Source organism: Herpailurus yagouaroundi, unplaced genomic scaffold, assembly GCF_014898765.1.
Source record: "Herpailurus yagouaroundi ecotype Mexico unplaced genomic scaffold, PumYag 77, whole genome shotgun sequence".
Taxonomy (NCBI): Eukaryota; Metazoa; Chordata; class Mammalia; order Carnivora; family Felidae; genus Herpailurus; species Herpailurus yagouaroundi.
In genome coordinates, this window is record NW_024412388.1 from 55,967,948 (window position 1) to 56,035,867 (window position 67,920).

General features: G+C 37.7%; 1 protein-coding gene and 1 pseudogene across 1 annotated transcript; one reads left to right on the plus strand and one right to left on the minus strand.

Annotated features, from left to right (window-relative positions):
* The first annotated feature begins 475 nt into the window (after nt 1-475).
* On the plus strand, nt 476-52,381 carry IL23R (interleukin 23 receptor). The gene is made up of 10 exons (XM_040470585.1): nt 476-574; nt 3,162-3,458; nt 10,526-10,649; nt 19,928-20,088; nt 24,892-25,037; nt 30,817-30,973; nt 44,130-44,219; nt 46,879-46,984; nt 47,925-48,015; nt 51,549-52,381. The coding sequence occupies exons 1-10, from the start codon at nt 505-507 to the stop codon at nt 52,200-52,202; spliced, it is 1,896 nt and encodes a 631-aa protein (XP_040326519.1). The 5' UTR covers nt 476-504; the 3' UTR covers nt 52,203-52,381.
* LOC121027454 (60S ribosomal protein L36a-like) lies at nt 28,347-28,696 on the minus strand (annotated as a pseudogene).
* Nucleotides 52,382-67,920: the final 15,539 nt, after the last annotated feature.

Here is a 67,920-nt window from a genome sequence, read left to right on the forward strand (position 1 = left end):
TGAATGCCTTTTTCTGGAACTTCTGAACTTTTTGGCTTTTCCTAAGTTTAACTCATCAAAGACTGATATTTCTGGAACTTCTAAGGCATAGAAATCTGGCCAGGAGTGAGAGCAGAGATTTCTGATGAGAGATACTAGATTAGAAGAAAGTGTATTTTATTAAGGGTCAAAATGTCCTAGTAAGGTAAATCATAGTGACTTTTGAAGGGTATAAAAGACCATTCTTTTACTTTACTTTTCCATCTGTATCGTACCTCCTTACATACCACTGACTTTTCTTTGCCCTGTTTCCCTCCTCCCTTCCTTTCTCCCTTCCCCTCTTTTCTTCCTTCCTTCCCTCCTCCTTTCTTTTCTTCCTATTGAAATGTTCTCATCAAAGGCAATAATAACTGTTAGGAAAAAATGTAATGCCTTTATTATGGTTATTTTATTAAAATATTATAATTGAAAACTTTTTCATATTTTTTCTAGAGGGCAACAAAGAGCTATTTCCTGCTTTCAGGCATGAATCAGGTCACAATTCAATGGGATGTGGTAATAGCTATTTACATATTCTTCAACTGGTGTCATGGAGGTATAGTATTTTTAGTACCCATTGCTTTCTTTTATTTAAAAATACGTTGAGTGGTTATTGTTTTCAAGGCACTATTCTAGGGTCTCTGAAGAACCAAAAATTAGATTGGGAAAAACTATATGCACATAAATATTATATGGAATGAAATAAAAGAGTCCAACCGCCCCCCTAATGGCAGAATTCCTTTCCCTAATAAACAAACCTCTAACTCATATATGCACATTTCTATGGATAAGCATATTATTCTGAGTTGGCGTGTTCTATCTTTGAACTGTTACAATTGTTATATGATAATCCATCAAACATTTGAATTTAATTCAACTCCACAATTTATTTGTTGACAGGCACTATGTGTCAGGCACTGGGCTAACTAAGCCTTTTATTTCTCACAACTTCATGCAATGGTATTGGCTGTTATTATTCCTATCTTATAATTCACACAAACATCTGGCATTATTACAGATACAAGCGTAAGCAGCTTTGAGGAATCCAGGAAGGGGATTGTCAGAAATTCAGGCATAATAGTCTTGACATCTGAGAGTTTTTACTGGGGACTTGGTGTCCTGGGCAGGGGGTAGAAATTCATTTAGTGGGAGACAAGCAACACTAAGGTAGGGTTCTAGACCTGGAAGGAAGCTTTGCAAACCATGCAAATTACTCAGAATAGTGACAAAAGCAACAATGTCTTCTGTAGGCTGGAACACAACTATATTGGTAGTTATACCAATATATTGATATATACCTCTATATATTCATATAGGGGTAGCCTTGTCATCAGAACTAGAACCCCTCCAGCAGGATATCAGACACTGCCAGAATCAGGCCAACCACTATCCAAGATTTAGGAGATTGAAATATGCAAACGATAAATAGGACTTCTGTTGATACATTCAAGTAATTAATAGAGTGTAGAGAAATAAGTCAGGCTCCTCTGACATGGCATTAGAGACCCTAGAGCTGTCCATTAGATATTATTTTATATATTTTGTTCAATCTATGAATAATTTTAATATCATCCAGACTACATTTTTTCCAAATTTTCTATTAACATGGTATGTTCCCCTTTTCAATAGCTCTGCTGAAATAGTAATAATAAAGTTTAACATTCCTCTGACCAATCTACTAACCCCATTAAAAAGAGAAATTAACATATAACTTATTCTTACATAATCTATGTTGACTCTCACTGATTACAGATTTTTTTTTTTTTAGGTACTGAAAAATCATGGACTTACTAATTCATTCCTGAATGTAGCAAAGCTCAGTGGTCCAAAGTTTCTGGGGTTATTCTTTATTCTGTTTTTGAAAACCAACATTTGTCCAAATCTGAAGTCTTCTGATATTTTTTTACATTTTCTGTGTATTCTCAAACACTACTCACAGCAATTTCATGATAGTATTCACATATTTTTTTTAAGGTGCTGGAGATGTAGTTTGTCTAAACCTGAATTGTTGACCTTATTTAAAGTAGTCAGATGTTTCCTTAAAACTTCCTTTTCTTATCTTTGGCTTCAATTTCCCATTAATAGTGATGGAATTATTTTTATCACTATTTTTAACATTTAAATACTTCCTATTTATACCTAAATGTTCGTTATGTAAATGGAAATATTCAATTACATTTATATTATGCAAGTTAATTCTTTAAACATTGTAGTCCATAGCTAAGGACCTTTTAAAATCAAATAATTACCTTGATAAGATTGGTAAGATTCTAGGATGTTTTAATGCAAGTATTTCCACAAAAAGACAATAATGAATTTTCCTGGATGTGAGTTTAATTTAACTGATACTGCATTGCACTGTCATTTGAGTTTATGAAAATGACTTTTAATTATTGCTTGGGGTTATAAAAGTAATACATTCATTATATAATTTTTAAAACACAGAAATATGCAAGTAAAAATGAAAAAAGTAGACTAACACACACAGATTATCATTGTTAAAACCTTAGTGTATTTCTCCTCATTCACTCTATTTACTTCTGGTACTAAACCTATTATTAAGTGTGTTGTTTTGCAAGTTACTTTTTACCAAAATACATTCTGGACATTTTCCTATATTATTCCTATATATTAAATTAATGATGAATTTTAAGTGGTTATCAAGCAATAGATTTTTGTCATTATAAGAGTATGGTTTTACTCATTAAACTCAAAATTTTGTGATAAAAGTAGCCGTTATCTACAGAAGAATGACAGATTGATGGAGTGCCTAGAGAATGGGGTTTGGATTCTGCAATGCTAGGTGTTATTTCTAATCTTACCTTTGAAAAATGGCATAGCCTCATAATGCATCAGTTCTCTACTTTAAATAAGGAGAGCTAATTATATTTGCTCTTTAGACAGAGTAGCTTAAAGGCAGACTCCAGTTTTGTATCCTGTTACTGAGCGTCCACAGAAGCCTGCTAAAAGTACATTATAATAAACTAATCAATGGAAAGATACAGTTGGTCCTAAACTTTTTTCCAATGGAAATCATTTAATTAATAGGAAAAGAATAAAATTTAAATGCAACAGCATATTCATCTGACTCTCTTGCTTTAATGTTTTACATGGAATTTTTTATTTTATCTATTTGTTTCCAGGAATTACAAATATAAACTGCTCTGGCCACATGTGGGTAGAACCAGCCACAGTTTTTAAGATGGGTATGAATGTCTCTATATATTGCCAAGCAGAAATTAAGAACTGCCAACCAAAGAAACTTTATTTTTATAAAAATGGCATCAAAGAAAGATTACGAATCACAAGAATTAATAAAACAACAGCTCGGCTTTGGTATAACAACTTTCTGGAGCCACATGCCTCTATGTACTGCACTGCTGAATGTCCTGGATATTTTCAAGAGACATTGATATGTGGAAAAGACATTTCTTCTGGATGTAAGTGTTGGAGTGCATTCAAAATTCAAATGAAAGCTAATCTAGCAATTAACTAATCTAAAATCTTGTCTAAAAATAGAGGCTAATTAATATAGTTTATTTCTTGTACTAGTTTAATATAAGAATTGCAAACTGAAATGTTTCCGGGGCCAGGTTAGTGAAATAAAGGAGTTAAGGAGGCTGGTGAGATCCATGCAGAGTGAAAAGCACATAGAGGTCTACTGGGGAATAGCCACTGCCCAGCTCCATCATTTATAAGGATCTGGTTTTCCTAAATCTTTTTTTTTTTTAATGTCTATTTATTTTTGAGAGAGAAAGACAGACCATGATCAGGGAAGGGGCAGAGAGAGAGGGAGACACAGAATTTGAGGCAGGCTCCAGGCTCTGAACTGTCAGCACAGAGCCTGATGTGGGGCTCGAACTCACAAATGGCGAGATCATGACCTGAGCTGAAATAGGACCCTTACCCGACTGAACCACCCAGGTGCCCCTGAATCTTTGACTCTTTAAGGGAAGACAGACATGTGAATCTTCAGTGTGAACTCTACACTTCTACAGCACTTCTACACTTCTACTCTACACTTCTACACGCTGCAGCAACTTTCAATGTTGCTGATGTATTAAAAAAAAATTTTCAACACCAGCCTGTCCAAACACAGCATACATGAGGGGCAGCATCCTCAGATTTTTAAGTATTGCTCTTTTCATCTGCTTTACACTTACGTTTTTTGTTACTTGCTTTCCAAAATAATAGCCTCAACCTTGAAGCAGATTCCATAAAAAAAATTCTGAGACTAAGATTTACAAAACAAAAGCAGTTGCAAAACTAGCTTTGTGTGCCTGCTATACTTACCAGCTGTGTGACTTTGGGCAAGTTAACCAGTCTGAGCCTTGATTCCATGTCTGTAAAATAAGGCTAATTATTCTGGCTGTGGTAAGCAGCAAATTTTAATAAACTACTTAAAAGCATGTTATACATTTTAAAGTGCAACACCATTGTGCAGTGTGGAGTCTTTGTCATGCTCCCTTCCCCACACTTTTGAGAATCAAATCTGAGTTTTTATTTTTCCTCATCTCCAGACTTTAACTTGCAAGAGCAAGACCACCTGGTGTTTACGACTTGCACCTAGAGTGGACAGCTAGGATACAAGAGGCTTCCTTGTTCTGAATAAGGCCATTGTCCTACTTAACTCTGGGCACCTGATCTTGCACGATTTTCAAAAGAAAGAAGAGCTATGGAAGGTAGTAGAGGTGAACTGAGGAAGGAAAATACTAAGTTTTGGGGTCAAACAATAAAGCTAGCAAACTCACACCTTAAATTGATAACACACTAAACATGCCCTAAATTATGGGAATTGAAGCCACAGGCAGACATCTTATCTGATATATGAGGGCACCTTAGCTTGTCCACATCCTCAGGAAACATAAACAACACTTAATGCTTAAATATTTTACTATTTATCCTTTGGGGGTGTTGGTGGGGTGTTGAGAGAAGATACAATTTCTTTGGAGGGCAAATAAGCAATTTTCACAGTGATGGGGAAAGGTTAGCTTTTAATTTGAGCCAGAGGAAGAAAGAAGACAAAAGAAGTGTGGCTTCCTTCCGTGGGTTCTAGTTTGGGTGACATATTACCCCCAACAGCTCTGCCCCCAAACACAACCACCAGGCCACGTTTAGGGCCAGGGAATGGCCTGTGCCCCCTTCTAGGACAACCTCATAGAAGAATTTAGATTCTTTGCTGCTGGCTGCTTAAAAAGAACATCACTCTTTCCATTTATTTACTTTGTGAGTTGTAACTTCTTACACAGACCTCTGGTTATGAGTGTGAAATTGTAACTGCCAGGTAAGAATTTACTCTAACTCTTAGACCCAAGAACCCCTGGGTTCTTGAGCTCTGCATTCTTAGCAAGCAAAACTTCCTATTTAAGTAGGTCAAAAAAGGTTTCTGAGGGTTTTTGTGGTACTCTAGAAATTACATTGCTTTCACTGGGTTACTTTGATCACAGAGTATTTGTCCTGTGAGCTTTACTATGTTAACTTACCATCACTGTTTTGAACAAAATGATTACATGTATTTTTTTAGACTAGAAACAAGTCATAAAAGAGAGAGAAAATAAATGAGTCAGTGCTTTTCCTGAAAAGAAATCCAAATATATTTAAAAGCTTCTGTACTTTAATATGTAATTTGTGAAATATAAACATTATCACAATTTCTATTTTTAGCCATAATTTTAAACACTTTCTAGAATTCATCTATGATTAAATGCACACATATTATGGGAAGTTTATCAGATTCACACCAATCATGAGATAAAATACTGTAAGATGTCTTTATTCATTTAAAAATACCACATAAAAAAACATACATGGAACAGTCTGTTTCCACTTAATCATTTATTTAAAAGTTTAAACGTCTTTGACTTCCTTCAATTTTAACCATCTTTTTTTTTTTAGATTATTTATATATTGAGAGAGAGAACAAACAGGGAAGGGGTAGATAGGAAGAGAGAGAGAGGGGGATAGAGAGAATCCCAGGCAAGCTCCGTGCTGTCAGCACAGAGCCCTGTCAGAGTGGAGACCAACTCGGGGTTTGATCTCACAAACCATAAGGTCATGACCTGAGCCAAAATCAAGAGCGCCCCAAATTTTAACCATCTTTGATCTCTACTTATTGGGATGAAAGCAGAGTTCTTATCCAACAAAAGTCCCTGAATATTTGTCTTTAACGTTGCTATCTAGTATCATTATTACAGGCACAATTAGGCTGACCTGTGCTCTCCTTGGGTAAGGAATTACAGAGTGATCTTTGCCAGAAGCATTGTGCCTCTGTTCACTGTAAATTCTTCTCATTATCATTTTATTAATCAAGCCAATCAAATTATGAGATAGCTTTACTGAGTGGTTGCTCTGCGCCAAAAATGTGTTAAATGGTAGAAATTCAAAGAAAAGGGACTCTGCCTTTAAGAAACTCTCAGTAGAAAATGATCGTTGGCTAGACTCTGAATTACGAGAAACCCGGCCTGTGATTAATAAGTGCTCCAATAATAGGGGAGGGATGGGATTGCTAGGAAAAAGCAAAAACATAAGCCTCATACTTACACGAGGGGGTTTTTACCCTTGACATTGGATAAAGGGGCAATGAGATTAATAATAACCCCATCTTATTCTCATAACCATAATCATACTCCCATCTTTACATAGCCTCATATTAACAAATATTCTGTTTATTTGCATATGTGTATATAATCTATTTGATATTTTGCAAAGTTAATTAACCACTAGACATTTACAAACCTGAGCACTCACTTCATATAGAATGCTGTGGAATAACAACCCAAAAGACTGACCGTTGTTTTTTATGATGGCCAAATCAATGATACTCTCTGGCTCATGTCTCAGGAGGAAAAATAACTTCAGCACAAATCACTGTAATCAGTGCAGGACCACAACTCAATCCATGTCCAAAATGACTTAAATTTACCCCCTTTATGACTCAAATAAAAAAATTTCTTTTCCCCTACTTGGAGTCCAGTTTGTCCCCATTGTAATTCAATGCTACAACTCACCAAAATGTTCTAAAGAACGTTAGTATGTTCTTACTGCTTGAAATAGTTTTTTAATTGTAAAATCAAATTGCATACAATGTAGAAAGTTTTTAAAAATTTAGACCAGCACAAAGGAAATACCCATCATCTCTATAATCCCATAATTTCACTACTAGCAATCCCTCTTTAATAATTTTAAATAGATCTTTCAAGCTTCAGTCTCTCTGTCTCTTCCCATCTCTCCCCCTCTCTCCTCCTCTGTCTCCCTCTCCCAACCCCTCTCTCTCTCTGTCTATGCCTTTCTGTCTCTCTCACCACAGTGTTTCACAGCCTGCATTTTTCACTTTATCATATGGCCAGAATTTACTTAATTAAACATATTCCTAGTGCTTTCCGGAGGCCAGATATTTAAACTATCTTCTACAACTTTGTTTTTGGATGTATTTTAGGAGTTTATTATAGTTTATTTAACCCTATTTTGGGGTATTAGGTTGTCTCCAACTTATTCATTATTATAGACAATACTTTAAGAGGGACAAACTCTTGGCCAAATATTTTTGTGTATCTTTGAGCATTTCATTAAGGATGCATTCCTAGATGTAAAATTACTGGGTTGCAAGATACTGCTCTTGCTTTTAAAGATAGTAATATGTAAAGTGCTCTCCATAAAGGTTGTGCCAGTTTGTACTCCCACCAACAAGAGTGTTAGAGGATTTCCCTGAAGTCCATTCCAACACTGTGGATTACCATTTTTTCAAAATTCTTGCCAATTTTATAGGTCTAAATTATATCTATTATTGTTTCAATTTGTAATGAGGAAAACTTTTTCATATATTTATTTTTTGATTTTACAAGTAATATTCTTAGTAGATGATGTGCAGGTGAAGTGTAAGTATATGTTTGTATGTAAGATAAATATTTGGCTATAACTTCAGGTGCATAGATGTCCATATTTTTATTCTTCCTGAGCCCCCATTCTTCCATTTTTCTTGTCATTTGCTGAGTAGTCAAGTTTTGCAAGCAGTATTGTGAGTGTAGGGACAAGCCGAGAGAGCCACACCTGAAAAGTGACTACATGACAAACACTCCGTATTTCCATACTTCTTTTTTTGATCTTGACCTTGGTCATTTATAGTTGGATGATGTAACTGAAAATTGCAGATGTCATTCTATAGTTGTTGGGGTTTCATAGACTTCAGAGACCATTAGGGCTCCAATAATGTCATTGGAATTCTCATCTTTTCCTATCTCTTCATGGGTTTTTTTTCCCCCGTGTTGTCTTCTATTTTTTTTTTTTTTTAAGATTGTTTTTCTCCATGGGGCGCCTGGGTGGCGCAGTCGGTTAAGCGTCCGACTTCAGCCAGGTCACGATCTCGCGGTCCGTGAGTTCGAGCCCTGCGTCAGGCGCTGGGCTGATGGCTGGGAGCCTGGAGCCTGTTTCCGATTCTGTGTCTCCCTCTCTCTCTGCCCCTCGCCCGTTCATGCTCTGTCTCTCTCTGTCCCAAAAATAAATAAACGTTGAAAAAAAAAAAAGATTGTTTTTCTCCTAATTTTTATTTATTTTTGAGAGGGAGGGAGGGAGGGAGAGAGAGAGAGAGAGAGAGAGAGAGAGAGAATCCTAAGCAGGCCCTGTGCTGTCAGTGCAGAGCCTGATGCAGGGGTTTGAATTCACAAACTGTGAGATCAAGAGCCTGTCACTTAACTGACTGAGCCTCCCAGACACCCCTATGTTGTCTTCATTCTTAAATCCAAGATGGCCACCAGTGGCTCATGGCTCACATGTTACTCAGAGACAGCAATTTCTAGGGGTAAGAAAATACCTCTTACAATGGCTCTCCAAAAAGCCCCTTGGAGAATGCTGATTGGTTCATCTTAAATCATGTGTTCATTCCAAAGGGAAATACTCTTTAGTCAGCCTCAGTCAAGGATACACTTGTAGGTAAAGCCTAGTGAGTAACAGCCCTTGAGGCAGGAGTGGAGTGGGGATGAGGTTGGGAGTGAGCAAGATTTCAGTTCTCAAAAGGTAAAGAAGCTAACAGATAAAAACTAAACAATATTCTCCATATTATGGTCACTTAGAAAAAGAGCTAAAGGGGATGCAGGGAGGGAAAAAGAGAATGTTGAAATAGAATTCTGTGAATGCCAAAAAAATTTTAATTATTTTAGAGAAAGAGCACATGAGTGGGTGAGATGGGCAGAGGGAGACAGAATCTTTTTTTTTAAGTGTTTATTTATTTTTGATAGAGAGAGATACAGAGTGTGAGTGGGGGAGGGGCAGAGAGAGAGGGAGACACAGATTTGGAAGCAGGCTCCAGGCTCTGAACTGTCAGCACAGAGCCTGATATGGGTCTTAAATACATGAACCGCAAGATCATGACCTGAGCCAAAGTCAGATGCTTAACCCACTGAGCCACCCAGGCATTCCAGGAGAGAGACAGAAACTTAAGCAGCCTCCAGATTCAGCACTCAGCACAGAGCCTGACGTAGTACTTGATTCCACAACCCTGGGATCATGACCTGAACCGAAATCAATAGACAGACACTCAACGGACTGAGCCACCCAGAAGCCCCCCAAAAAACGTTTAGTCATTTTTTATTGTGGTAAAATATACATAATATGAAAGTATTTTTAAACTATTCTTAAGTGTATAGTTCTGAGGCATGAAGTACATTCACACTGTTCTGCAAATCACCATCATTTTCCGTCACTACCATTCATTTCCAGAACTATTTTCATCTTGCAAAACTGAAACTCTGTGCCCATTAAGCAACTCTCATTTTCCCCATCCCCCACCCTGGCAACCATCTACTTCCATCCATGTTGTAGCATGTATCAGAGTTCCCTTCCTTTTTGAGGCTGAGTTATAGTCCATTGTATGTATAAACACTAAACTTTTAAAGTGAGTAGTGGAATAGGTGCCAGAAGAGGAAACAGTCTGATGGGGTGAAAGAAAAAACACTTTTTTGGGATCCTTTCACAAGAGCCAAAGGCAAAGGTTTCAAGGGGAAAGGGACCAAAACAGTAAATGCTGCAGAAGTCAAGTTCAATGGGGATTGCACAGATATTTCGGAATTTGTTAATTAGAAAGTCATTAACGACCTTCACAACAGTGGTTTTGGTGGAATTGTAGGTCTGAATCTTGGTTGTCTGGGGTTCGAGAGCAAATGGGAGATGAAGTAAAAGACCAGTATAATATAGGACCCTTAGTTTAGCTGTTAAAAAAAGGAGATAGTGGTAGCTGAGGAGAGAAAATTTGAGGAGTTATTATTGTTTTTTTTTGATAGGAGAAACTTGATCATATTAGTATCCCCAGAAGAGTGGAGAATATAGTATACAAAGGAGAGTAGCAATGTTTGATGGCAAAGTAGGATGTTAGGTGAGGTGGTAGGGATGGAATGAGGGAAGTATTGAATGCCAGTTGGGCTGGTTTCCTAAATAAAATGGGAAGTTTATCAGCTAGCTACTTTATAAAGAACTTTATGTTTGTATGGTGGCTCCTAAGTGATACATTTTGTTGCAGATCCACCAGATGTTCCTGACAAGGTAACCTGTGTCATTTATGAATATTCAGGCAACATGACTTGTACCTGGAATTCTGGGAAGCCCACCTACATAGACACAATGTATGTGGTGTATGTGAAGAGGTAGGTTCCTTCAACAGTTTAACATGAGCAATTCCATTCCATTCCAATGTTCTGCCTCCAGCAGGGATCCAAAAATGAGTCTTAAGCATTAAATGTATGCTGATTATCCCCAATTCCCTAATTATCATCAGTGAAGCTACCTGAACCCTTTTTGGGCCATTAATATTTTCACTCTGTGGGACAATGCGTTCTATAATCTTTCTGCCCTTTAATTCATTGGTACGTAACTGGGGCCAGGGACCTGATGCTGATATAGCACAGAATAGTTTTAAAAGCATCTTTGCTTCAACCCCAGCTCTATCCTCATTCTAGGGTTTAGGCAACTTGCTCAACCTCTCCAAATTGCCTTTCTTTATCTTTAAAATGGATCTAAAAAACAGAGGCTAATGCACAGGTTTATTCTAATTATTTAAGTGGAATTTGGCTTTTAAAGCGTGCAGCACAGAGCCAGGTCCACCATTAGCACTAAATTCATGAACGCTACTAGTTATTAATAATGATCCCCAAATCTTAAATTTGGTGCCTGTACAGGCCAACCCTCTTTTCTGGTTTGCCTGAGACTAAGAGAGTCTCCAGGACACGGGACTTTGAGTTTTAAAACTGAAGTAATAATGGAGTGAAAGTGCTAATTTTCTATCTGCAGTCCAGGAGGGCTTTGAGGAAATGCTCTTGTTACATTCTTACCAATAGCCAGATTTCCTGGGCCAGGGTGACCATGCAGCCAAACCTCTTAAGTTTTTATGCTTAAAGATAAATTGTTGATCATAAAAGTTGTACTACTTCGTACTAAATTAAATTTGAATGCTTATTCAGAAATTACAAAATAGGAAAAGGTTGATATGAAAAAATCCCTTTCCCCTCCCCAATGTACACAGCTGAAATCTTTCTTTGTTACATTTAAACTATATCCATGTATGCTAGTCTGTTTTTGAATCCTCTGTGATTGTTAAAGATGAAAATGAAATTAATTTTTTAAAAGTTATGGGCAAACAGGGTTAAGTTAGTCACCCATCATGTTTCCCATTTTATTCTTTTTTTTAAAGAATGCCTTCAGTGGTGTATTTGAAGTAAACTTTTTTTTTGTCTGTTTGTGACTCTCAAAAAAACTACTTATTTTTTTAAAAAGCATTTATTGGGGGAGCGCCTGGGTGGCTCAGTCAGTTAAGCATCCAACTTCAGCTCAGGTCATGATCTCATGGTTCACAAGTTTGAGCCCCGCATCAGGCTCTGTGCTGACAACTCAGAGCCTAGAGCCTTCTTCAGATTCTGTGTCTCCCTCTCTCTCTGCCGCTCCCCTGCTTGTGCGCTCTCTCTCTCTCTCTTAAGAACATTAAAAATTTTTTTAAAAAATAAAATAAAAAGCATTTATGGGACCTTTACTATTTGCTAAATACTGGGTCAAAACTTTATATGTGCTACTTCATTTAGTATCTTACACAACCTTGTGAGGTAAATATGATTATTTTTCCAGTTTTTGTAGACAAAGTAACTGAGCCTCAGTGGGGTTAGGCAATGCATCCAGAGCCACACAGCTCCAGAGAGGGAGAGGTGGGATTTGAACTTGGGCTGGCCTGACTACCACTGCTGAAGTGGTGTCGGAACCAGATCACAGGGCATATTTGAGAGATGATAACCAGGTCTCATCACAATAGAACAGAATAATCTTCCAATCTTCTCTCTCTCCAGTGTAACATACTCAGAATAATTTTAATTAAGTAAAACATAAAAAGCAGCACTTCTTCATTCAAGAAATTCTATGTAAAAACCAGGCAGATTTTACGAATACATTGCTAAGTCTGGAGTAATGGGCTCCATGCCACAGGCAAGACGCTCACTCACACCTGTCATTCTGAGCAGGGGTTAGACAGAGGCAATGTATCAAAAGGATGATGGAAACACTGAGTCACCTTATTTAAAGCATAAGCATTCTATGATTTTAGTATATTCACAGAGTTATGCGACCACCACCACAATTTCAGAACATTTTCTTATGCCAAAAGGAAACCGCGTATCCATTAGCAGTCACTCTATTTCCCTCAACTTTCCCATCCCGAGGGATCCTCTGGGGATTTGCCTACTTTGGACACTTCATATAAAAGGAGTCATACAATACGTGGTCTTTCCATGACTGACTGGCTCTTCCACTTATCATAAGCCTTTCAACATTCATCCGTGGTGTAGCATGTATAAGCACTTCATTCCTTTTTATGACCAAATAATGTTCCATATATGAATATATCACATTGACTTTATCCATTCATTGGTTGATGGACATTTGGGTTATTCCTGCTTTTTGGTTATTATGAGTAATGCTTCCATGATATTCATGTACAAGATTGTGTGTAGACCTAAGTTTTCATTTCTCTTGAACATACACTTAGGAATAGAATTGAGAGGTCATATGTTAACTCTGTTTAACCTTTTGAGGAACTGCATACTATTTTCTAAAACAACTGCACTATTTTACATTCACTCTGGGAGTGTATGAGGGTTCCAATTTCTCCACATTCTTGTCAACACTTATTATTTTTGTATTGCTTATTGCCAACCTAGTGGATATGGCTTAATTTATTTAAGTCCCACTTAGTTGCCCTCTCAGGTTCTTGAGAATAAAATTGCACTATAAATTTGGAACAGGCATACCACAATTTGAGAAGATATATTTGTTGAACAAAAACTTGCCAACCACCACCTAATTTCCTAGTTAGTCTCATAAAAATGTTCTCCAAATATTTTGATTATTATAGATTTCTTTTAAAATCTATTAATGCATTCAGTGATATATATTTAAATTATTTACACATGGCTTTTTCTGAGAAACACATCTACCTTACAAAGTGAGAAATACCTAGTAATTATGAGTATTGAGATTGTTCTCAATACTCAAGTCGCCATGAAAATACTAAAAATAGATTTATTAAAGATCATGCTTTTAGAGCTATCCACTGGAAAGAACAGGGGCTTTCGAGTTTTACTTTTGATTTCCAGTTCTAAGATTTATCAGTTAGGTGTCTTTTATGATGCAAATATCAGAAAACCTAACTGCAGTGACTTAAACATATGGGGCTTTATTTTTTTCAAGCCATAGTGGTAGGTATGACAGAGCTGGCATGATTACTTCAATGATATCCCAAAGGCTTTTTCCAACTTTTTCCTCTATAAGTTTTAATGTGTAGGCTTTACTCTCAGAAGCTGCACCCCTAGGCTTCACATCCAAATCCCAGGCAGGAAAAGTGGTGAAGGAAAAAGAACATCTCCACCTATAGACTTCCACTTGGATCTCATTGGCCAGGACTGAGTTACATGTCTACTCTATCTGGATGGGAACCTAGGAGAAGGGCATTGTTGATAGAATTTAGTACTGTCATCTAACAATATCTGCCATAATTGCTAGCTGTGTCGTCTTAGAAAAGTTATTTAGCTTGGCTGAGCCTTACTTTCCTGTGAAATGAGGATAAGTAATACTGTACTGAGTGTTACAAAATTTATAAGAACACACACTATAAAAAAAGACTTTCAAAAAGGAAGCACTTAGAAACAACAAAAAGGCAGAGTATTAAGGTGACACTCAAGGCTGACATACTAGTCTTGTTGGATTTGTTTTAAAATTAAAACCTGATTTATTTGGGTGAGGAGACTAATTAATATAAGTCCATTAAGAAATGGTCATTGGTGGGGTAGGGGCTGGGCACTGGTTGGCTCAGTCAGTTAAGCATCTGTCTCAGGTCATGATCTCACGGTTTGTGAGTTTGAGCCCCACATTAGGCTCCATGCTGTCAGCATGGAGTCTGCTTGAGATTCTCTCTCTGCCCCTCCCCTGCTTGCTCTCTCCTTCTCTCAAAGTAAATAAATATACTTAAAAAAAAAAAAAAGATCATTGGGGTGCCTGGGTGTCTCAGTTAAGTGTCTGACTTGATTCCAGCTCAGTTCATGATTTCATGGTTTGTGAGACTGAGCCGGGCTCTGCGCTGACAATGTGGAGCCTGCTTGGGATTCTGTCTTTCTCCCTCTCTGCCTCTACCCTACTTGCACTTGCACACACTCATGGGCTTTCTCTCTCTCTCTCAAAATAAATAAATAAACTTAAAAAATTATCATTTACAAGGTATTATAAACAATAATTTTACTCATTTTCAGGTAACAGTCATTTTAGACAGATGAATATCTAGAAAAAAGCTGTTAAATGTGCTCTGAAAGACTAATTTTTTAGCTGTTGTGCATGTGTCAGTAGGAAACTCACTCATTCATTCAAACTAGAAATGTAATCTCAAAATGGGCAAGAATTTTTGCTTATTTTGTTCACTGCTACATCACTTGAGTCTAGAATGGGGCCTGGCGCATTGTAACTGCTCAGTTGATAGTCACTGAGTGGTTATTCTGATACGTAGACATCGACATTTCCTGCATTCTCCCATCACAGTCAAGTTAAATAATACTAATACAAAGTCTTACATTTTAGAAAAACTTTTTTCGCCTTTTCTGAAATCCAACAATAAATTGCAGACAAACCTAACCCAAATTCTGAATTGGCTGAGTCTAGATTAATAGAATTGTTTCATAGTTTAAAAAGAACATAAAAATGTGAAGGATTAGCATAAAAATGAATGTTCTCCTCTAGCAAAATCAAAGAATGAGCTCCTATAAGCACAAACAGGAAAAGGAAATAAACATCTTATCTCACAATTAAAAACACACCAATGAGTTGAAAAAAAAATACAGAAGAGAAAGTTAATTTTTCTATCAAAACTGCCTTCCCCCTCACCCCCGGGAAAAAGTTGACTTATAATCAGTTTGTGGTTGAGGTAGTTTAAAAAGGTTATACTAGATCCTGGGTTTTTAGGGTATTTTCCATTTTGGCGGGTAGGTAGAGATCAGCATTTGCAAGGTTTCACTTCCAACTCATGTGGTTCTGTATTCCAGTAAAACCACATTTACAGAAGAGGCATTTCACCTCAGCCCATGGACTTGTTCCACTAGTGGCAGAAAGGTGACATTCCTTGTATGGCAGCCTAGGGGCCATCGGGCTTCCATTCATATACCCTCCTCTGCTGTGGTTTGCTGTTTATCAATAAGTGGTGGTAGGAAAAACCAAAAAAGAAGAAACTCTGGTAATAAACGTCTACCTACTATTGTCTATTACCCTCAACAGCTTCATGTAAATATGTTCTTTCTTTATCTTAGAAACTCTTGCAGTGTCCTTGCAATGTCTTCTACTCAATAAATACTTGTTGAATGAAAAAGAATTCATCATGGCCCCTCATTTTATTCCACTCAAGTCAATCTAGCAAAGATTTATTTAGCATTTTGCTTCTTCTTGTTACTATGTTAAACTCTAGAGAGTTTTTGTAGATAGGCACCATCTCTGTGCACGACAAGCTCATGATCTCACTAGAATAACACAAATGATGGAATTTTCAGGCACTATGAAAGACCAGTAGGGCAATTATTTTTTGATAAGATATCATTGTAGACCCCCTAAGATCAATTGCCTATTCTGTCAATTCATAAGGCCTGCCTGTTTTTGCTACCTCTTCTTCTCCATATGCATATTCTTAATAACCAGAAAGAGGTCTTAAGTACGATTCCAAATATTTTTAAGGCTGTGATATTACATTTCTGTCATTCTTTTAGGACTCAATAAGCAGTCATATTTTTAAATCCATTTCCTCACCAATTCTGTATCTGTACTAGCAAAGATAATTGTGGCTGGGGACAAATGCAAACTTACTGACTGATATGACTATATATTCAAGGCCACTAATCTCAACTGGGCCCTGACAGCTACCCAGTATCCTACCACATTTCACTGGCCCAGTCACTGCTCCACTAAGCCAGATAATTATTTCATTACTTTTTGTCTCATTTCTGGCCTCCAGAATGTTTTCTCTCTCCTTGTGCTCTGTCGATGACCTGCTTTCTACTTCATTGAGAAAATAGAAGCAATGAGAAATATGATAAGTTCCCCCATCTACTGACGCATTGACCTCCCTATCCATATACTTGGTCTTCCTTTTTACTACTGTGCATGAACTACTGTTTCCCTGAGGCCAACTCTCCACCTCTTGGGCTAGATCTTACCCCTCCTGCCTCCTGAAGGACATTGCTCCCACAATGTTCCTCTCTTTCTTCTGCATCTTACCTTTTCTATCTTTACTGGATCATTCCATTGGCTTGCAGCATCTGCCCTCTTGAAAAATATAACTTTCCCTTGGTCTTTCCCCTCCACTACTCTATTTTTCTGCTCCTCTTTATGGCCAAACTTCTCAAGAGTTGTCTGTACTCTTTTTTAAGTTTATTTATTTATTATTTTGAGACAGAAAGTGCAGGAGGGGCAGAGAGAGAATCCAAAGCAGGTTCCCCACTGTCAGCACAGAGCCTGATGCGAGGCTTGAACCTATGGAATGACAAGATCATGACCTGAGCAAAAACCAAGAGTTGGCCGCTTAACCAACTGAGCCACCCAGGCACCCCAAGAGTTGTATGCACTTTCTGTCTCTTTCTCTCTCATCCTTTCTTTAAGCTAGTTTAGTCAAGTTTTCACTTTCCACTGAGACAGGTCTTAACAGTGTCACTAATGGCTTCCCCATTGCCAAATCAAATGGTTTATTCTCAGTCCTTATCTTCCTTATGAAGAGCATTTAATAGCTTTTCGCTTCCTTCTTTTAGCTTGGAGGATACTACTCCCTTTTGATTTTCCTCCTACCTTCCTGGATGCTTTCTCTCAGTCTCTTGCTGATGTGTCTTCATTTCCAGTGAAGTAACAAGCCCCCAGAGTTTTATTCCTAGCATCTCCTATTATTTGTATCTACACTCATTACCTAAAAGACATAACACAAATTTATAGTGTAAAACTCCCTAATTTATCTAGTTTGAGTCCAGATAACTCCCCTCTCTGCAGTTACAATATATCTAATATCTTATTCAGCACTTCCTCATAGACATCCAAAAGGTATCTCAAAGCTAATGTTTTCAAAACCCAAACACTTCCAGTTTCCTTTCTCCATACTTGCATTCCCCTTCTCAGTAAATGGCAACTCCCTCTTCATTTTATTTGGGCCCAAATCACTGGAGTTGTCCTAGATTACTCCCTACCACGCCCTTAACAAAATTAATCAGCCAAACCTATAGGATTTGACTTCTTCTCACTACCCAGTTTGCAACCCCAGGCCAAGCCATATCATCCCTCATCTGACTTAGTACAAGAACTTCCTAACTGGTGCCCTAGCCTCCACCTTTGCCCTCCTAGAGTCATTCACAAGTAGCCTTTTCACATGCACCTCAGATCATGTCACTCCTCTGCTCAAAACCTCCCATTTCAAAGCCAGAGTCCTCCAGAGGCTCTTTGTGACCTTACAGTACCTTCTATATCTCTCCCTCCTCCAGAACTCTCGGATCTCATCTTTAATCCCTTTCTATCTCCTTTACGTACACCAAGCCTCACTGAACTCCTTGCTGTTTTTGAACTGGACAAGTATGATCCTGCCTTACGGCCTTTGTATATCCCTAGAAAGTTCTTCCTCCAGAGAGGAGGAAAATCACCTTCTCAGACAGGCCTTCCACATCTTCTTTTAAAATAAAAAATCCCCACTCCTGCATCTAGCACTTCCTAACCCTTTTTTGCTTTATTTTTCTCCTGAACATTTATCACCACAGGACATATTATATATTCATTTGTTTCCCCCAGAATGTGTGCTCCATGAAGGTCAGGACTTTATCTGTTTTGTTCATTGTTGTAGTCCCAATGTCCAAGGTAATACTTGGAACATAGTGGATATTAATTAAATATTTGTTGAATGAGTGGTTAACTAAATGGAAAACGCTATTAACCGTTATCACCATAAATTTGAAATGTTTTTTATTGAAAATCTATGAAATACAACTAGGGCTAGGTGCATAGTAAACTTCAGAGAAACATCAATCATGCTGACTCCCTTCAACAAATAATCTGTTATGTAATAAAAACACACCAAAAACAGAAATAGAAATAAGAAATTAAAAAGAAACTTTGTAATATAAGTTTTATGTAAAAATAGTCCCAAAGTATAGTCAGTCACTCATTATTACTAGATTCCTCATCTGAAACAGTGTTCATGGTCTAGGTGCTAATAGGAAGGTAGACTTTAAGCAGAATTAAATTACCTAATAACTATGGTTCATGTTGGTTTAAGAATGTATTTGCATTTTGACTGTGGTCTCAATTTTTGTGGTAAAAGAATTAGCCGCAAACCAATTAAGGACATGCATGTGGTTTTCTCTGACTGGAAAATATTCAAAGATGCCCTACTTGCTACTTACCCATAGTTGCCATTTTCTTATTTTTACATTTGAATTCTTTTTTTTTTTTAATTTTTTTTTCAACGTTTTTTATTTATTTTTGGGACAGAGAGAGACAGAGCATGAACGGGGGAGGGGCAGAGAGAGAGGGAGACACAGAATCGGAAACAGGCTCCAGGCTCCGAGCCATCAGCCCAGAGCCTGACGCGGGGCTCGAACTCACGGACCGTGAGATCGTGACCTGGCTGAAGTCGGACGCTTAACCGACTGCACCACCCAGGCGCCCCAATTTGAATTCTTACTGAGCATGAGGTTGGCATACCTTAAAAGCAATTCTCTGTAATTTATTTATATTCTGCCTTATTTCAGAAGAAATATAAAGGAACTATGACCCTTCATGCCATTCTTACCCCTTACTCTAGATCTGGTAGAAATGTCTGACTCAAAGCCCCATTACTGATCTCCTACGCAATGCTCCCTCCTAGAGGGTGTTCATTTATTTCAAGCTCTGTCCAGAGTCGACTTGTGCAGAAGGCACAGTAGGCACAGTGCCCAGGGCTCATGATACTTTCAGGAGTCCATGAAAATGTTTAATTTCATTTAGTATCAGAAGAAAAAAAAAAAACCTTAGGTCAAAGAAAATGTTTTAATATGTAACGTTAATATATTTGCTTTTATATTGACAGTTGTAAACCATAATCTACATAAACATATATATGTATCTCTATAAAGATACACATATCCACACATATATATGCTTTTTCTTTTCTTGATGGAAGAATGGGTCCATGAAGGCAAAAGGGCTTAATATCCACGAGAGTCACAGTGTGGCCCTGGGTAGCCTTGAATCTATTTTTAAAAATTTTTCAAAATGAAATAAATTTTAATTGATTTTTAAATAAATGTATTCTGAAAGCAGGCTAAAAAAGTAGCATCAAAAAATTGAGGAGTAACTAATTCAAACCAACATAACCAGTTATCATAATCTTTTTTTTTTTTTTAAGTTTAGAGACAGAAGAAGAGCAACAATATCTTTCGTCAAGTTATATTAACATCTCCACTGATTCATTGCAAGGTGGCAAGAAATATTTGGTTTGGGTCCAAGCTGCAAATGCATTGGGCACAGAGAAGTCAAAACAACTGCAAATTAATCTGGATGATATAGGTAAAGAATGAGAAGTAGTATGTCTTTATGAATAAACAGCTAATTTGTGTTGACCTACTCAAATGAAGTCGAGATGTGAAAGGTGTTCCCCTGAAGTTCCTGCAGATCATGATATGGAAAACAAGAATTACCCATAATGAACCAACCCAACACAACACAAAGATAAGTACTGCTACCATTTTGTTGTATATCCTTCCAGTCTTATTTCTACATTGGTGCATGTGGTTTTACACATATTTATTGAAAACTTCTTATATTCAAGCATTGTTTTAAGAGCTAGGGAGAATAAGATAAGCAAGGTATCCACTGCCTTATGTATCTTACAATCTACCAAGGAAGATGGAAAGAAACAAGGATTATAATAAACTGTGATAAGTCTTATGTTGTGAGTACAACATACTAAAGAATTCTGCTGTATACACTATTTGGAAGTTATAGGTTTTTTAAGTTTAAAAAAAAACCATAAAAAATGGTGAATTATGTAAACATCTCTATATTTACCAACCAGATTTTACAAATGTTAGCATTTTTTGCTTCAGATATTTTAGGCCTTGCTTTTTAAAACTTATAATATAAAATAAACATTCTCTTGATTTAATCTACAATATTATTTTTAATGTATGTCTTTAGTCCCTTATTGTTGGAGATTTAGGTTGTTTTCAAATTTTCACCATTATAAACTTTACTGCCATGAACAACCTTTTGGATAAATATTTTCAAAGTAGTTTTTTGCATTTTCCTTAAGATAAAGCTCAAAAAGTAATTGCCCCTGAGCTTTTTACGGCTACATCCCAGTCTTGAAGTCAAAATTTAGCCAAAGAGCACCAAGTGAATCACCCTCTATTTGGACATCCTAATGCCAGTTATTTCTGTTTTTATTAAGGATGCTTTCAGTAAACTAACATCTATGGAGCACTTTTTTTCAGTGCTAACTACTTTTACATAAACTACCTTATTTAACCCTCATAACAACCCTATTTTGTAGAAGAGATTATGGTTTCTATTTGAGGGAACCAACGCTAGGTGGCATAAAATTTGAGACTATGGAGCTAGGGAGCTCTAATTCCAATATCCTCAACTTCTATCTTCAGTCTTCATTTAAATGCACATTGTTATGTGTCAGACAACTTTCCTGCTGATTAATGATCTGGGGGATGTGACATCTTCTCTTGGGGTACAACATGGATATTCTTTGGGGATCACTGGGGTCTTTTACTGGAACTAATATATCAACTTCTCAACTCCTGTCTCAACTAAACTTAACTATCCCAACTAACAGGATTGGTCTAAAAGTCTGTCCTTAATGCTCTGAATATTGGATTTGAAAACAAACACTGCTGATGATGGTGATGTATTCCACTGTATTATATATTCATGGAGTTATAGTTCTCTTGACCATGATGTACACGTTTTTGTAAATTTATAGCTTGAGGTAGGCTGCCATAATATGCCCCCCCCCTTTTTTTTGTAATATGCTCTTTTCTTAAAACAGGTTCCCCTCAGTGGATTAATGATGTTTAAAGGCTATCATGTATCATTTGGCAATATCATTTTTTAGAACTAAATTATTATCAGTAGTATTACAGTTATTATTATCACTGTGAGCTGATGATCTTATTATCTTCACATCCATTTATTAAATGCCTACAATGTTCCAGACAATTAACATGCAAATCACACTTAATTCTGGAAACAATCATACATGGTACTACTGTGCCCATTTTACAGATGAAGAGAGAGGTAAAACAATTTGCTCAAGTTCACATAACTAGTAAGGAGGAGAGCCAGATTTCATCTCGCTGACTTGCAGTAGTTAATCACTGCCTCACCTCCCATAAAGGGAAAATTGAATCTGGCAGCCACCTCCAAATCGAATTCCCACACTGTGAACCAGGGAGCCTCTTGTTTGGGATTGTTATTCTGCCTCCTTTAAAAAAAAAAAATCTCAAAACAGACTCTTAAAAATCAGGTAGAAAATACAGGTTGAATGTGTAGGAGGCTCCACCCAACAAAGCCACCAGATAATTAATGGATGAGCTATACTCACTTGTGACACTTTAAGAATGAGGCACTGCAAGTTAGATAAATGAAACTTTCTATGAAACTGAGGACAGAGGGCTCTCCTGAGAACAATTTTCACATAACAGCTATGGGGTTGGGCTTTAATTAAGTTAGGGAGGCTGTGCTGAAAGGCAGAGTTAATAGTGCAGTAACACTGTGCCAAAGTGACATGTGAGAGGGATACTTCAGCTTCTCCTGTAGAGAAATAAATGCCAGTACAGAAAGTGCAGTGCCTTCTGGCTGCCATTTTTTAAAATTTATTTGTTTATTTTTAGAGAATGTGTATGAGCAGGGGAGGGGCAGAGGGGGTTGGAGAGAGAATCCCAAGCAGGTTCTGCACTGTGAGCACAGAGACTGACACAGGGCTTGATCCCCGAAATCAAGAGTTGGACACTTAACCAACTGAGCCACCCAGGCACTCCCTGGCTGCCATTTTAACATTAATTCTCACATAGGTAAATTTTTTACCTTTTTGAAAATAAAATAACCATTCTGAAAATTAATTCTTGTATAGGTAAATATATGTTGTTGGAAAGATACTAAACAACTACAAATCTGGTTATTTCAATATAAGTTGAAACTAAACACATGGCACGTAGATGGATTTGACAGTTTTTAAAAATGTAAGATCTGATGGGAATGTTTGAAACCTAAGCAATGAGAGCAAACATTCAACTTTGAGTGGTGTACCAAAGTACATATTCAAGTACTTATCATATAACAGGTTTATTTGAAAAAATATGAGATCATTCAAACCTAAAGGTTTAGCCCTCTATCGCATTGACCTGCCCTGTGCTAATGATGGGGTTTTGGAGTGTGGAGATTCGGAGCTGATGGCCAAGAAAAAATTCTTGAAGACGTCTTTGGTGCAAAAAGTTGATCTTTATTAAAGCACGGGGATGAGACCTGTGGGCACAAAGAGCTGCACTGGGGTTGTAAAGAGTGACTGCTTATATACTGTGGAGTTGGGCAAGATAAAGTCATGAGGAAGTTTCTAAAAGGGATTTCCATGTGCTAAGGACTCAGATGACTGGAGGCCTAGCTACTGTCAAGCTAGGGTTATTTTTCCCTCTACCAAAGCATTATCATTAAAATGGTAGGGAGTTCCTGGAGATTAGGCTAGTGATAAAATTGCCTTTTTGTAATTTACTAAGATATTTGTAAACTGATGGAGACTACCAATTTAACCATTTGTTTGCTGTCCTTTCCTTTGTTTTTAGGCAGCCAAGAGTGCCTGAGGAATATCATACATATCCCACCTTGCGGGGAGGGGGAGGGTTGTTGTTAGCTTGTGCTTTGCCCTCAGCTTGCCTTATGCCCCCGCATCACTAAGACTATCTTAAATCTGACTTGCTGTTCTATGTACATTTCTCATAGGACTAAAGACTTTTTCTTCCTCCCCAGAGTATTTCTTTCTGCAGAAGGGTCTCCGAATGCTTGTGCTACTAAACTAATGACAGGCCAGACTCAGAGATGGGAGATAAGAGTGGGCGGGTAATTTAGCCTGAGAGTGCTTTAAATGGTCCCAAGTGGTCTCAGAACCCTGGGAATCATTTCCCTGACTACAGAACCTGTGAATACTGATACTTATTACAAGAAGTTTACACTAGCAAAAGGAAATCAACTGTGAAATTCAGATGATAAAATCTTTAATTAGACTCCTTTTGCTACTACTTCTTTCCTATGCTAGCTTTAGCCCAAGGATTATAAGACTGCCCTACTAAACATCAAATATTTAATTTTTATATTTCTCTATAAATCATACATCTGGGTATATAATTTTAGATAATAAGTCATTAATAATAAAACAGTGATATTCCCAAAGAATAATTTATATGCCTAGGATAAATGAAAAGGAAACTAATCATAGAGAGCACTAAGCTACAATAATGGTCCTTAAAAACACACATACAAGGCTATTCAGTTCTTTGTTAAATAATTCGTCTAACAAAGTCATAGGTTTTCATTGTTCTGTTGTGCATATAGGAGAAATGAGAAGTACCAATGATTTTATTCTGTTCAGACACAGCAAGCATATAAGAATTAATACAGTTTAGAAATACAGAGATTCCAGTTACACCACTACTCTTAGTACAACAAAACAACTAGTAAGACAATCCATCAGAATGTCAGTTTCCTTTTGGAAGTTATTATCACAGAACATGACAATAATTGGTAAAGTCTTAGAGTCTTGTGAGACTTGCTTTGTTCAAATCATAGTTTCAAGTATGGATTTATTTTAATAGACAACAAAATAAATTAGCAATAGATTTAATAAAGATAATAAAAATATTATTGTGAAAGATATCAATTTAATGTCTTATCAAATCAGATTCCCCTGATCTAAATTTAGAATGCAAAACTTCATTTTCCCCTAAATAGATGCAGGAAGAAAGGGATACCTTCTTTATCTCTTTTTTACTCTTTTTGTTAATAAGGCCAGGCTTTGGAATTTCATTAGTTCAGGATTATAAGGGAATAGGGGGTGGATGAAAGGTGGACTACAAAAGTCCCATTTAAAAGAAATGGAAAATAGGCTAAATAGAATTTCACTTAACAGCAGCAGTTTTCTCTTACATAATAGGTTAAAAAAGAAAAATATCATTACTTATTAATTAGATCATGACATTGTTTTTTTAGTACTTTGAGTTTTAACATGTCTATATATGGATATAAAGGTTATGATTTCTCCCTAGGCAAGTTTTAAACTGCTGGGTTTTTATTTATTATTATTTTTTCTAGTGATACCTTCTGCATCCATCATTTCCAGGGCTGAGGACATAAATACGACAGTACCCAAGACCGTGATTCACTGGAATAGTCAAACAACAATAGAAAAGGTTTCCTGTGAAATGAGATACAAGTCTAAAACAAACCAAACTTGGAAGGTAAGCTAACTTTCACTGTGCTTTAGCATGTAAGTAAATGAAAGAAAAGCTAACCCACAATGGACTTATGATGATCTACTTTACATGTTTTTATCTGTTTGATATTCAAACCACTATAGTTTGTTGGTTTTTTTAAAAGTAATCGCTATGCCCAATATGGGCTTGAACTCATGGCCCCAAGATTAAGAGTCATGTGCTCTGCCCACTGGTACCCCTCAAACCACTCTAGTTTTAATATTTGTTACCATATGCTTTCAGAATGGAGAGATGTTTCCTGAAAATGTCCTCCTACCTTTATAAGTTGCTAAATAGACAAATGTCCAACTAAGAGAGATGCATCTGTTTGGCTCCTTGTAATTCAGTGCCTCCTAGAGTAAAATTTACATCAGTGATGATGAATATAAAATGTAAGGTTTCCATGCTGAAATTTAATAAGCATCTAGGGTAACAACTGTTGAAAAAGAAAAACTTCAGATTTATGGGTGTCTCCTTTTGAATGAAAAAAAATGCAACTCTAAATGGAAGATTTGTTACTACAATAGGCCTCAGTCTTATGTGAGCCTAAGGTAAAAAGTGAATATCTAAACAAACTAACCATCCTTAAATACCAATGGTAAGTTACCAACTGACTTAGGAGAGGCATAGGTACAAGGTTCGTTAATTAAATCACATGACATGACAGCACCTGTGAACATTATAATAAAAACTCAGTAATTTGAACAATGGGAGAACACTAGTATGACTGAGGGAAAATTTCCAATTTTGGTGTATTTGAAAAGAAATGCCATTTCATATTTTCAAGTACAACAAACTTCATTTAGTCAAAATAATTAAGGCATAGAGTCTCTGGCTTTGCATAATTAAGAGTTATGTATCATGCATGAATTTATCTGCTGTCAGGGAGTAAATGACATGTATTTGGTGATTAGCATGACTCCAAAGCCTCCTATTGTTTCATTATCCCGAACATCAGCTTTGCTGTAGAGCAATGTGTTTAAAGAGTGTCAAGAAGATGAGGGTAAAACTATATTGATTTTATGACATAATTTAAAGACTGTTCTCTAAAATAAATTCATGACACCAACTTGTTTATTTACCCCTGTTCATTTAAGTCAGAAATGTGATCTGAACTTTACAATTGTTTAGATTACACTTACATGTGAATCTGTGCATCATTTGGTCAATTACCAAGTGAAGATCCTGCTGGACTTGTTGACTAAATAACTGTGACATTTGTGTACATAGCAACCCTATGCTTAAAGCCTGGGACAAGCAGGATACAAACAAAACACAACTCCACAGTCAATCCTTTTGCAAATGTGGAATTTAGGTAAATTTGAAAACCCAAATGAAATCCTTAGATTAGTCTTAGATTTTGAGTCAATAGGATTTTATTCCAATAGGACACCTGGTGCCCTTTGTTTAGTGTCCTGGTCATAGGATGATACTGATAATACAAAACTCCTTTATTTGGCATAATTAGGAGAGATTATAGGCTAGAAGAAGGTTTAGAAAATAGAAAGTAATTCTACCATCAATATCTCTGAATAGATTTTCAGAAACCAAGTGTTTTCTGGTTGAAATTCTTGTTCTCTGCTCCCCCTGCTGGTGCTACTCTACCATTGTGAGACTTGGTAACTCAGAAGCAGGCGGAAATGAAGGAGCTGAAAGAATATTTGTTACCTCATATAACCTTCATAACCATCCTTTGGGTTAGGTAAATATCTGCTCCGTTATAGAAATAAGGATGTAGAACTCGAAAGACGTCAAGCCAGGTTTTCCAAACTTACACTGCTAGGACTCTTTTAGACTCTAAATCACTTTGGGCACCCAAAAAATATTTGAAAAATGAAAGAACAGCTTTCTATCCAAAGCCTGTATCCTATCCCTTCTATCATGCTCCCTCTGAATATAACCACTCACACAGAAAAAGATGAATTACCATTTCTATCCAGATGACCCAAGTCCAGTCAGAAAGAGCCAGAATAAGGTTTTTATTCTCAACTTTTGCTACATCATCAATTTATCTGGATCATGCATAAAGTGTGTCTTTGCCTCTTTGTAGGGAGATAGGAAGTCAGAGGCAAGAAGAGGAGGCGATACAAAGGACTACAGATTTGATCTTCCACCTCACCTCTGCCTCCAGGAGATATTACTTGAAGGAGGTTCTTTATTTCTTTAAAAAAATTTTTTTTAATGTTTTTATTTATTTTTGAGACAGAGAGAGACAGAGCATGAGCAGGGGAGGGGAAGAGAGAGAGGGAGACACAGAATCCAAAGCAGGCTCCAGGGTCTTAGCTGTCAGCACAGAGCCCAATGCGGGGCTCAAACTCATGGGCTGTGAGATCATGACCTGAGCTGAAGTCGGACACTCAACCAACTGAGCCACCCAGGTGCCCCAGAAGGTTCTTTATTTCAAAGTGGCAGGCAGCTATGCAGGAAAGCCATGTGACTAAGAGCACAGGCTCTAGAATTCAAAGCCTGGTTCTGCCACTCTCTAGTTATACAACCTTGGGCAAGTTCCTTATCTTCTCTGTGCCTCATTATTCCCATACCTAAAGTAGGAATAAGACAAGCCCCTACCTCATATGGTTGTGGGGATGATCAGTGTAAGAAGCTAGCCTAGATCCTGGAATAGAGTTCAAGTTCAGTAAATGCTGGCTGTTGCTACTTTTCATCTTAACTTCCAGGAAAACCATGCAACAAGTTTGGTAGAGCAAAAGAAGACCCCCTGAAAAATCAAAATTAGAGAACTGAGGTTGCTTTTCATCCCATTTTAGCTAAGTTATTTAGACTATGAAGTATCAAAGGGAACTAGCCAATCCTTCAGGTGATCCTACAAGGCTAACACCATGTGGAGAGTATTTATCTATTTATTGGTTATCTTCATGGACTATCTCTTTGGCACCTCAAACTTGTGTTATAAATTGAGCTCACAACCTTCGTCAGCAATCCTTGCCCACTTCTGTGTACTCTATCTCAGGAGCATTACCATGTTGTATATCTATTTACCTGTTTACACCTCTATTTCCCTGTCCTTTAACTACAAGCCCCTGGAAGGCAGGATGTTCCATAATAATTTCTTGTACCTCCATTGATTTTTACAATGTGTAATTCATGTAGATAACATTTTGAAACATTAGCTATTAATATTGTTTGCCTTTAGTAGGTGCCCAACAATAATGACAGTAAGGCAGGGAGGTCTTTGCTATAAGTTCAAGTAAATGGATTAATAGTGACTCATTTCTCTAATTAAGCTAGACTAGAGTATTGTTATTTTTTTAACATAACCTCAAGATTTTACTGTCTTCATAATAAGACAAAATGTGAAACACAGGACGGGATTACTTGTCCCTTTCTCTTATTATCCCCTCCTCATTCAAAATGCTTGCATCTCTTGATAGCCAGAATTGTCTTAGATCTGCTGTTGGGATCAACACATGCAAGTCTCAGCACAACCTTCTTTGTAGTTTTTAGCCTTTTCCCCCAAAATCGGCTCTATCTGCCCACCAGAGCATAGCCACTTTACTTCCTGTCATAACACTGCTTCCCCTGGGCATCAGAGAATTCTTGCCCTTCTTGTACTGTGCCACTTTGTGGGGTTGGTGCTTGCTAAGCTTCTTACAAAAAATTCAGTGGGTGTCAGAAACATTCACCATGTTTTTAAGAGTACTATCAGCATGGAAAGTGGCAAACTTTTATTCAAGGGCCAGACAGTAAACATTTCAGGCTTTGCAGGCCATAAGGTCTCTGACCCAACTACTCAGCTTTGCATTTGTAGTGTGAAAGCAGCCATAGACAATATACAAATGAATGGGCATGATAAAACTTTAATTTTGGACACTGAAATTTGAATTTCATGTAATTTCCATGCATAACAAAATATTCTTTGGATTTTCTTATAACCATTTAAAAATATAAAAACCATTCTTAGCTCATGGAGCCCCTAAAACCAAGCATTCATTCTTTTCCAGGGAAGGCTAATAGAATAGTAGACAGATAGCAAAGGGTCAAACCCTTGACCTTGAATTTCAAAAGTGTAAATGTGGGGCACCTGGATGGCTCAGTGGGTTGAGTGTGGGACTCTTTTGATTTCAGCTCAGGTCATGATCTCACAGTTGTGAGTTTGAGCCCTGTATCGAACTCTGCACTGACAGTGTGTAGCCTGCCTGGGATTCTCTCTTCCTCTCTCTCTGCCCCTCCCTTGCTCACATGCACTCATGTGTGCCAGCGTATGCACTAAACAAACAAACAAACAATTTCTAAAAAAAAAGTGTAAATGCCGCTATAAGGCAGAAGACTTAGAAGAACATGTGATTAGTCAGAACTAAGTTTCTCAGTCATCACCCCACTCCCTCTCCCACGAAACACTAGGTAAAGATTAACTGGGCAGCAAAACAAGGAAGTTGGAGGGAGGAGGGAGTTAGGAAGAGGAACCAAAAGAGTTTAGACAGTGGTCGGTCACCAAAAAGGGCCCCTTCACCCACGCACGGCCTTGTCCCAGGTAGGGAGTTGGAGGGAGTGGGGATTAGAGAACTGAATAGGTTGGAGACTCTCCTTCCCTCCACCCGATAATGCTCCCAGAAATTTAATGTAACCCTAAGAGGTACCTTACATTGATAGAGGTCAAGTTTGCATGCCCCCCACTTTCAGAATTGAGGTCCTAAATAGAAATGAACTGCTATAAGAAATAAAGTCCTATTTCTTGCACTTGAGATCAAACCCTCTACATAGGCACTCAATTAGGTCTACCTCTCTCAGTGTTTGTTTTAGCCTATGAAAATATCTTGAGGCATCATCTTGTGCTTACAAGACTCGAAGCAGTCACCCGGCTTGCCTCTGCCTCATGGCAGAAACAAGTCTCTTAACAGTTCTGTAAAATTCTTCCATTTTAGAATTCTGGCTCTGCTTTAGTGTATTTCTCTACTTTACAGGGACTTATCTATAAACGTAATGGCAAGAGACATACTAGAGAATAACAACTCCCTTCCAAGAGAAACAAATAGAAGCAGAGTGCATTTGAAAGTCAAACTTTTGCTACAAGTAAAATCTTTCCTGGATCCCAGGAGACCCCCAAATGTTCCGCCAATCATATTTACACAGCAGTAAATTCCAAGGGCCAAGAGTAGAGACACAGCTTATAGAAACTCTGAATGATACTTTATATGAAGCATGACAGATCCCAAGCAGATATTTTCATGAATTTTACATTTTCAGTACATTAAAGGTTTTAAAGATTTATGTTAAGATTGGGTTTTCATAGAAGAATCTCTCAGGAAGGTTGGTAGCTTGCTCGCTTTCTTTCTCTCTTTCTTTCTTTCTTTTTTAAACCTTGACATTTTCAACTTCCTCTTTCATGAGTGTTTGGTAACTCTTTCCTCCTAGTTATTGCCTAAATGCATTTCTAGACACATTTTATGGTTACCTTTCAATCATGCTTCACTTTTTCCAGTCAATCCACTTATCAGAACATACTGAAGGTATGTAAATGCCTTGGTTTCTCTCTCCCAGCTGAACCAGGTTGTTAGGGGGGTCATTTTTCATTATGTTTTATAGCAGGTCATAGTGCCCCAGAAAATGATTTGTAAGTTTAGACCTCGTGTCTTTGATTATTTATGGTCATGTTTTATATAAAGTGCCCTTTTCTTCTTTGTTTCCCCAGGGCCTAGAAGCGTGCCTGGAACATAATAGGTGTTCCATACATGTCTGCCTAAATGGAATAATTATTTGTTTTAAAAGCACACTGTATTGTTTCATTGTTGTTATTCATTCATTTTAGGTTAAAGAATTTGACACCAATTTTACATATGAGCAACAGTCAGAATTCTACTTGGAACCAAACACTAAGTATATATTTCAAGTGAGATGCCAAGAAACAGGTAAAAGGTACTGGCAGTCCTGGAGTTCACCCTTTTCTCATAAAACAACTGAAACAGGTGAGTGTGTTTATATATTTAATCTCTTGGGCTTTTCTTTTGACCTCTGTCTCTTTTAAATATATTTATACTTTTTCTTCTTGACTTGTATCAAATTGACAAAACTATTGTATGGCAGGTGGTGACATTGAAATTGTCATTTTGCTTTGATTTTGTTAAGTCTGACTGTAATTTAGGTAATGGTTCTCAAACATTCTTGGACATAAAAGCCTATTAAAACCAGCTAGTATGCATGTTCACTGTCCCTGCTCCCAGAGGCTCTGTGTTCACAGGTCTAAGGTACTAGGGGTGGGGGGGTGCTCAAGAGTCAGCATTTCTTATAAGCAGCCTGGGACATCCTGAGGCATATAATGATCTAAGATCATTTTTTGAAACGCATTATTAATAATTATGTTAAACTCAAACAGCAACAACAACAAAAACAAACTTCTTACGCTGTTGGTGGGAATGCAAACTGGTGCAACCACTTTGGAAAACGGTATGGAAGTTCCTCAAAAAGTTAAAAATATAACTACCCTATGGCCCAGCAATTGCACTACTAGGTATTTATCCAAGGATACAGGTGTGCTGTTTCGAAGGGACACATGCACCCCCATGTTTATAGCAGCACTATCAACAATAGCCCAAGTATGGAAAGAGCCCAAATGTCCATTGAGGGATAAATGGATAAAGAAGATGTGTTATATATATACAATGGAGTATTACTCAGTGATCAAAAAGAATGAAGTCTTCCATGTGCAACAACATGGATGGGTCTAGAGGGTATTATGCTAAGCAAAATCAGCCAATCAGAGAAAGACAAATATCATATGACTTTACCCATATGAGGAATTTAAGATACAAAACAGATAAACATAAGGGAAGGGAAGCAAAAATAATATAAAAACAAGGAGGGAGACAAAACATAGGAGACTCTTAAATACAGAAAACAAACTGAGGGTTGCTGGAGGGGTTGTGGAGGGGGGATGGGATAAATGGGTAAGGGCATTAGGGAGGACACTTGTTGGGATGAGCACTGGGTATTATACGTAGGGGATGAATCACTGGAATCACTTCTGAAATTGTTATAGCACTATATGCTAACTAACTTGGATGTAAATTAAAAAATAAACAAGTAAATTAAAAAAAAAGATCTGGTGAATACACACACCACATACATATACACACAGTGAGATATTACTCAGCCATCAAAAAGAATGAAATCTTGCCATTTGCAACAAAATGAATGGAGCTAGAGTGTATTATGCTAAGTGAAATAAGTCAGAGAAAGACAAATACTATATGATTTCAGTCATATGTGGAATTTAAGAAACAAAACAGATGAACGTACAGGAAGGGGAAAAAATAGAGACAAGGAAAAAAACTATAAGAGACTCTTAACAATAGAGGACAAACCAAGGGTGGACAGAGGGAGGTGGGTGGGGGATAGGCTAAATGGGCGATCGATATTAAGGAGGACAATTGTTATAAGGAGCATTAGGTATTATATGTAAGTGATGAGTCACTAAATTCTACTCTTGAAACAAATATTACACTATATTTTAACTAACTAGAATTTAAATAAAAATTTGAAAAGAAAAAATGGATTAAAGACCTAAATGTAAGACAGGAAACCATTAAAGTCCTAAAAGAAAACTTTGGCAGAAAGCATTTGGACATCAGCTTTCGCTATATTTTTTTGGATCTGCCTATTCAGGAAAAATAGAATATTAGCTATAAAAAAGCACAAAATCTTACCATTCACTACAACATGAATGTACTTAGGGAGTATTAAGTAAGTCAGAGAAAAAGAAATACCATATGATTTTACCTATATGTGGAACCTAATAAATCAACAACAAAAAAAGAGACATACTCATAAATACAAAAAGCAAATGGGTGGTTGCCAGAGGGGCCGGTGAAATATGTAAAGGAAATTAAGAGATACAAACTTCCAATTAAAAAGGCAACTGCACTTGGAGCACCTGAGTGGCTCAGTCGGTTACGCGTCCAACTTGGGCTCAGGTCGTGATCTCACGGTTCGTGGGTTCCAGCCCCAGGTCTTGCTCTGTGCTGACAGCTCGGAGCCTGGAGTCTGCTTTAGATTCTGTCACCCTCTGTGTGCCCCTCCCCGGCTTGCACTCTGTCTCTTGCTCTGTCTCCAAAATAAATAAACATTTAGAAAAAAAAAAAAAAGTAAATACACTTAAAAAAAAAAAAAGAGTTACATTAAACTCTTTAGGCCACTCTGATGAAATATATTTTAAGAGAGACACAAATCAAATCATATCAATAAATATTGATTACCTACTGTATGCAAAGCAATCATAAAGTTAAAATACTTAAACATGGGATTATTTAATTCTCAGCATGATCTAGCTGACCTATTGTTTATCTTTAGATATATTCCTGCTCTTAATATTATTAGTTTAATTTTCTATCCATTACATGTCATTCAATAAAATCTTGGCCAAATAGGCTTCAATAGTAAGCAAAGTGAATCTATTACAATTATCTTAATACTTCATAATGACCACCATTAACCTCAAGATGTGTCTCCCTATTGTAGGTAGCTTGTACCCAGACTGAATTTTTTCTTTTCAGAGCACTTAATTATAATCACAGGATTGTTAATACCATCTTTGTTATAATAGAGGAGTTGGAACTGAGTTTTATGTTTTCAAAGCACTTTGGCAGACATTATAAATGTTGATTGCTGCCAAATAAGCAGAGGGAGACAAATGGCAGACTAGCTAAACAGTTCTTTTGGCGCCCCCTAATGCCCAAATCTTAGAAATGCATTACCAAGGGAATAATTTGCAATTCAAGGGGATAATTTGAGTATCCGTTCTTTTTAAAAAGTTGGTTATTAATTTAATATTTTCTTTCTTACGTTTATATTGTTAAAAGTTCTTAGTACTTTAGGTGGCATCTTATAATAGTCAGAATTTAGTTGATAGCTCAATTTTTTTAATGAAATTTAGAAATGTCTAGCAAGATTATTCAAACTGATACCTAACATTTACTTACCATTTGCAAAGTACTACTATGTATAAGCTTGTTTGATCTTTACACCAGCCATATTTAGTAGTCTATTGGCACCATTTTACAAATGAGAAAACTGAGGCATGACTTTCTAAATAGCACATTGCTAGTGGCTGATAGCACCTAAACTAGAACAGAAGTTCATCGATCTCTTCCTTTAACCAGTTATATCAAAGTGGAGGAGCAGCTTACTAAAGTATTCTACAAGTATAGGACCACAAATGTTCTCCTTTAAAGGCAAAGGTCTTAAACATCAGATGGAAGAAAATAGAAACCACAGCAACCCTACAATAAGTATAAATGTAAAGTCTTGGTTTCCTAAGTGGGCAGTGGGCGGGGGGGAGCACTTAAAAGGCAAAACTGCTTTTTAGAATTAAATATCCTTGAAAACTTGCATCTATCCAATTTGTTAGCAGAGGAACCATAAATTTTTCTTCTGGTACAAATTTCTTCCAAGACACATTAAATGACAAACAGTGAATATGAGTTAGGAAAGTGCTAATATTAAATGTTTTGGAAAATTTCTTTTTTTTTTTTTTGTTTGCAAAAGCAATGCAAATTTATTGCAATATACAACCTAGGAATAACTGCTGTTTATATTTTAATGAATTTAACGCCAGTTTTTTCTTATGCACATATGTTTTATTACTGAAGTATAATTAACATACAATGATATATTAATTTTAGGAGTGCAGCACTGATTCAATAATTCTGTACAGGATTCAGTGTTCACCACAATAAGTATAGTCACCATCTGTCATCACACAATGTTATTACATTATATACCATATTCCCTATGCTGTACTTTTCATCTCCATGACTTATTTTATAACTGGAAGTCTGTACCTCTTAATTCCTTTATCTCTTTCATCCACCCACCTCCCCTCTGGCAACCACCAGTTCTTTGTATTTAAGAGGCTTTGTTTGTTTGTTTATTTGTTTTCTTTTTTATATTCTATATAAGTGAAATCATACGATATCTGTCCTTCCGTGTCATTTTTCTTAACAAGTGGTGTTGTGGTATATTGTTTCATATCGTGATTTTCTTAGTTTACCTTGTTGAGTTAAAAGAAACTATTTAATGGCCACACAATGTATGGATGCGCTATAATACATTTAATCATTTCCCTGTTGCAACACTCTCTAGGTTATTTATTTTTTCCATTGTCAATAAACTTCTTAGAATAGCTTTTTATATAAACTCTCCTTATGTATTTAGATTTTATTGGATCTAAGTTTAAGCACATTTTAAGATGTGTGATGCAAATTGCCAAATTGCTTTTTAATAAATCTTTAATATTAATTGTTTTTTAAAATGATATCTAAGAAAGGACATTCATTTAGTGATTCATGAAATATTCAATTAGCCTCTACCGTGCATCAGGCACTTGCTATGTACTAGCAGAATCTCAGTAAAGAAAGGAGACAAAGATCTCTGAATTTTAGAAAAGACAGTCAATAAAAACAATGATAAAAATATAAATTACATAGCACTATAAATATCTTATCTGCTTGTAAGAATCAAACCTCACAACTGAAGTTTGAATTGCTTCACAATCGAAAATATTAAAAGATACAGTTTCTATAATACTTTAGTTAACCAACTTGTTTGATAATGAGGCTTTTTGGCCAGCCAATTTTTCCCAGTAATTAAAAGTTTACTTATTTATGAAGAAAGACAGCCCAGCCAATAATGATCCCTCCATGCAGAAATTTGCTGTTTTACTCTCTAAATTCCTCATGTGTATATCACTGAATTGATTTATCTCAAAGCAATGTGTTTTCAAAATTATGCCTAGATAGTACTGCAGATCATGCAGTGGATATGGCTTATCCTTCAGACCCCAGCATCCTCCTGTATCACTTTCTTTGGTCTTTAAAAACCTAGTCCAAAAAAACCCCAAACAAACCCATTTAATGTAAGAGTTAAATTATTTATTAGACTTATTCTCTTTTCCTTCCTTAGAGTATTTGGACTTTAATAGAAAAAAAGTCTTATAGTAAAAAAAAAAAAAAAAAAAATCAACCTCAGAATATAATATTAGACTTTACCAAACACACAGGAGAAGTTTCTCTAGATTAGAAACTCATATTTTTCTACCTGGTATACATAATGTATACAAATAATATGAAATACTAATATATAATATATAAATTATATATAATATAGTACAATTTATATTGTATATTATAAAATATGTTATACATAATACATAAGTTATATATAAAATATATAAATATAAATAATATAAATAAATAATAGCTAACATTTATTGGATGTGTTGGGTATGTGGTAAGCATTTTACATATGAATTGTCCTTTACTTATCACTAAAGCCCTATAAAATTATTATTCCAATCATACAGAAGAAGGAAATGAGGCCCAGGGAGATTAAGCAGTTTTGTTAAATGTTATAAAGCTGGGAACAGTAAAGCCAGGGCAGAACACATACTGTAAGTTTCTAGCACTGTAACTCTACCAGTTTCCTTCCTAAGACACCTAAGAGGGCCTTGTGTCAGCCTCCCCTCAGCCACCTAACCAAACCCTCCTCTACACATTAGCTAATAATAAAAGGATGCCAGCAAAAGTTCACTTTTAATGTAATGTTTGTTATGAAAATGCAAATACATGAGAAAGGAGGGACCCACTGATGCTATCAGCTAATTGTATATTGGCCTGAATACAAGATGTGGAAGTAGGTTTGGGTTATGGTAATGAAAATGTAACTATAGGACTCCAGGAACCAAGAGAATAAAGAATAGGATGGGGCAGTCTGAGATGAAGACAAAGTATAGGTGAAAAGGTGTCTCTGTTAAAGACAGGACCACTACAGGGCAGTTCATAATGTGTTTTTCCAGCTGGTCCTGCCTGGTCCAGTAAAGTGTCTGGAAAACAGTGCTTCTTGAGTGGAGTCTGTGGACCATCTGCATTAGAAATGCTTGGGTACTAGTTTAAAATGCAAATTGCTGAGCCTCTAGCCAAGTGAAACTTCTGCAGTAAAGTGTAAGAACCACTGCTCTAGAGGTTAGACACACCCTTTAAGAGGGAGAAGTGTCATGAAAAATGGCATAGGGTGTGGGCAGGAAATGTGGACAGGAAGGGGGAGACCAAATTGCCCAAGCCATTGCCTTAGTAATAGGGGTTTGAGGGGGTCAGAAAAGGGTGGGTACATGAGAATTTCAGGACATTACCTACAGTACTATCTGGACATCTCTGCTTCTTCTTCCTGACCACCGCTTCGCTTCATGAGTTGCTTAGCACCCTAGCCCCACCTTGGCAGCCTAGGATCCCCAGAAGCACAGGATGTACTCTGCCTAGCCCCTGTCCTGCCTCTGGATATGAGGCTTCAGCTGAGGCTCTGAGAACCACTGAGGGCTGCTGAAGTTGAAGCTTCTAGACCACCAACCTGCAAAGTCACTGTAAAAATTCCTGGGGTTTTTAAGCAGTACAGAAAGAGCCCCAAAGGAGAAAAGATCATTTGTGAGTGTAGAAAACCAACACTAAAAATGTGAAAGTCAGTTCCCTAAATTCCATACTACTGATATACAAAAAGGTGAAAAGATGACTGCTAAGCCAGAGTGTTGTTCCACTCTGCTGCAAACCAATCTCTTTGCAATGAAGGAAAGGCATAGGCTCTATAATCCCTTTAATGACAAGTCAGAGGCCTGAGGGAAGGGCAGTCACATTTCATAACGATTAATTAACTTGCTTGAATTGCTACCTGAAGTAGGAAGGTTTCCCAGAGAAATCATATTCTTTTTTTTTTGACAATTCTCCAGAGGAAGGCAAGTATGAGCAAGATATTAAATCACATTGTGTTTTGTTCTCACAAAACAGCATTGGTTGTTCCATTACCAATGACTCCTTAAAAATTCTCGTTAACTTTTCAGAATTTTTAGGGACTACAAGAGAAAAAAAGAAAACAAATGTTACATCAATGGAACTAAATATAAGTGATATTAAATAGAACACAGATTAGAAGCTACTACACAGAATTGTACTTTTCAAAAATTCCATTATTTGTGTTTAGGGGTTTCTGATTCATTCATACTGAGATGGATTATAAATGTGTACATTCATGGTTACTAAACGGGTTTAAACAGACAGTGTTCCCTGAAATACTAATCAGTTTAGACTCTTAATATGGATTTATTTAATCTTCTTCATGTCCTATCCCTAATAAAGAACCAGAGTTCTGTAGAATTAAAAAAAAAAATGTATAAGAGCTTTATAATCTCTGAGGTTCACAATATCCACTAATAAAGAATACAGATTATGCTTTTCTATGAGGAAGTAATAACCTTCAGTATTAGTTTCCTATTGCTCTTTAAACAAGTTATTACAAACTTTAGCCAAATACTATGTGGCTTAAAACAATACACATTTATTATTTTTTAATTCTGGAGGTGAAAAATCCAAAATCAGTATCACTGGGGCTAATGTCAAGATATCAGCAAGGCTATGTTCTTTCTGGAGGCTCTAGGAGAGAATTAGTTTCATTGCCTTTTCCAGACTTTAGAGGCCACCTACGTTTGTTGGCTTGTGGCCCCACCTTTCATCTTCAAAGCCAGAAGCATAGCATCTTCCAATCTCTTTCTCTTTGACTCTGACCCTACTGCCTTCTTGTAAGGACTCCTGTGATTTCATTGTACCCATCGCTATAATCTAGGATAATTTCCCCATCTCAAATCCCTTTTGCTATATAAATTAATCTATTCAAAGTTTCCAGGGATTGGGACATGTACACTTTTGGGGGGTAGGGAGGTCACTATTTGTCCTACCACATTTCCTCACCTAGCTACCCCACCACCTATTATTGCAATTTTTACTAGTCATTGTGATTTGGTGCCAGCAAAAGCAGTCAAAAAAATTCTCTCAAGCAGAAATATTAGAAAGATAGCTAGAAATCAGTAGGCAAACAGTCACAAGTAGGATACAAGGGAGAGCAGAAGCCAGAACCACAGCCAAAATTGTAGTCCGGAAGACTCTGGTGAGGACCCCATAGCTGGCACTGTGGTCACTAACACTGCCTGTCTTTTGCCCTGCCTGGACTCCCCGTGGTGCTACTGTTACCAGACCTTGCATATAGCTGCTGCTATAAATAATTTCCTGGAACTGAGTAGTGTGCCAGTGGAGAGAGGAAAGCATCTGTTCAGGTAGGTTTAGGTCATCTGCTTATAGCTACTTGCTGGCAATGGGGAGAGGGAATCTTTGTTCCATTGAGGCTTCCACAGTGGGAAACCTTTCCTGCTTCTTACCTGTTCTAGGATGCCCACAAGGAAATATGTCCTGGTGCTGAGCAAATAAAAAGTGGTAAATGTCTACTAGACTATTTAGACTCAGACATAGGCACATGCTATGCTTGGGAGCAAAGTGGTACTTTTGAAAAATCTTAAACTACTGAGTAAGACTCAGAAGCTGCCCATTCCTGCATATAAGGTTTTGTTACACTTTGACATCAGATCCACGGCTCTGTGTATTCTATGTGACTTAGGAAAATTCCCTGAGTTGGCTGCTGCTTTTCACTTTTTCCTCTTCTTCATCTTTTTCTTTAACCATATGATCACCATACATATATTTCTCACTTTCTCCTCCCTCTACATACCAAGTACTTAGAGTTTAGGAATATAAGCATGAAGATAATCCTGTGGATACGTCTAGGCACACCTTCCTATTCTTACTACACAAGGATGACATTGTAACTCATAAAATGATTCATCATTTGACTTGTTTTTCCAGATGTGGTAATGAGTTTGTTCTGACATATCACTTTCCCTGCCCTGGGCTTCTGGTGCCTATTCAATAGGTCTGGCCATCATCTTCTGCTTTGACGACTGACTGGGAATAGTGTCAAATCTTTACCTTTAGCCCAATAATGTTGAATTCCAACCCTAGAACTAAACTGGCCTGGGAAGACAGCACATAAACACCATGGAACATCTAAGATTGTTAGAAGAAGGAGATTAGAAAGAGAGAACACAAAAGGAGATGTTTATGTTAAGAAAAACCATTTGAAAAACATACTCTTGGTCTCTTTTAATAGGTCTCCTCTTGTATCTAGAGCCTACTGAAAAAAAAAAAAAAGTCTATAAACGTCCCTGTATCAGCTCTGGTCAAAACCTTTAAGATGTAGGCGTTGGGTAGTGTGGCTTTGACACCATGATTGGCAAAGGCAAAAGTAAATAAAGAAGACTTATAAATGTCCATACTTATTCATCGATTACTATTAATCTATTAGTAATTCCACTAATAGAAATCTAGACTTAGTAAATAAGCAGAGATATGGAAAAAAGATTTATGTATAATGATATTTATCCAAAAACTAATTATAATAGTAAGAATTTTGAAACAATCTCAAAGCCCAATAATAGCAATAGCTAATGCTTATTAAGGTTTTAATTAGTGTAAAGCATAGTACCAAGTACTTGATATGAACTATCCCATTAGACCTCAGGGGTGAAGTACTATGTTATTATCCAGTTTTACAAATGAAGAAACTAGTCAGAGAGGGGTTCAGCAACTTACCCAGAGCCATGCAACTCCCGGAGCCAGGATTTGAATTGAGTTTTGTCTGAATCCAAAGACGGTGTTTGAAACCACCAAGCTATACAGTTTCTCAATAGGGGGACGATTGAATACCGTACAAACATGATGAAATATTAAATTGCTATGACAGTTTTGAACAGTTTTTAATAAAATGATGAAATGTTCATGACACAATATTGAAAGAAAAGAAAAAACAAGACACGATATTTAGATCATAAAGAGAATGATCTCCACTAGGGTACAGATATACACAAAAGACTGTTAACAAATACATTAAAAAAGTGATTGCTTCTAGTTTGTGAACAAATATAAAATTGCACTTTCTTCTCCATACTCTTTTATACTTTTCAAGCACCCTACAATTAGCATGCCTTGCTTGTATAATCAAAGAAAATAGCTGGCTTTCAGATGGAAGTTACCATAGGATGGAAGATTCTAGGGTCAGTGCTAAGTGGGTCAGCCCAACCACAGCCCATTGTGGTATGGGATGGAGTCCTACAAGGCCAGGCAGTTCTCATACACTGTGGCCAGCCCCTGGAGGAGCAGTGGCTAGGTCTCAGCATAGGAGCAGCTGTTTGCAGGACCAACTCACCTGCCCCACCCAGAGCCATCCTGCTGCAGAAGTGAGGTTCTTAATTAACGGAGCCAGTGACCAGCACAGACCACATGTCAGGACTGGATGGGAATTTTCACTCTTTGACCTCTACCTAGGTGACTTTGGGCAAGTCATCTATCCTTTTTACTACACCTCTGTGTCCTCATCCATGAAACGAGGACAACAGTATTTTCTAACTGATTTGGTTGTTGTAAGGATTAAATGACAGGAAACATGTAAAGTCTAGTACATTACCTTGAGCATAATCAGTACTCAATGAGTGGTCACTTTAAAAGAATAATAAAACACACTAGGCAGACATAGAGGGAAAAGACTGAGGAGTCAGATTTCGTATCATCCCTCAGAAACAGATAAAATACATTATTACTAAAACCAAGAACTTTTGAGATTTGATGCAAATAGTCTAGCATCTGATGAGCCACAGAATGTAGTTATGTGCTTCAAGTTCTTTTCCAAGAATAGGAAACTACATTTTTTTGCTTAAAACTACTCCAAACTCCCTCTAATTTTCATTTAAACACACTGTCTTCAGCAAGACTAGTTCTAAAGTCCAATACCAGTGTGTATAAGCTATATAAAAACTCTTCCCAAATTAGAGATAAAGTGAGTTTCTGAGTATACCCAGGTATGTGTGGTGAGAAAAACAAGCAGAGACAGAATTGTCTCATTATGGACCTAGCACCACAGATATTAAATTAATAATGAAAATATCATGAGATTTTTCTAGCACATTTGGTAATACGCTGATGATTAGAGCTGATAGAAACAATGTTTTTCAGTTATAAAGGTTCTGTGTGTGTGTACATCATTCTGTGTTTGTGAACCCTTTTCTGTGTTAAATGCCTGGAAATTATTTGAAATACTTGAAATACTACTGGCAAAAGGATCAAGGGGATAGGATTAGGGATGGTTATTTTTCTCTCTCTTTTATTCTTCCTCTTAATTTTTTTGTCTCTATAAGGTTACTGCTCTCATACTGATTAATATTAAGTACAATTTAAAAAGAAATGACCCAGCCACTTGGTGTCAGTATACCATGAAGAATATAGTCTAGTATGGATGGCTTCATTTCAGTCCTGTGCTTAAACATTTTGTCATTGGCTTGATTTCTTCTCTGACAATCTTATTTATAAATCGTCTCACTTCAGATATTTGATTCCTTGTGAAATTACCCTCTGATAATTATTTTAAATGTCATTTTAAATGACTTTAATCTAATTTAAATGAGTGCATCTGGTTGATTCGCAACTCTGATAACAAAAAGGCCCTAAAGGATGATTGTGTTTATTCTATTAGGGCTAATAAAGCCCTAGTTAGATATAAACATTATTTTTATGTGGTACAAATTAATAACTGAAGTTTCATTGCTAAATAACTACCTGTAGTTTATACAGCAGAATTAAATTAACCTGCATTAAAAGCCAACAGCACCACATATTACTTTTAAATAAAAATGCTACTTTTAAAATAATGTAAGTGAAAACAAAAATAATCTAGCAACATATGCTACAAACCCGTGATCTTGCCAAATTGAAAATTGTGTTACATTTTAAAGTAATATTTTTAGTCTTAAAATTTCAAAATAATGTAGATGCAGAGTCCTGCCTGGGCTCCCTGGGAATGAACATAGCCTACAAAATACTAATTTTGATAAATAAACCTGGCTGGTGACCACTGGGGCATAACCTTTCTACCTCGGAGTCTGATGGAACCACATACTTGGGAACAAAAGAGATTTGGTGAAGCACTGAGAAACCAGAAAGAATTTCTGATTTGTTACAATTCACTGTTGCAACATTTTCCTCTTGCTATAGAGAAGACAGAATAAAAACACAGAAAAGTACTTTTGGCTCTTCTGATGTTTTCACCTTCTAGAATTCACTACCCATTGTTCTTAGAAAACTACTGAGCCTGTACCTGCACCCAGATTGACCTTTTTCAAAAATTTCCAAAGACCATAGGAACCTTTTTATTGAAACTCCATGATATTTTTTCTCAAAGAGAGTTGTCTGGGCCACATAGCTTGTTATACAAGCCTGTGATATCACAGTGGCAGTTAAGCCTGCCTCAAGTTGTGATTTCTCCCAGGCCCCACAAGTAATTCCTCAAAAGGAAGAATTTGAACACTGAAATCAGAATAATTGAATACATAGGGCTTGAGGCACCCTTGGGAATCCAGGGCTTAGAACCATTTTCAGGAATGTCTTCTGTCAGTTAGCAGAATAGTGTCCTTGAAGTCACCTCTGGCAGCTTTTAATTGTCAGGAGAAAGGAGCCGGGTAAGAAAGCTCCAGGACTCCTTTGAGTCCAGACTGAAAGCAGGTTAGCTGCCAAGGCTGTTCACCACACCCTGGTCAGAAGCTCTCATTAGCCGTGACCTGACAGTCTTTATGACTAGACAGAGCTGGCCAGGATCTTTGCCAGTGGGAAAGGAGCAGAGGGAAGTCATTAATAGCATTCCACCCCTGTGTTATAACCTCAAAGTGTCTGCTAATCAAAAATGAGCTTCTTATATGGAGCCAAGATAGTGTTCACCAACAGCATCTCAAAGATTGTGCAAAGGCAAAAGTGACACATCTTGGAGGCTCTTAAGGAAACTTAAAATTTATTGCATCATCTTTGGAAGGAATCAAGGAGAGACCAGTTGTTGTGTTTTTTGTTTTTTGTTTTTGTCAGTGAATTAAATAAAGCTCCTTGGTATTTTTTGCCTAGAAGCCTCATGAAATTAGAGGATATACCTTGAGGTTTTATAAACTCAAGTTAGTTTTCATTGTCCTTTCAGTGTTTAGGATTTGACAAATTAAAAGGAGGGAAAAAGACACACATACTGAAAAGCCTTTGTTTTTATTCCACTTACAAGCCTATTCAAGTTTACTTTAATCATCTCCAAACAAGTGAAAATGGGTAATTCAGAAACTGAATAACCTGAATGCAAATGTAAGAAGTTCACTCTGTTTTCTTTTTGTTTAAGTCCCCCAGGTCACACTGAAATCATTCCAACATGATACTCAGAATTCTGGGCTTCTAATTGCTTCCATCTTTAAAGGACACGTTACTGCTGGTAAGAAAATACTACTTAGGTTTTTTGAGTAGTCTTTACCAATCATTCATTTGAACCCTTCAACTGAAAAATCATGTGCCAGGCATAAATTTCTTGAGAATAAGACATCACATGAGCTTTCTGTATGGAAATTATTAATAAAGATCCACGTAAAACTGAATTTAAGCAACGGTTTAGGTGGACTTTGCCAGCTTCTGCTATGGTTTGGATACATTTTCATTTCAATAGGTGCTAGGGCTCAAGACCCCAAAACTCCTAAAAAAAACAAACAACAACAACAACAACGTAATTTGAGTGTCTACTATGTGGTAGTTGGTTGTATACATTTGTTCAGTTTTCAAAACAACCAGGTAAGGTAAGTGTTATGTATCTATTTTATAGATGGGAAAACTGGAGCTCAGAGAGGCTGAGGAACTTGTCCAGGTTCACAATAAGTGACAGATCAAAATTCAAATCCTGTTTTTCAAATCCTGAAGCCTGTACTCTTTCTTTTGTACAAACTAGCTCCTGTTTTGTTAGTGTGATTCAATATTTTCCATTGATGAGCTTACCTAAATGTTTTAGGCATTAAAAAATTATGCCATCGTGTATGTGTAATGGACAAATATAACTCTAAATAGAAATTTCAAATTAAAAAACTTTAGGCATAACTATTTCACCACTGACCACTGGTAGACCACTTATCTCCCTGCATAGAAATCTGGCAGGAATAAGGGCACCTGGGTGGCTCAGTCAGTTAAGCCTCTGACTTTGGCTCAGGTCATGATCTCACGGTTGGTGGGTTTGAGCCCCGTGTCAGACTCTGTGCTGACAGCTCAGAGCCTGCAGCCTGTTTTGGACTCTGTGTCTCCCTCCCTCTCTGCCCCTCCCCTGCTCACTCTCTCAACAAATGAATAAATATTTTTTAAAAATTAAAAAAAAAAGAAATCTGGCAGGTATAGTACCAGAATTTTTGCAGGTTACATTGACAGTCTTTGGACTTCCATTCATTTGTTTCACAAATATTCATTAAGTAACTACTGTGTGCCAGGCACTGTACTGGATGGGAAATCAGCAGTGAAAAAAAATGAACAAAGCCCCTGTCTTCATGGAGCTTCCATTTTAGACAGTTGAGGAGAAAAACAAAGAGGAAAACAACAACAAGAAAAGAGTCAGGTGGCAGTTAAGTCTTATAAAGAAACATGAAGCAAGGTGAGGCCACTCTGAATTTAAACATGCAAATCAATGAGCCAAGTGTTTTGGCTCAGTACATATCCTTAATTACAGATGCCTCCCCAGGCCTGCCCCTTGATAGTTCTGTGGGAACTGGGGAGGTCAGGAGCTCATGGCGGCCCTATTAAGATAGGTGTTATAGTCTCTATTTTCCAGAAGAAGAAATTTGAGTTTCAGCAGGCTCATAATTATGCCCTGAGGTTACAGGGCTGGTAAGGGCAGAGTCCAATTTGAACCCAGGTATCTCCAGTTGCCTCTTGATCACTCTGCTCTATCCTTAGACCCCTATGCCTGGCTGCCTGGCCCCATGTTATTAGGGGATTCTCTAGTCTTTCCCAGGCACTAACCCCCAAGGGTATGTGGCACCCACTACCTCCCATTAGTTGTGTGAAATCTTCAGCAATAGAATTCTAGTCCTAGGAAAACATTAATACCATATCCCCCTAGCTCTGGAGCAAGCTAAACTACACTGGCCCAACCCCTGAACACCGGTTGGTTTAAGGACAGGGGCCAGATAGCCTGGAGACCCCTAAGCGTATGGCAGGTGCAGCTGGAAAATAACGAGGGCAGGGCCAGTGAAGTGTCTGCCACATGGTAAGTATCTGATAAATATTTGCCAAATGGAGTGAGGAAGTGGGGAAGGAGAGTGGAAAGGAGGCCAAAAACCCATCATCACTCAGAACAAACTCCACTGTGGCAGACAAGTCTCAATTATAGTCTGTATTTGAAAATTGAAAATAGGATTTTTTTTTTCATGTACTAGGGAGAAAATGTGATGAGCCTAGTAGGTAACATGTGTTGAATATATCATATTAATTATTTAAGGATTTTGGGTGATTAATTAAGCTTCAAAATGTAAGGAAAGCATTGCTTTTAAAATAAAATGAGTGCAAGATATATATCAATTTGCATTTCTTATATATTGTTTTAGGTTGTTTCTGTTTCTCAGCAGAAAAAAACTCATGAACAATAAATTTTGAAGAATGGTGACAAGTTGCACATTAACTTCTTTCTTGCTCAGAATTTTAAAAAGAAAACCCAAAAAACCTCAGCTGTGATTGTGGCTACCTTTAGACTCTGTTACCAGCAACTGGGAATTCTTACTTGTGTCAGACAAAACAAATGAGATTCATCATTAAACCCTTTTATATAAAATATGCATGCACAAGCTCAGAAAAATATCTAATGCTGACCACAATTGCCAGAGATGCACTTCTAGAAACCCATTGGTACCAGATACATGCAGCCCAATTTTCTCAAATAAAAGATATTGTGCAGTTTGGAAGGGCTGTCACTGTACACACAGCCTAAGGGAAAGGTTAATTTTGTTCTCCCCTTCCTTTTTTTCCTTTGAGATCAATGACTTTTGCTTGGCACAGAGAGAACAATGATTCAGACATCCCATGGACACTAATGCTTAGCTAAAATTATTTTTCTCTCCTTTCAGACAACAGGCAACAAGACATTGGATTTTTATTGGGAATGATCTTCTTTGCTGTCATGTTGTCGATTCTTTCTTTGATTGGGATATTTAACAGATCTCTCCGAACTGGGTATGTTTTCGTAGAATTTCTGTTTTCTAATTTATACCAAACCTAGTCAATTAAGTTATTTACTAGGAAAACCCATCAACATTTTTAATCAGAGAAAGACAAAAATAAAATGAGCAGTGTTTAATGATTACCGACCCATGCCAAACTCTTTACACATGTCATTGATTTAATCCTCACAATGACCCTGCTGGAAACCCGAAGGTCTATTTTACAGATCATTTCCTTTAGGCTTCCAGAGGTTACGTGGTCAGCCCAAGGTCACTGAGCACTAACCCAGGAGCCCAGAACTGGCTGATATCACAAGTCATGTTTTCTCCTTCACTACACAGCCTGCTCACAGTGCCCTCAAGTTTATCTACAGTGCCTGGATTCTTTTTTTCTTTCTTCCTTTTTTTTTTTTCAAATGTTTATTTTGAGAGAGAGAGAGAGAGGGAGAGAGAGAGAGGGAGAGCATGAGTGGGGGAGGAGAAGAGAGAGAGGGAGAGAGAGAGAGTCCCCAGCAGGCCCTGCCCTGCCAGTGCAGAGCCCAACACAGGGTTCAATCCCAGACACCGTGAGACCATGACCTGAGACTTAACCAAGAGTCAGACACTCAACTGGCTGAGCCACCTAGGCACCCCTGCTTTGCCATATTTAACGTGCGTACAGTTTTACTTCAGGGTGGCTCTCCCACTTACCTTGAATCTAGTGTGAGTGTTTCAAAATGTTCTGCCTCATTAGAGAAAAGCAGAGCAATAGAGAGAGGAGAAAAATCTGAAAAGACATTGAAGCAACTTCCCACTTAACTTTCTAAAGTAAGAGATGGAAATCTGCATCAGGAAGTTTAATCTTTATTATGCATTCCCCTCCCATTCCAGTTGATTTCCTCATCTCCTATGTGATTGCCTGAATCAATCCTAAAGTAAAATGCTTCTTCTAATGTGTGATATTTGTTTCCTAGAATTAAAAGAAGAATCTTATTGCTAATACCAAAGTGGCTTCATGAAGATATTCCTAATATAGAAAACAGTAGTATCGTAAAAATGCTACAGGTAACCAAACACCATCAAATAAAAACTAAGTGGCGGCTAAGACCAAAAGAGTAATCCAACAATTAGAGTAGAATTTCTGTTCAAATAAATGTGTGTACATTTTAGCATAATTGTATAAACACATGTCAAAACAGAATTATACATATTTCAAATTATACTTAAGAGAGATAAGGGAATAAAGTTAAGGGAAGGAAAGAGAGAAGGAAGAAAGAAACAATGCTATTCAAAAGAGAAAAGTAAAGAGGAAGCTTGTGGGCCAAGTGTCAGTCACGTGATGGCCAAAAGCTGATGGCTGACTTCAGCGACAGGAGGAGTGCAGAAAAACTCAACAAAATGAGGCTTAAAGACACAAAGGGGCTTCTGTTTTACATGAGCCTGGAGAAGCAGGTGAGATCTGCTTTACTGCTGAAGCTCAATGGATTTGAGAAAATAAATGTGAGAGGAAAATAAATATGATGGTCTCCCAGGGGCGAGGCCAAGTTTCCATCTCAAAAAGAATAGAAGGGTGTGCTGGGAAGACCCTGAGGTAATAGGGGACTATGCTAATTATGGAGGAGCTGCTGATTCTGGAGAAGGGGAAAGGTTCTGCTATATGTGCTCCTTCTATTTTTTGGCATCCCGGTTTCATCATTAAGGGGCTCCAAACCCAGTAAATGGGACAGACACATCATCCAAGCACGGCCTTGCAGTGATATAAGTACAATGACAGAAATGAAACGAAACATGATGGGGGTATAGAGGAAGCATACAAAAGATGAGAAGGAGTCACTTAGGAGAAACAGAAAACATTCAAAATAGAGAGGGCAGCATGAGCAAAAGCACAGAGGTGAGAAACACATGTTTCAATGAAGTGTTGCTTTATTGAAAGGCTTGATGTGAGGAGTGGGTGGTGTACTGCAGGAATGGTGAGTAGGATCAGATCATAGAACTCAGACTTCATTCTGTTGACAAGGATGCTCAAACTTGTTTAAAAAATTTAATTTTAGCTTAGAAACCTTTTGTTCAAAAGATGTGAGGAAAACAAGAATTTATAAAACAAATAAAAGTGGCTTTGTTTGGAGCTCTGATGAGCCCATTAATCAACTCCTTACCCAACCCCAGAGATGTCCTTAAGATAGTAGTTCTCAGCCTTGCTGGCATATTGGAATCCTGATGTCTGGGCCACATTCCAAGATCTCTTGGGGAGGGAGGGCATGGGGAGACCCAGGCATCAGTATTGTCGAAAGCTTCCACAGTGATTCCACTATGCATCTGAGGTTGAGAACACTGTTAGGGATTGAAAACTACTGCTAAAGACAATGAGGAGTCACTAAGAGCTTTTCCACTGGAATAGACAAGGTCCTAGGAGAGAGGCAGAGGAGGAGGGTCAGAGAATGAGCATCACGTGGTGTGAGCAAAGTGTCAAGAAGCAAGGAACCATGGGTCTGACTACTTTTTAGAGGATATATAACAAAAAGTGAAATGAGTCCATGGAATTTGACAAGAGGGAGGTCACTGGTGAGTTGAGAAGTGATTAGTAAGTGAGGAAGTGGAGGCTGAGATGAAGACATTCTTCTAAAGGGAAGTAGAGAAAGGGGCTATGCTGACATATGGTCAGCTCTCACATCTCGTACAATGAATGAACAACAGTAGCCTCAGAGGGACATGAGTCAGAAGTGAGTTTATACTAAATTAGTTAGGCTTAAGAGGGACTACTACAGAGAAAGAGGGAATATTGATCCAACAAGACTATAAAGAAGAGGGGAGGGGATGTTCTAAAGGGATGAGGTGAAAAGGTTCACTTTGGGCTGAAGGAGGGATTCCTGTATCTGTATATTTGAAGGAGAGAAAGGGTTTGCAGGTGGCTGAGTTTGAAGGCTATAGTGTTACCTGCTAATAGTTAAGGGGTGATCTAGAACAACTAAACCCACACATATAATGAAGTACATAGGTAACAAGTCACTGAAGGACAAGCATATATCCACCAAACTACAGACAATAAATGCTATAATCTTAATATTCTTTCCACCTGGTAGTTCTATCTTGTTCCCCCACTAATTATTACCCTAGGGAATTAGGGATTTTCTGTGACTCAGAGAACTGTCCTTGACCTTGTTGTGGTCAGATCCTCTTCTTTCTTTATCGTCCTCACTCTGGAATGGTCTTCCACACTGTTGCTCCTCTGTGTCCTTCACTGTGGTCTGACTCCCACCCATTTCACTCAGTTGCCAGCCTGAAGTGCAGAAAATGCCTCCTTCTTTGGAACACAGCTACCTTGTATTCTTCATTTCTTATAGCATGTCTAGTTTCTTTGACTTCATCTGACTTTTGACTACATGTTTGCCCTTTCCAACCCAAACCTGGTAAGCTCCCTAAGGAGGTTGAGCCTGAAGAAAATTTGAATGACACTTCATGCTGCTTTGTTCAAGGTCTTCTTTTTTGCCAAACTTCCTGCCCATTCTGGGCTCCTGGTATTACAAGCAAACCTTCAGATGAAGTTTTGTTTTCTGCCGAAAGACTAAAAGGCGGTATTTTGGTCAGCTCAGACTACTGTAACAGAATAACATAGATTGGGTGGCTTAAACAACAGACATTTATTTCTTGCAGTCCTGGAGGCTGGTTAAGTCCAAGATTAGGATACTAGTAGGTTGAGTTCCTGGTGAGAGCTCCCTTACAGATGGCCAGCATCTTGCTGTATCCTCTCATGGCAGAAGGAGAGATCACAGTCTCATGTATCTTCTTATAAGGGCACTAATTATATTCACAAGAGTTCCACCCTCATGACCTAATTACCTGCCAAAGGTCTCACCTCTTAATATCATCACACTGGAGATTAGGGCTTCAACATATGAATTTTGGAGGGACACAAACATTTCAGTCCATAGCAACTGGCTATAATTTTATAATTTTATAACTGGCTATATTTTTTGGATGGGAGTTATTTGCCTTGGGAAGTCAGCCATCGGCTGCAAGGCCTCAAGTCATTTTCTTACCCAGAAGAGTCATCAGGCTTTTATATCAATAAAAACCTTCTTCACTGATCCACCTGTTCATGTCTGAATTGTATAGCTTTATACAATTATACCCCTTTATAACCCCAGCACAAAATATTTATTACTACTTTATTCAAAAATCAGAAACAAAACAGGATTCTTCTACCTTCCTTTCTTTAAGCAATGAGATATTTTCTTGTAGTAAGGCTCCATGATATTAAGAAATATTCCAACACATTAAACTTCCAAACTTTAAAAGGCACTGAAATAATATGCAAGACACATCATTCTCTTTAAAAATTTTAAGCCAAGACATGTGCTTAAAACAGCAATTATCTCTATTATTCCTTTCCTTCAGTCTCCTCATGGGAGAATTTAATAAAGATCTGGAATTGAGGAGGATAACAAAAGGAGGAAATTGTATGGGAAGAGAAAGAATATCAGAAGAGGGAGGGGAAAAGCAAAACCAAGGGAAAGGAGAATTCCAGTTCTTATTTAATTACCCAGTTAGCCCCTTTAAATGTCTTTTGTAAAATTAAACAAAAAAATCTTTCTTCCTAGGAAAAAAGTGAATTTACAGATAATAATTCCAGCGAACAGGTCCTATATGTTGATCCAGTGGTTACAGAGATAGAAATCTTTCTCCCAGAAGAACACAAACCAACAGACTATAAGATGGAAAAGAATACAGAATCCCTGGAGACCAGAGACGGCCTGCAAAAGTCACTACTCACCAACACTACAGTTGTATATATTCCTGGCCTCAGCCCTGGGTATAAACCCCAGATTTCAACTTTTCTCACTGGGGCAAACCATCTCAGCAAAAATGATGAAACAGCTTCCTCAACTCTCAAACCACCAGCTGATTCTGTAGACCTGGGGAAAAATGCCATGTTTAAAAAATATCCTAATTTTGCTTTCCCTGTCTCAAGTATGAATTCACTAAGCAACACACTATTTCTTGAAGACTTAAGCCTCATTCTGAATCAAGGAGAATGCAGTCCTCTGGACATGCAAAACTCAGTAGAGGGAGAAACTACCATGCTTTTGGAAAATGTTTCACCCAATGAAACTATTCCAGAACAGACTCTGTTGCCTGATGAATTCATCTCCTGTTTGGGAATCATGAATGAGGAGTTGCCATCCATTAATTCTTATTTTCCACAAAATATTTTGGAAAACCACTTCAATACCATTTCACTCTTGGAAAAGTAGAGCTGCATAGTCAAAGCTAATATGGGAAAGCTGTCTTGCAATCTAAAGTTGGATCTCCTCAATATAAATTTAATTCTGCCCTATTTTTCAAAATTAGAGAATTAAGATCCAAAGATGGAACATACTTCATACTCACAAAAGAAGCACCAATATTAGGTACACCTTCAAAAAGTATCAACTAAATCAGAGCAAACGGTCAAGAAAGAATTCTGAGACATCTTTGGTGCAAAAAGGTGGTTTTATTAAAGCACAGGGACAGGACCTGTGGGCAGAAAGAGCTGCACTGCAGTTGTGACGGGTGACTGATTGTATACCTTCAAGTTGGGAGGGGGTTAGGGATAGGGTAAGTCTCTAAGGAATTTTGGAAGCAAGGTTTCCAGACCTTGAGGGAGCTAGCTCTTGTTGGGAAAATGTCATTTATTACTGTCTAGTAAAATCTCGGTCATGAGACCCTTCAGATGTATATTAGTGGGCCATATGCCTGGAGGATGACTGCTAATGTATATCTGGGGGGGTGGAGATAAAGGAAGTTTCCAAAGAAATTTCTGTATGTTTGAAGTAAACTCATAGGATCCTGGAAGTCGGGATAATGTTAAGCTAAGATTGCCTTTTGCCCTTAGCAAAATATTAACATCTAGGCTGTTGAGTTCCTAGAGGAAGGTCACTCACTCTGCCTATCTCAAGGACTTGTCAATGGGCTGTGTTATAAGAAAATTTAACTATTTTCTTTTGCCTTTGTTCCCCACATAATTAGATATATGTCAGAAAAATATTGTTAAAACAGATATTTGACCAAATCTGGGATGGCAATATTTGCCAAACATGCCATCGTCCCATATCCGTATCTCCTGCAGACATCCTAACTGAGCACCACACACCTTTCTGCTAAGCCCTAAGGTGACCTCAGAATCCTCTCAATACAGTGCTTCTGATGGCTACACTCAATAAGGTATGGGACTAGAGATGACCTTTATCTGACAACCAGGTCAATACTGAAAGATAGGTGATCTTAAAATATGAGATGTGTGTTTTCAGCTGAGAGATGGTACTCAGCAGACTTCTCTATTCTGATTAATTTTTATGGTCCAGGGAAAAAATTTTCTAATGAGCAGAATACTTTGAAAATAGGGTAGATTACCCACTGAATTTCTCTTTTCTAATCAGTTTCAACAGTAATATTTTATTATTCAGATTAGTTTATTACAACAAATTTGAGCAGTTAGTCAAAAAAGGACCTACTGTGTGTTTAGCACATGGACAACCTATTTCATTTTCTTTTAGCTTTTTTTCTTTTCAAAATAAAAAAACAAACAAACCTAAAAGCAGTTTTATTGTGGTTATACGCCCCCATGAGGAAGATGACCACATACCCTGGTTTATTCTGATTCATGGTCTGTTGCCCCAGTGCTAATTATGACCAGTGTACCCTTTCACTCTTAGAAGCATCCCATTTGGATGATAAATCATATGGCCATTCTATCTATGAAAACTATTTAATATCTAGCATATAAGCAATTTGTCACAATTCACTTTTTTTTTGCATTGACAATCTTGCTTATTTTATTTAGTATCATTTATTAAAGCCATTTTGCTCCAAAATGGAACATTAGTATTCACACTGTAAAAAACCTATCCCTTGCTACGAATTTATTTTCTGTTTATCCTAAAATATGTATATATTTGTTGTACTTTACATATTCTGAAAGGAGCATGTTTTAAACCACTAATGAAATGCTAATATTAAATTTCTTGACTTATAACTGACCATATGCCTTTCCTTTATTCTTCTTTGAAGGGAGAATATAATGAAGAAAAAAGGCAGGTAGTATTTGGGATAGAGATAACAAAAGACTGAAACAAATCCCTGATGTTTATCAATATGATAAAGACATCTGTTAACATATGATGAGTATTTTCATAGTGTATTTCAGTATAATTGTAATTGGTCTCACATCAAAAAAGCTTTTGTCAAGCTGAAAGGATTGCAGCATTATTTGATCTGTGTATGCTTCCATTTCAGTGAGTGTCTCCTTTAGAACTTCTTGTCCCCTGGAGTGTGAAGGAGCCTGTTTTCTCTTTCCAGGGTGTCTTTTCCACACCCACATCACTATTCAGCACAGAGAAGATACTTCTAGTTCCATCTTTGCCTGAAGATACTTCTAGTTCCATCTTTGCCTTTAGTCATTGTTGGTCCCAATAGACTAAAAACTGAGGCTATACCTATGATGGAGGCAATGTGTCTGCCACTGCCCCAACTCAAGGAAAATTTTAATGGTTTTATCATAATGCAACCTTGGTAAGTGAGCAAGGGTTTTCTTCCAATGGTGCTTTTATTCAACAAGTTTTAGTAAAGTATCAAATGCCCCTACAATGTGCAGGGCACTTTGACCAATACAGACGTTAACAAAACAAGCCAAGTCCCTGCATCCTTGGGACTTATATTCTAGGGGGAAAAAAACCAGACAATATATGCCCTTTGAGGATCTTACATTTTTGGGGAAGAGGATGACAGTAGGGCTGGAGTCTTGGTCTCTTGTACAAGTTGCCCCTAACCCAAAGCCCCACCACCTCCCCTTTCTTAGCCAGAATCTTCTGTAGATTTTGGGGGGCAAGTGTACCTTTTTATCTTTCCATCTAGCCCTTGGGCTTATTATCAACTTTCTTTCTCTGAGTCTACAATGTTAAGTTGTTGCTTCCTAAATGGAGATGCCATGCTTATTAGTATGGGTTAAGGAGGAGGAAGAGAGAAACAGGCAGCAAAAGTCCCTCAAGATACCATTGGAAGGGAAGAAGGGGAGAGAAATACAAAATAAAGCAGATTAATCCTCAGTGATGCTGAAGCAAGATGGAACACCAGTTCCAGACAAAACTAAAGCTGATTAAGGGACATCCAGTTTCCCCTGTTCTCGTATCCTCCTCACACCCTACCTCCCTTTTCTTTTCTATTTCTTTTGATATTTATTTATATTTGAGAGAGAGACAGAGAGACAGAGAGACAGAGAATGACCAGGGGAGAGGCAGAGAGAGAGAGGGAGACACTGAATCTAAAGCAGGCTCCAGGCTCCGAGCTGTCAGCACAGAGCCCAATTCGGGGCTCAAATCCACGAGCTGTAAGAGCATGACCTGAGGTGAAACTGGACACTTAACTGATTGAACCACCCAGGTGTCCTACCTACCTCCCTTTTCTTATACAGAAACAATAAAGGGGGGGGTTACAGATGAAGTACAGTTTGGGGGTGTTTTCTTGGTTTATGTGTGTATGTGTGTTTTATCATTTTTTTTTAAATTAGGAATTTGTCTTTACCAGAGTTAGATATAAAATTGATGATATAAAAAGGTTTATGAGTTTTAGCATGTGGTTCTCATATAGTGTGGGTTGCTGTTTGCCCTCCTGGTTCCATCAGAGGGTTTTCCCACCTTTTTTTCTTTTCTTATATTTCAAGCCATCCTCCCTTTGACACAGAGGCAGCACATGACTTTGGCATACAGCAAAGGTTTTCAAAATACACTTTAGCAACTGATCCCCTTTCTCCAGATGAAATCTGTTGCAGAAGCCCAAAATATAAAATAGGTGAAAGCAAATCTGCTAAAACAGAAGATGAAGATCATTCCTGCACCCTCTGCCCCCGAATCTCCTCTGCAGCAGCCTATACATGTGGGATGAAAATCTGAGGCGACATTGTCTCTTCCAGACCTGGCGACCGGGTCCTGGCCCTCCTTGAGAAGCCTGTATCTTGGGATTGTGCCAAACCCTCCAACTCCGGCCACATGACTGCCAACCCTGGTGAAGGGAACCAGAACTCCCTCAAACCTCCCTACTTCCTCAACAGCTGCAGTAAAAAGGAGCTCTCTCTCAGAGATTCTAATAGGGGCAGTACCATATGTAATATTAACTTGGTTCTCTCCAATTACTTCATCATAAATGTTTGGGTTTTGTTCAAGTGTATGCTTTTTTTGTGATCACTAAGAATAAAATATTGTGTTGTGACATAATGAGATTTTATAAACCCAAAGATTGTCAAATTGTGTTGTGGTTTACCTCTTTACAGAGTAATTGCACCAACGACAGGAGGTGATGTTTTACTGAGTAATGTTATCCACTTGGTAGACACTATTGATTTAAAATAAAAGAAGTGATTAAAAACAATTTATGAATTTCTCTTGGGTAAAAGCATGAAACCAATATAAAATAATTGGATTCTGATTGTGTACCACGTTCTTAGAAGCTACAGATAAGGCAATATTATAAGAAACTCCAACAAAGGTTTGATAGAATGTTATTATGTCTCTTTCCCACTGCTAAAATTAGCACCACTAAATCCCAATTAATGTTTCATGTTAAAACTCCTTAGGCATTTTGCTAATTTCACTTTTCAACTTAATTTAGGATAAATTCTCTACATTACATCCAGAATTTCCATCAATTTTGTAAAGACACATTTCCCTTATGCTTATGTGCAGGAAAACAACTTATTATCAAATTCTCATAAGTAGCATTTAGCAACAAATTAAGAACTTATTCTTAAGTGGTCTATTTTTGTTTGGGGTGATAAAAGGATTCTAGCCTAGCTTCATGAAAAGAAAAAAAAAACTATACTACACAAATATTAGAAACATAATTCTTTCCTGTGATCATTGGTTAAAAATTCAAGCAAAATAAAATGCTGTTTCTAACCATAAAGGCATACCTAAAATTAGTGACTCTGTCAGAGGACAGGAAGGAAATCATAGTCAAACACTGGAGCCCAAGTGTGAGATACGGAAGTCAATGAACCTGACTGTTTTCTTTCTGTTCATATCCTGCTTGAGAACATTATTACAAGTGAGAGAGAAAGAATACAACAGTGACATTTTTAAAGTTAATTTTTAAGCTACACAGTAACTCATGAAAAAACACGTTAAAAAATCTAATACCAATGTAAATGGAATGAAAAGTGACAGTATCTCTTCACACCCCTGCTTCCCGTGACCCAACCCCTTCATCTAAAGTAGTAACTCTCAATAAGTTAATGTTTTTCTTTCCCATTTTTTTTTAACCTAAATGGTTAACATATGGTATTGCTCTGTGACTTGCTATTTTCACTCAGTAATACATGTTGGAAATCTTCATGGGGTGTTATATATAGCTTTATCTTATTCTTTTCAGCAGTTGAATAGTATTCCATAGAATAAGTGTGTTTTAATATATTTTCCTATTCTGCTAATGGAGATTTATATTGTTTCCAGTTTTTTTGTTTTGTTTTGTTTTGTTTTGTTTTACTATTAAACCCATTCATGTAATAAATCTTTTTGTATAGATCTTTACACACACATGAGAATTTGTGGGGAGGGATAGATATACAGACACCTAAATGGACGCAGCAAGAATGGGAATTTGAGATACACCAGAGGAGAAAGAGTGGGGAATGTCGGTAGGTGTGTGGAGTAACAAGGTGGTAAGGAAACAGCACTAGAGAAGCTGCAAAGCATGCATTGCTAGGTAGTGCAGGACCAGTCTTGTCCACCTAGCAAGCAGCACCAACCCTGAATTCCTATCCTGCTTCTGCTTTTGTTTCAATGTTCAGGACTTCCTAGTAAACATGCAAAATTTGATATTCACTGGATACTGAATGATGTGGTATTTATCCTAAACGTCTTCTTAAATGAAGTTCAGCACTCATTTTACTTTGGTATTCAATGAAGAAGGTTTATTTTGTCTTGGTTGCCGAAACTGAAAATCACTTGTATTTCATTAAATGAGGAGATTAGGATTTTAAGAAGCTGCCAGCTGCCATGTATTTGCAGGTTCATTTTTCCTATTTTAGTATTCATTGCACATTCCATTCAATGTGCTACTTTGGAGATTGCATTTGATTGAATAGAGGCAGCCTATGCGAAACCCTGTGAGGGACAGGAGGGAGCTTGCTAAAGCCCACAGCAATGCACAGAAGCAATTGTAATCCAAAAAAAAAAAAAAAAAAAAAAGACAAACCAAGAATTGCTTTGGAAACACAATATCTAATAGATTCAACCTATCTTCATCACTTCAATGAAATGTTCATTTTTTAAAGCCCTCTTTAAAACTCTTGCGGGTTTTTTTTCCATGCTGGTTTTTGTTTTGTTTTGTTTTGTTTTGTTTTGTTTTGTTTTGTTTTGTTTTACTAAGTAGTGGAAATCCTCATTTAGCAAAAAAAAATTGCAAAAAAAGCACAGAGAACAACAAATATAACTGCTGTTGCAAATAGGTGGACTGAACTCTCTTATCTTCCCTTTAAGAACTCGGGTTGGGGCGCCTGGGTGGCTCAGTCAGTTGGGCGGCCGACTTCGGCTCAGGTCATGATCTCGTGGTCCATGAGTTCGAGCCCCACGTCGGGCTCTGTGCTGACAGCTCAGAGCCTGGAGCCTGTTTCGGATTCTGTGTCTCCCTCTCTCTGACCCTCCCCCATTCATGCTCTGTCTCTCTCTATCTCAAAAATAAATAAACGTTAAAAAAAAACCTAAAAAAAAAAAGAACTCGGGTTAAGGTCAAACAATCAGGGTTTTTGAATTTCAAATCTATCACGTGCCAACTGTGTGACCTTGGGCAATCACTGGAGTTTTAGGTGTTGTCACCCCTCCTATTTTCTAGGACAGAGATACTGACCTTGGTGTACCTTGCTAAAAAAGACTTGATGAGTTGACCCTCTCTGCTTCCTGCAACACTTTCTTTCCTCCAAGAACACCACAGGCCCACGACCTCTTTCTCTGACCATTCACTGTCAGCCTCCTCTCCTGGTTTCCCCTAATGTCTCTGTCACATAAATGTTGGACAGCTCAGGCCTTAGTTTCTCCTTTCGTGATCTCATCAATTCTTGCAGCTTTAATTACTATCTACAGGTCATGAAAACACGGACTCCATGAAACTCCATGAAAACACGAAACTCCAGACTCATTCAAATGTCTATCTGATACATCCATTTGCATGTCCTCATGGCCTGTAATTCCCATAAGAGATGACCTCCCAAGTCTTCTGTTCTCACAGACATCCCCATCGCAGTAAATAGCATTGCCATTTTTCCAATGCTCACAAGTCTAGGTGTTATTCTTGACTTTGTTTTTGTTCTCACACTTCATGTGCACTTAATCAGGAAATCCTATTCACCCTACCTTCAAAATGTATCCAGAAATTAAATCACTTCTTACCAACTCAACTTGATCACCCTAGTTCAAACCACCATTATCCCTTGCCTGGGTTATTATAAAAGTCTCCTAAGGCCCATCTTCGAAAGCACAACTTTATGTAACTAGATGTTCCTGCTAAAACAACACTCGTCTGTTCAAAACCTGCCAACAGCTTCCCATCCCACAAACAGGAGTCTAAGTCACTATGGTGACCTATGAGGCCCTATCTGGTTTATCTCTGTCCCACTGACCACCTAGTAAGTACTTCAGGGCCTTTGCTGTTGCTATTCCTTCTTCCTGGAATGCTTTTCCCCAAGGCTATTGCATTGCTTACTAACACACTACCTTTAAGCCTTCCCTGGTCACTCCATCTAAAATGGCAACCCCTCTCTCCTCCCTCATAATTCCTACTCTCCTCATCTACTTTTCCTTCATTATAGTACTCACCACCATCTAAAATCAAGTATGCCACATATTTCATACATTAATCTCTTCACTGTCACTTCCTACAATGTAAGATCCAGGAGGGCTGGAATTTCATCTGTTTTCTTTCCCCATAAATCTTGTGGTGTGTTGTTTGTTTGTTTGTTTGTTTGTTTGTTTTAGAGAGAGAGCGTGAGTTTGAGCAGGGGAGAAGGGCGGGGGTGGGGTGGGTAGAGAGAGAGAGACAGAGACAGAAAGACAGAAAATCTTAAGCAGCTTCCATGCTTACCATGGAGCCTGATGTGGGGCTCAATCCCATGACTCTGGGATCATGACTTGAGCTGAAATCAAGAGTGGAACACTCAACGAACTGATCCACCGAATCTCCCCTTTCCCCATAAATCTGTAATGCTTAGAACAGTGCCTACCACATAGTAGGTGCTCAACAAATGTTTGTTAAAAGAAAGAATGAATAATAAACAAAAGCCCAATCTATTAATTTCATCTGCTTCACATGAGAAGGAAATCAAAACGATGTGAAGGCATCCAAGAACTCTCAGACCTCAATGTGTTTTCTGAGGCTCTTCCATAATTCTACTATATTATCACCATCATTGTTGCTTCTCTCTAAACTGCCACTGTGTCATTGATGAGAAGGCAATAACACAAGGTAACATAAGCATTTTTCTTTTCGACTGTGCAGTTTTCTTTTATTCTTTAGGTCATTTCAAGATGACAGTTTTTTCAACCACCTTTTTTACTTTTGACCAAAACTTTTATTTCAAAGAGATGCATGGGGCAGAGTTAACAACACCTCAGTGTGCAAACAAGATCTTTAATTTCTTCAGGAGGAAATATCTCTCGCCACCACACTAATTAGATAGCTCTCTGGCTGATAATCTAGGCCAGATAAATTGTGTGATGTATTGAAGAAAATGAACAAACAGGAGTATTCACCTTACAAAACATTAATTAAATAGCTTACTAATTAAAAAAAAAACAGCTAAATTCTGAAAGACTGGGCATTCTCCTAGCTGGTAGGAACTTTGGCTTAAGGAAATATCACTAAATTCTACCTGAAATAGTCGAGTAGAGATAATGCATAGAATGTACTTATTCATTATTTGTTGTTGCAAATGCCATCTAATTTTGCTTCAATCTAGAAAACCTTCATCTTCTAAATGAAGCTGTGGTTTGGCTTGGTGATTTGGGCAGGGGCAATTCATACTCTCCTGACTCCTAGTCCAGGGTCCTTTCACAACATACACCAAACTAGCTGTTTAGAAATGGACCAGTGTTCTCACTTACCTAAATATTAGAATCATCTGGAGAACTTAAAAAAAAAACCTAAACTGCCAAAGCCTGACCACCACTGCCAGCCACATTGATACTTTTTTTTAAAGGTTCATCAGGGGTATTTTATGCACTTCCAGGGTTGAGAACTATCCACCTAATTGTTCCTCCGTGTGCAAAGAAACTTTTTGCCTTTGTCCATTACCATATAGCAGCAATTCTCCCTCCACCTCTTCTTCTCAGAGACAATAGACGTGCACCTCACTACACCGCATCTACAAAAGTGCTCTCACCCATCCTCTCCTTAGTTCCATAAAACAAAAGAGGTACACCTTTCTCTGTCAGGCTAATCTCTCTACCTGGCACTGGACTCTTCCCCTCATCTTGTGCCTCTTTAGGGACTGGCTATAGTTATCTGTTTATATATCATATTCATCTTGTTCCCACTTACCAGTTTCTGTGTCATAGTAAACGTGGCAGAGACTTCTAAAAGTCTATTCATTATCCATTCTCACATTCGTACTAACAGAACCTCTCTATTGGTGAAGCAACAATGCATCCCACTAAAAGACACATTTTCTAGTCCTCTTTGCCACTAGGTGTGGCCATGTGACTCGGTTCTGTTCAACAAAATACAAATAGAAGCTGTTAGAAGGGTTTCCAGGAAGTTTTTTAAAAAGAGAGGCAGACAAATAGATAAATCTTTTCCCCTCACCCTCCTTCTTTTTCCTTCCTGACTGGAAAACAGACATGATAGCTAGAGCTCTAGCAACCATCTAGAACCATAAGGTTTCCTGGAGATGAAAACCATGTGCTGAGGATAGTGGAGCAGAAAGATGGAAGAAGGCCATGTCCCGGATGATCTTGAGGAGCTATCCTAGAGCACTTATCTCTACTTTTAGATGAGACTAATGCTTTTAAATCATTATTATTGGTGATCCTGCCATCTGTATCTGAATTAATCATAATGGATGAAATAGGCAATCACAAGTTATTTTTTCAAAGAATGGATGGAGTATGCCTCTAAGGTGATCATATTGTCTCCCAAGTTCCCCTTTTCTGGGAACACCCCTCCACGTGTTCCTTCAGTGTCATCCTGCTCAGCTGGCTGCAGTTGATGGGTGTGAGGTATCCTCATCCAAGGTGGGCCAAAGGTCTGTTCCAGGACTTGTCTCTGGTCATAACAGTTGGGATGGAGGTGCACACCTGACCTAAGCTGGACCCATTAAAGGCTCTCCCTAGGAGTTTTGGAAAAACAGAGACTCTCCAGTGACAGGATTTTAGATGCAAAGTTCAGAAGCTGTTGTCAGTCATGTTCTCCACCATGTGGCCAGAATAAAAGCAGCATGGTCCGCAGACATAGAACAAGAAGAATAAACCAATGAACAGAAAAGGGCAAAGAGGAGAGATGGAATGAGAACCTAAATGCATCTGAATCCCTGTTTTTTTTTTAATGTCTATTTATTTATTTTGCGAGAGAGGGAGAGAGAAAGGCAGAGAGAGAATCCCAAGTAGGCTCCATACTGTCAGCACAGAGCCCAAAGAAGGGCTTGATCTCACGAACCTTGAGATTATGACCTGAAATCAAGAGTCAGACACCTAACCAACTGAGCCACCCAGGTGCCCCATGATTCCCTGGTTTAAATTGTTAGTAAGGTTCAATCACCTTCATGACTTATACAGTATATGAGAAACTTTTATCATAGTCTTTTTTTTGCTTAAGCTTTTTAGAGTCGTATTCCCATTATTTATGATTGAGAATCCTATTATGATCCTCTAGAATTAAAAAGAAAAAGAAAAAAGCTTTGTATTTTGCTCCTAGAATCTATATCATTTTCTTTCAATAATGATTAGCAATGATGGTGTTTGTTTTATCCTGTATACTAATTTACCTGATACTGAATAGAAACTACCTCACAAAGATATAATTAATGTTATTTCCAGTAAATTGTTCCTGGAGTTAAATCTCAAGCCATCCTCACTGTGTCTCCCTAAATCAACTTCTTTGCAATCACAGACAGAAGAATTGGTGATAAATGTAATTCAACTTAAAGAAAATACCATAGACTTAAAAAGCCTATGAAGGTCTACTGACTGCATTACCAACTCATTGCAGATTCTATTTGAAAGACTAAAGTTGAAATCAAGTTCTAATGTTTTTATTTTTATAAATGTTTATAATTGTCTTCTTTCCACCTCAACAATTATGCCTGGATAAAGATATTGCACATTCTCTGAGAAGAAGAAAATCGCTTTCAATTACATGACTGAGTTTCAGAATGTGAGTAAAGTGTGGCTAACCAAAATGTTCAAGTGAACCGATGCAAGTTTCCTTTTCTGTGCCTACATAAACAAAAATCTTTTGCACGGAACCATGTTTTATGTGGTATAACATGTAAAAGAGAAAGCACTTTATCTGTGTTTGCACGGGAATCAGGTAACTTTGTCATAAACTGGGGGAGAAATGACTTAAGTGTCACCTCCCACATCTCCTGGTGTGAACAGACTTAAGGGCTATTAGCTGCCATAACCATTAAACACATAAACTTGACAAACTAAATCTCAGTGCACAAATTGAAAAAAAAAAAAAAAAAAGCATCTGCTATGAATGAGTTCTACAAATTCATACCGGGCTCTTCCCATATATTATTTCACTTCCCAATAACTTTACAGCTGAGGAGACTGAGTCACAGAGATACTGCATCTCTTACCTAGCTTCTGAACATGGGTCACTTCACTCCCACCAGGTGCCTCATTTAGCACTGTGTGCCCTACTCTGAATTCAAGGTAAGGGTGTTGCTGTTTAAATTGCTTCTTTAATATTTCCCATGCAAGGCTGGAATCTTCTTCTTGGTAATAATAATGTGTAAAGCACCAAAAATACAGCAGTTATACCAAGAATATTATAAGCAGCAGGTATGTGTAATAGAAAAATTACAAAATGCACACCTGTAAAATATTTTCAGATCTAAGTCATAATAATCATTTAAAATCTAGACTTGGGGCACCAAACTGTCTCAGTTGGTGAAGCATATGACTCTTGATCTTGGGGTTCCAAGTTCAAGCTCCATGTTGGATATAGAGATTACTTAAAAATAAAACCCAAATTAATTAATTAAAAAAATGAAATCTAGGTCTGACCACCAAATGTATCACATGATCCTGAATTGAATCCTACACCAAGGGCAAGTAAGAGGAGAGATCTGATATCAAGATTATTATTAGAACATTCAACAAAATCTTAATATGAGTGTAGATTATTTTTAGATTGCTGTATCAACATTAAATTTCCTGCATTTGATACCTGTAACGTGAATACTTAAAAATGTATCTTTATCTATACAAAAGCACTCTGGAGTATAACTAAAAGGTCCATAATATATGTAAGCAACCTCTCTTAGATGGCTTAGTAAAATAATTATATCCAACAAGCTTCCAGTTATGGAATGAACAAATCGTGGGAATAAAAGGTACAGCATAGGGAATGTAGTCAATGATGTTGTGATAGCGTTGTACGGTGATACATGTAGTTACACTTGTGGTGAGCACAGCACAATGTACAGAGAAGCTGAATTATTATATTGTATTCCTGAAACTAATGTAACATTCTGGGTCAACTATATTCAGATAATTTTTTTTTTTTTTGGAAGAGAGAAATTGTATCAAGAGAAAAAGCAGAGGGGAAGGAGAAAGGGAGAAAAAGTGACAAAATGTTTTAAAATAATCTGGTAAAAGTATATAGGAATTCTATATATGTATTGCTTTCATGATTTTTCTGTAAGTTTGAAATTATATCAAAATAATAAGGTTAATTAAAAAGGAACACTAGCTTTAGACCTAGAGTTCTGGGCACAGGCTCAGGTTTCCCATTACCCATGTGAGTGACATCTGTCCTTTCACAACACCTCTCTGGACCATGTAAAACACAAAAGTTCTGTTTTAAATGTGAATTGTCATCCCATTATAGGAAACAGCTCAGCCACTCCCTTACACTGGGTAGTTCTGACTTTTTCACTATTACTAACAGTGCTGCAGCTGCATATACATGGTTCTTTGGGCTCAGGTACAAGCTTATCCTAGAGTTAATCCACATGTATCAACTGGGATAAACTCAAGAGTATAAGACGGAGTGAAAAAAAAAAAGCACACTGCAAAAGGATCCATTAATATGATTGCATTTATAAAAATGTTCAGACTTTAAAGTATATCATAAAAATATACAAACATACACTGGGTTGATATATGCCAAATTCACCAGGCAGCTTACCTAGAGGGGAGGACAAAGGAAGTGAAAGTAATGGGGATTTAGTTGTGTCTATAATATTTTATTTCTCAGAGACAGAGAGAGAGAGAGAGAGAGAGAGAGAGAGAGAGAGAGGAGAGAGAGAGAAGAGAGAGGGAGAGAGGGGGGAGAGGAAAGGAAGAGGGACAAAGAGAAAGAGAGAGATAGAGGGAGACAGAGTGTAATAAAAGGATTCAGCTAAAGAACTTCTCAGTCCCTTCCAACTCTAATGATCTATATTCAAGTTAGATTTGTTACCTTAACAAACATTATAAACTTTACTCTCCTTATGAGTGTATGCAGACTTAACATAATTCAATGGGCACATATTGAGAAAATACTTCATTCAAGGCATTGAGCTACCTACCAGGTAGTGAGAGATAAATAAAACTTGGTTTGGAATTCTTTGAAGGAAAAAGGACTCTGACATTGTATTAAATGTTGGTTAATCATTTCCTTGAGATAATGGAACATAAGCTACAACTAAAGGAGAAAATGAATGGGGGTGGGGGTGCAGGGGTAGGGCAGGTTTGGTTGGAAAAATGCTTTTAGCCACGTATTCCTGATGTAAAAACAGGAGCTTTTCATTCTCAGCATTGTTGGCTCAGTGAACTGCCCAAGGAAGTTACAGCCCAGAAGGAAAACATGTTATTACACATTGAAATTGGTCTTTCATTAATAGCTACAATGTTCTGAAATAGCAGAAAACATAAGCAAAGAAAAAATATTTCTGATCCAGGACTGATATCACTTAAAGTAAAATGAAGGGGAAATTTGGTAACTACCCACTGAATCTCTGCAACTTGATATACCAAATAGGATAGTTCATGCAAAAAAAGTACATCTATTGGTGTGTACACACAATTACAGCAAAATGTATCTCTCCACCTCTGAAAGTCAACTTTCATGACCTTATGAACAGGAGTTATCCATCAGTCTCTTTTGGTACTAAAGAGCAGGAAACCTGACTCAAATGAACTTACATGAAAATGGGAATTTATTGGATCAAGCAACTAAAAAGTTCAGGGATAGATTTAACTTCAAGTACACTTTGACCCAGGTGCTAAGGCAATGACATCAAGACTCTCCCTATCTCTTAGCTTGCCTTTCTACAATGTTAGTTTTGTTTTCAGGCTTCATGTGGTGGCCACAAGAACTCCAAACTCAGGTCACTCTACTGCTAGCAGTCCCAGGGAAAAAGAGATGGTCTCAGCTGAGTGGTTCCTACATAAATTCCAATAGTGTGTTGGGCATAACATGCATCACATGCTTATCTCTAAACAAATCAACCACTGTTGCCCCGGAATGCAATGTTCTTGCTGACCAGGCTAAGTCACATGTCCATCAGAGAAGTTGCAGGATGGGGGGAAGATTAGCTTCACTTTCAGCACATATAGGGGATGAGGTGTTCTCAGGAAACACTTCTCATACCTTAATGTGCATTAAGTTGCCAGGGGAACTTTTAAAATACAGATTTCAATTCAGTAGGTCTAGAGAAGCCCCAGAGAGTCTGCATCTATAACAATCCCAGCCATAGGAGACTCCCAAAGAGCATTCTAAATGGCTATTTTAGGATTGTAACTATAGTTAGTTGCAGGCTGGACCAGCTACATAAACAAAGGGGTCTGTGCAAAATGAAAATGTAGGGCTCCTTATTCAACAATTATTAAGAATTTCAAGAAGACAGGGGTGCCTGGATGGCTCAGTTGGTTAAGCATTTGACTTCAGCTCAGGCCATGATCTCACGGTTTTTGAGTTTGAGGCCTGTATCAGGCTCTCTGCTGTCAGTGCAGAGCCTGCTTCTGATCCTCGGTCTCCCTCTCTTTCTCTGCCCCTCCCTTGCTCTCTCTCTCTCTCTCTCTCTCTCTCTCTCTCAAAAGTAAATAAGCATTAAAAAAATAAGAAAAGAGGGGCGCCTGGGTGGCGCAGTCGGTTAAGCGTCCGACTTCAGCCAGGTCACGATCTCGCGGTCCGTGAGTTCGAGCCCCGCGTCAGGCTCTGGGCTGATGGCTCAGAGCCTGGAGCCTGTTTCTGATTCTGTGTCTCCCTCTCTCTCTGCCCCTCCCCCGTTCATGCTCTGTCTCTCTCTGTCCCAAAAATAAATAAACGTTGAAAATAAAAAATAAAAAAAAAAAAAAGAAAAGAAAAGAATTTCAAGAAGACAACAGCAGAGCATTAAATTAGCACAGGGATTTTCTCAGTGTGGAGTCTGTGTAACTGCACGGGTCACACATCCATGAAGCCAGCCTTAAATTGCAGACTTCTTTTTCCATGAGTTTGAGGCTAGAGCAAGATTGCTGTGAATAGTAAGGGAAAGGCTGAGGCAGACCTTGTGATCTTCTCTGCTTTTCTCCCAAACAGACGCAGCTTCATCTCAGCACAAATTTCAGATAACTGAAATTACCCTGAAAACCATGTTCCTGAAACCATATTAGCCTGCTTGTCAAACCCACATATCTCAGTCCACCTCTCATTAGAAGAGCCCTGAAATGCTTACACACCTCCTCAGTTGCCACTGAGCTTACTCCCATGTTAGGCTAGTATTCTTGCTGTGTGTCCCGAATGCATCTTACACTTTCA

What these genes read in the sequence shown, in the direction of transcription:
- IL23R (XM_040470585.1), top strand. Translation starts at nt 505, where the DNA reads ATGAATCAGGTCACAATTCAATGGGATGTGGTAATAGCTATTTACATA. An exon ending in CTTCAACTGGTGTCATGGAG is followed by an intron (nt 575 to 3,161) that starts GTATAGTATTTT and finishes ATTTGTTTCCAG; the next exon opens with GAATTACAAATATAAACTGC. An exon ending in TAAAGGACACGTTACTGCTG is followed by an intron (nt 44,220 to 46,878) that starts GTAAGAAAATAC and finishes CTCTCCTTTCAG; the next exon opens with ACAACAGGCAACAAGACATT.